This window comes from Dioscorea cayenensis, chromosome 11, assembly GCF_009730915.1.
Source record: "Dioscorea cayenensis subsp. rotundata cultivar TDr96_F1 chromosome 11, TDr96_F1_v2_PseudoChromosome.rev07_lg8_w22 25.fasta, whole genome shotgun sequence".
NCBI classification, from domain to species: Eukaryota; Viridiplantae; Streptophyta; class Magnoliopsida; order Dioscoreales; family Dioscoreaceae; genus Dioscorea; species Dioscorea cayenensis.
The window spans coordinates 646864-718302 of record NC_052481.1 but is presented as its reverse complement, the minus strand read 5'-3'; the positions used below and the strand labels follow the sequence as shown (position 1 = coordinate 718302).

At 34.1% G+C, this 71439-nt stretch overlaps 6 long non-coding RNA genes and 1 pseudogene across 18 annotated transcripts; 2 read left to right on the top strand and 5 right to left on the bottom strand.

Annotated features, from left to right (window-relative positions):
* The first annotated feature begins 11294 nt into the window (after positions 1-11294).
* LOC120272079 lies at positions 11295-19049 on the top strand. 12 transcript variants are annotated; one of them, XR_005540124.1, is made up of 7 exons: positions 11295-11727; positions 11811-11908; positions 12734-12880; positions 12991-13231; positions 13353-13429; positions 18733-18847; positions 18915-19046. It is a non-coding gene; the product is annotated as an uncharacterized LOC120272079 (long non-coding RNA). The 12 variants fall into 12 exon arrangements; XR_005540121.1 differs by having other exon boundaries at positions 12991-13429; positions 18915-19049; XR_005540123.1 differs by lacking the exons at positions 18733-18847; positions 18915-19046 and adding an exon at positions 15059-15234 and having other exon boundaries at positions 11297-11727.
* A 1926-nt stretch (positions 19050-20975) lies between these two features.
* Positions 20976-22649, top strand: LOC120272457. Its single transcript, XR_005540204.1, has 2 exons — positions 20976-21663; positions 22270-22649. It is a non-coding gene; the product is annotated as an uncharacterized LOC120272457 (long non-coding RNA).
* A 4708-nt stretch (positions 22650-27357) lies between these two features.
* On the bottom strand, positions 27358-28844 carry LOC120272031. Its single transcript, XR_005540108.1, has 7 exons — positions 28829-28844; positions 28566-28682; positions 28376-28483; positions 28218-28293; positions 28023-28136; positions 27566-27928; positions 27358-27473 (listed from the first exon to the last, which is right to left on the bottom strand). It is a non-coding gene; the product is annotated as an uncharacterized LOC120272031 (long non-coding RNA).
* A 10736-nt stretch (positions 28845-39580) lies between these two features.
* LOC120272027 lies at positions 39581-41236 on the bottom strand. Its single transcript, XR_005540105.1, has 7 exons — positions 41146-41236; positions 40942-41058; positions 40752-40859; positions 40598-40669; positions 40400-40513; positions 39943-40305; positions 39581-39851 (listed from the first exon to the last, which is right to left on the bottom strand). It is a non-coding gene; the product is annotated as an uncharacterized LOC120272027 (long non-coding RNA).
* Positions 41237-41307: 71 nt separating this feature from the next.
* LOC120272030 lies at positions 41308-43317 on the bottom strand. 2 transcript variants are annotated; one of them, XR_005540107.1, is made up of 7 exons: positions 43212-43317; positions 42463-42524; positions 42190-42371; positions 42030-42082; positions 41810-41907; positions 41632-41729; positions 41308-41327 (listed from the first exon to the last, which is right to left on the bottom strand). It is a non-coding gene; the product is annotated as an uncharacterized LOC120272030 (long non-coding RNA). The 2 variants fall into 2 exon arrangements; XR_005540106.1 differs by having other exon boundaries at positions 42030-42371.
* Positions 43318-44783: 1466 nt separating this feature from the next.
* Positions 44784-48849, bottom strand: LOC120272032. Its single transcript, XR_005540109.1, has 3 exons — positions 47421-48849; positions 45026-45352; positions 44784-44951 (listed from the first exon to the last, which is right to left on the bottom strand). It is a non-coding gene; the product is annotated as an uncharacterized LOC120272032 (long non-coding RNA).
* Positions 48850-54163: 5314 nt separating this feature from the next.
* On the bottom strand, positions 54164-59691 carry LOC120271855 (annotated as a pseudogene).
* Positions 59692-71439: the final 11748 nt, after the last annotated feature.

The following is a 71439-nucleotide window of genomic DNA, read 5'->3' as shown; positions in this document are numbered from 1 at the left end:
AATGTATGTGTTGTAATTTAGGATTGGCTTAATATGTTCTTAATGTTTTATTTCAGGACCAGTCCTAACAAAAGAGCTTTTTTACTTCTGAGGTTCGAACTAAGTGAGAATTGAATTATAGGAGCACTAAAAGTGTGATTAATGAGCAACCCTAGGTTCATCGCATTCAAAGTGAGATATATATATATATATATATATATATTTGGCTTCTTTGATATATATTTTGACATGTTTTGAGGAAATGCTAATATGGTTTTATTTTATTGTAATAAATCCAAACTCCAACTAACTAGCAATATGAATGTGAGATATTTATCAGGTCTACACAAACCTCAATTTCAAATAAATTATTTACTCACTAGTGAGGGTACTCAAGAAAATAAACTATATATAGTTATTACTTCTTCCATTTGGATCGAGAGAATTATAATTTATGAAACAAATTGAGAATGTGTTTGATTAAGATCAATTATCCAATAATTCTAATAGTTACGTGGTTTACTTTTACATAAAATTCAAACATGTAAAAGACAATATTATATGTATAACTTAGTTAAGAAATGATACACATTAAAAGAGCGAATAAAATACATTTTACTAAAATTTCTTTCACACATCATCTTAAAAAAAAAAAAGCATATAGATGTTTAGCAAATTCATTTAGATCATAATTTAGTTCATAGGTTCACTAAATCAATTCTTGCTTCTCTTTCACAGTGGGTGTTGCTTTGGCCCAAAAATGCATCTAGATGAAGAAGAGAAAGGTCATAACTTTGTGAAGCAGTTTTTTTATTTATTTATTTTTATTATTTTTTTAATTCTCTTCCCATTGGTAGATTAGTGAAAAGCAAAATCTTATGGTAGTTTTGAATAGAATCAAAATGCTAATAACTTTTGTTGCCAAATTAATTTAGCTGTTGTTTATCTTCTATTTCTCATAATAGAATTTTAGTTATAATTTGCCATAGTTAATGTTATTAATAATACTAATTTCTCTTTGAACTGTTTATCCATATATATATATATATATATATATGGTAGAGTAGAGTAGTTAGAGAACTAGGGATGTTAGGTGGAGAGAGGTTATGAAAAGTGTCACAGGTCAATCACTGCCATCAAGAACAGATCATGTGTGTCTGATGTCTGATAGGAGTTTGACTTTAGAGCTTGCATCTCTTAATTTGCTGCATCATGAAAAGTGTGGGCGTTAGTAGGAGAAACCACTAATGAATTAAGGTCATGCACCTTATTATTTACGATGAACGCATTAGATATATACTTCTAATCTAAGATAGCGTTTGGTTAAATGTAATTGAAAATACGATGAGATTTTTCAATCACGTTGTAGCTTATAAATTTTTGAGTCGAAAAATACAGGAGAGTCAAATTTGGTGTATTGGCTGATGCAATCGAAAATCTCTGGATTTCAAAAATTTTCAGTGTTTGTTTGGGAGAATTTGTAAATCTTGATTTTGAAAAACACGTGTTTTCAGTTTGGATGATTTTAGTAGGATATAAACACTTTCTGCTAAGGATACTCCACCTTGGTCATTATTAAATTTAATTAATTATAAATACACAATTAATTGATTTATTAATAGTAACCAAAAATAATTATGCATATAATTGCTTAATTTAATATAAATTTATGTTTTCATTACAAATTATTGTTATTTTTTATAATTATAAAAAATATATTACACTATTTATAATTTTTTTATATTTATAAAAAATATAATAGTAACCATTTATTATTAAGATAAAAATAATATCATGATTTTATTTTTTTATTTTTATTTATATATAAATTTATTAGAAAGTCTCAGTGACACCACGCTGCAGACTTTCTATGAAATCCCAAATCGCGGAGATCAAACTACGGCCGATTTGGACGTAGTTTGAAAACCAACCAAATCCATCTACACTGCATTTCTAACTACTTTCAAATTCTCAAATCCAACCAAACAAACACCAGATTTTGAAGTTTTTTGTAATTACAATTACATGTAGTTTTATATCCTGCCAAACAAACACACCCTAAATGTAATTCTGCTGTCAAATGGAGGCCTTGTTCCAGGTCATAATCCACTAATGTAATTGTTAGAAGAGATGGAGAAGAGTGGAACAAGTCTATTTTATGCCTTGAACAGCATACATGTGTGACCCTTTGGGTCTACATATAGAAATGGATAAGTATACATATATGTCTATACATACATATACAATCCAACAATACAACAATACATCTAACACCCCTCCTCAAACTCAAGGCGGATCGTGCATCTTGAGTTTAGATAACATGAATAAATGCTGATCACATGTCTACGCCTTGGTGAAGTAATCAGCCATCTTGATAACCGTAGGAAAACAGTAAAGTGACATAGTTTGTGTTGTAAGCCCTAACTCCAATATATTGTATGAACTTTTATTATTTGGATAATTATTATGAGGCATCGTTTTATCTATTATTATTTCTGTGCATAGTTAATAAGATAAAATATCCTTGAATATTGGTTCTGCTCAAGTTATCAAATGCGTGATTTGAATAGTAAAACCTTGAAGTATAAACTAGAACAATATTCTAAATGTCCCTAGTCGATTATTTTCATGGGAATGAAAATAAATTAAGACTAGTATGTCTTTCGTGGGATGGCCTTGTTTTACGGGTCATAGGATATGGGATATCAATCAAAGGACATAAATACATGTTAGAGAACAGTGTACCTGGATCGATCCGCTCTTGAGAACACTACATGGTTGTAAAGTCATAAGTGTTTTTCTCAAGCAATTCTTGTACTTGAATCCTTCGACCTGAAATCACTATGGATCTCGGATGAATCCTTACATGCTTTAACTTACGCCTAACGTCATTTGTAACTGAGTGGCAAGTACGTGTATGTTTGGGCATGTGAGAGACATAAGTGAAGTGAAGGGATTGTCCCTCTTTGTAGAGAGAGTGAATATCATCGGCCACTTGATTAGTGAGACTGAGTAGTGCGTGGCCACGCCCAAGGGAAATGATAAAAGTTATCATTTACTTGACCTAGTCAGTTCACTAAGAGATCAAGAAATTAATTAGCATTAAAATAAGGGTGACTCGCTCCATGCCTTATGCTAATTAAGATATTCAGTGGCAAAGGATTGTATGAGGTTGCGATAGGTTCCGTTAATTCAAAAATTGACCTTCAATTAATATTGGGTAATTATATTATCTTGCTAGAGAATAATTATGATTTATGAGCATTAAAATTGTTTAAGCTCATTGCCAATGTTAAATGGACCTACAGGATCATACACTAAGAATGTCGGGATCAAGATTTAGTATTTGTTACTTATTGGACCACCTATTTAGGGGTTTGGTGAAAAACCTAAATTAGGTGGAGCAAATAACTTATTCGTGTTGGGTCTTATTAAGTGTTGATCCAATCTAATCAATTTGTTTAATTAAAATGGTTTAATTAATCAAGTAAAGAAGAGATTCCTAATTTGATTAGGACTGAAGGGTTTTTTTCGTAAATTAGGGTTTTGGGTTTTCAATATAAATAGATGGTTTAACCCTAATATGAAAAGTGATAAGAAAAAGATAGAGTGATTGAGAGATTATTTCTTAAGAAAACCTAGCCGCACCCACTCTTCTCCCTTGGCCGCTGCCATCGAATCCCGCCACCGGAACCCGCCGCCACCGTGCCTACAACCCTTTTTCTCTTGAATCTAGGGTGCTTGCTATTCGAACAAAGAAACAAGTATTGTTTCTTGAGGTACTAGCATACCTGCTTTATTCCTAGAGGCGTTCGTGTGTATGTGATAGTAGAGGGGAGTCGCGATTCGCAATCCCTTTCAATTTCGGGGAAACAAGGGTGAGTTTAGAATCATCATCAAAAGAAAGGTATAACTTTTAATTATCTATTTATTTAGAATTTATTCCTAGTTCTGGCATGCGCTCGAGTTTTATCATGTTTACTTGCCGTTAAAAAAAATTTATTATCCGCTGCGTTTTGGCATGTATTTTTCGCATGATAATTATCATGTTAGAGTGATAAGATCCCAACAGTTTGGACACGTACATAGCATTAGTTGAAGTGTGCATTCACACCAATGTGTTTGGTCAGCTCATGCTTGACCGAATCTACACCAATTTGAAGGGCCCCAATACTGTTACAGTGAATATTAATAGAAGAGGTGATCGGTACACCAAAATCCTGTAGAATTGAATATAGTTAGAGCACCTCTTGGACGGTAGAAGCCAAAGCATGAACCTCAACCTCAGCACTAGACTTGGCAATGGTAGGTTATTTCTTTGTCTTCCAAACAACAAAAGAAGATCCAAGAAAGATACAGTAACGAGTGACAGGAACCCGATCATCAGGAGAACTGCCTCAGGTAGAATCAGAATAGGCTTGCAGTTAAAGAGTGGACTGGCATGGGTAGAACAAATCATAAGATACAGTAATAAAAAGATATCACAGTACCCGAATAAGATGAGCATAATGAACAAAAGTGGGTTCCGCAATGAACTAACCGAGAATGCGAACTGTATGGGATATGTCATGACGGGTGACAGCCAAGTAGATCAAATTGCCAACCAAATGTCTATAGCGAGAAAGATCAAATAAGGGAATCCCATTAGAAGCATGAAGCTATAAATGTAACTCCATCAGTGTAGCGGTAGTACGTGTATCAGTCAAACTAGAGTGAGCAAGTAGGTCATGAGTATAACACTACTAAGAGAGATGGTAATCATCAGGATGAGAAGTGATTTCGATATCCAGGAAGTAACAAAGTGGACCTAGATCAGCGACCCCGTTCTGAAGATGAGCCCCAGAATAGGATAACTGAGGCAAGGTGTCTTTAGAAGATAAAATGACATGAAAGACATGAGAGGTGTACTCACTAGCAAAGTCAGACCGAAAGGTCTTGATAGAGGTAGAGAACTGGGTGTGTATCATAGCAGAAAAAGGCCTATAGATAGACAATAAGTATAAGAAAACACTAGAGGAGAGATAACCAATACAGGAAACATGAAGAAGTGTGCCATCAGCAATGCGAACACGGGTGACATGAGATGGTGAATGGGAATGGTGAAGATAAGTGCTATCAGGGGTCATGTGGATAGAAACACCAGAGTCAAGAAGCTAGAGAGGATAGGAACTACCTGAAGCGGATAAAGCAACCTGAGTAGAACTCTCATATCCAGTGGAGGAGGTGGAGTTCGCCAGATAGGATTGCTGGAACTTCCAGAACATGCCCAAAAGTTGTGATCTGCAGGAAACAATGAAGGAAATAAGCCTGTACAGAGTGTGCCTAGGGAGAATAAGGTGTTGGAAGAAGAGATGGAGTCGGTGAAGAAGTACCAAGGGGAGCGACGCACTGAAGCACAGAGGAAAAACATGAGGTAGGGAGAGTACTGTCCTCCCATGTGGAGGAAGCTTGGAGGCGGGTTCCCTCAGTTTGAACAAAAGCGTGTCCATAAACAGCCATTTTTTAATATATATATATATATATATATTTTAGTCATTGTCAGCCACTATGCGCCAAAAGATAAATTTTGGACTTCAAGATGTTGGTAGGATTTTTTTTAAAATTAATAATAATTTATATTATTATGGGCCCCACCATGGATGTTGTCATGGCCTCCCGATCAACACCATGATCAGGGACTGAACCCTTACAGTTGTCCCCTTTTGAATTGCTGGATTCCAAAGAAGTGATGTAGAGAAAAAGTTTAAATTATTGCGGGCCTACCATAGTTGTCTCTTTGTGTTTGTAAAAGCAATTGAATGGCTAGATTCCAAAGAAGTGATTGATGCTTAGAAAGAGTCATGGCTAGTACAAGCTGGCTGTTAGGTTGTCGGGCTGGTGGTGCTCCTATGGGCGGCAAGAGTGGCGAGCATCTGCGCAGTAGGTGCCGGCAGGTGCGTTAGCTGCGGACGGGATCGTGATCAGGTACTCTGGCTATTTTTTTTAGTATATGATCAAAGAAGGAGAAAAGGGTGGTCGGAGGAAGAATATGTGACCGAAGAAGGTGGCTAGATTGGGATGGCCAGAGATGGATCAAGGGTGGTGGCTAACCGTTCTGGTGAAGTGAGTGGCCGGGTGGCACTGATATGAGAAAGAACCAGTGAGAGAGAGAGAGTCAGAAAGAGAGAGAAAGAGAGGAAGAGAGGGCCAGTGCGGGAGGCGCCGGCACAGGCGGAGTGAGGGCGCGGACACCGGCGCAGGCGTGGGGGTGGGGAGCAACGGGGTTGCTGGATTTTTTTTTTTTTTAATAAGGAGGAGCAAGAGAATAGAAAAAGGGTGGAGGAGGAGAGGAGGTGACCGAGAGAGGTAGGTGACTGGGAGAGGTAGTTAGCGGGTCGGAAGAAGTAGCAGGAGAGGTGGCCGGAGATGATTGCCGGCAGTGCCCGAGGAAAAAGAACACTAGTATGGTATGATGTTAGAAGAGATGGAGAAAAGTGGAACAAGTCTATTATGCCTTGAACAACATATATGTGTGACCCTTTGGGTCTACATATAGAAATGGACAAGTATACATATATGTCTATACATACATATACAATCTAACAATACAACAATACATCTAACAGTAATAACCATTCATTAATTGCATTTCAAAGTAATGCTGCCTTTTGAGTGATGGTTTTCTCTCAGCCAAATTCTGTCAGTCTAAATAATCACATTTGATGTGTGGGGGCATACGCACATCGTTTGGACTAGGGGAGGTAATACCCATGTATATTCAACTTGCATATATCATTTTCCACCATTTAACACTTTGAGGGAATTTGGTTGATAAAGAAGTTCAAATTGTCATTGATGATGATGAGTTTAATAAAGTAGAGTAGAGTGGAGTTACAGGCAGTAATTAATTTCTGACTAAGAATTGAATCAATAAGATCAATGTCTAATGTCTTTGGTTGAAAAAAAAAAGATTTCATTCATTTTGTTACTCGATGAGAGAACATATTTGCAAACAATTCTACAAGTTATAATTTTCCACTATATTTTATTCATTCACTTATTGTATGATGGTAGGTAATTATCTCTATATTAAACCATCATATTGTAAGTATTATCTTTCAAATGAGATCAAAAGACAAGTTAGTTTGCGCCAAAAAGAATTAATCAATTCTGTATCATTTCTATTACTGTTGAAATAATTAGTTCAAGGGAGGTTATAAGGTAGCCATTTGCTGACCATTTATGATCATTACCTCTTGAAAAAGAGAGATCATTTAAATTTTGAAATCATTTTCTTTTTATTGAAGGCATTGAATGATTGTTCAGGGACCATTAGAGGTGAAATGTTAATTTTTGTCACATGGATTTAGCTTTTTTTATTTTTTACCTGGCATGATGCTACGATAGACAATGAATGAAGCTTTACGTTAACATTTAGGTTATTATGGTTATTCCCTGAGGCTGATGGAAATTCTAGTACGACATTGGTTGGCAAAAGGAAGAATGACACACTTGGTTTTGGATAACTTTGGGCACATTATCATGGACATCAGATTCAGCTTCACAACTTCACCACATGCTTTGTACCTTTCATTTTAGTAGCTTTCAAAAAGTTTTAGTCAAATAGCTAGCGATGCACTCCTCATATATACCATCTTGATCATCTAAGGATTAATTTGTTTGTTTTTACTTTTGGGCTCTTATTTGCATACTTTTTATAGCCTTAGTTGGTACATCTTTTTAAGTTTGTTATAACTTTAATCCAAGTGATAAGGAAGTTGTTTTCCCCATACCCGACCATGAAAAGCCTACGGACAACAATCGAGAACTGCGTTTACGTCCGCTTGTCACGAGAAGGTAACTTGGGTGTCCTAAATGGAAGAGGATCGAGTCGCAAGTGTCCGAGGTCCGTGAGTTACGTTGTAGTCATTGCCACAAGTTTGGTCACAATCGTAGATCTTGCAATCAAACTATCGCCGACTAAGCATGGATGAGTAGTTATATTCGTTACATTTGTTCATTACAAACTATCATAGACTACTGTATGTTTTGCTCATTACTTATTAAATCTTTTTTATCAGGAAATATACTATAATCACATAAGCATTATCTTAAATGTAAACGTAATATATTAAGCGATAAGAATGATAGTTAAGTAAAGACAAATAAGAATAAACACAAACATAAGTTATTAAATAGAAACAACGATATTTAAGTGACAAGTTAAATAAGTTAGTGGAAACGATTTTAAGTTAGCATGATAATACGTTATAACTAGAAACAAGCTTAATATGTTTGCTCCCCAGTTGATTCGCCGACCTTACATGTATCCACTTTGTCACTAATACCGATTGTTCTCCCTTCCATGAGTATGCATGCAACATACTTTAGTCTTAAATAAGGGACGTTGGAATGCGGTAGCCGTAGCTTTTCACCATCGAGTATTTGATCATTAAAACGCATGACATACACAGAGTAGTTGAGGCTTCCTCGTTTTTATCTCGGAGTGTCCCTATCGTGAATTAGGGGGTATGCGGTTGTCACCATCTCGCCAAACTCCATCTCAACACAATTGTCAAATAGTTTCTGTCATACTGCACGCTCTCGCATAAAGAATAATGCATGTACTCTTGGTTTTCTATATCAAGAGCTACAACATGAACATGACGATTAAGAATGATTGGCAGAATGACGATATCAACATCATGCAAGTTAAGAGAGGCTTCTTCGATCATAATGAGAGTTGTTTCAGTTGTGTCCTACTGTTTGGACATGAATAGCGCCAGTGGACGCATGATAGAAGCGTGCTTCTTATATAGATATAGTACTCTCTTTAGTGACATCATAGAGGACCATTTCCTTTCCCTCCAACAACGTGAACAGATTGGCTCATGTTGTGTTAACCCATTCATTCTTCTAAAGGACAGTCCTGATGACGAAAGCATAGATGTGTAAGTAAAAACTAGCTATTATATGGCCAAAGTTCGAATATTTAAGCGATAACATAAACACTTAAGCGAAAACTACTTATGTTAAATGGTAATATGTATATTTATGTGATAACTTATATGGTTAAGTAGAGATTAGAAGAATCACATTGCAATATATATAAATAAGGGATAAAAAGAACTTTTAAGTGGATACTTTATACTTACTTGCCTATCCAGCAGTTCAGGTAGATCCTTATTATCTTCTACTCGAATTTGTCTAGGTGTGTGTATCAGGCATATAGTTTCTTCTTGGGAAGAAAATTCTTCTACACATGGTTTGCAAGGATTGTGTCTTCCTTCGATACGTTACAATCATCTGCTAGTTTTACCGAGACAGGGATTTCATTCACAAGAGATTCAATGATCCTGTCAACATCGGTTGTGACGACATCATCAACCGGAAAAACATCTGTTGGAGGTTGGTCTACTACAGGTGGAGCTACTGTTGGGGCAATTATCTTATACGCGGCCCTATTATCCAGCCGATCCACTACAGGTGGTGCTACTGTTATTTCAACGTCAAGCGTGGAGGCAGAGACATTTGTTATTTTCTTCTCGTGGCAAGCCTCTTTAAACGTGGGCCTTTTCGGATTGCCAACCCAATTAGGTCGTTGGTGAACATCAGGGCTATGTCGGTGCTGGTGAGCTCATAAAACCATATGTTCAGTACTACTGCACAACTTTTTAGGTACCCTGTGTTGGTTTTATTCCCAACGCATCTTGCTGGCACTTGAGCGGCCGTTTGTGGAACGTTCTCCATAAGCCAGTTGTGTGTCCCCTGCGCCCATGCGTATCGTGCTATTCTAGATAGGTCATCGGCATAATCAACGATCCAATTCGGCACCGAGCATGAGGTGTTTAGGAAGAAGATAGTACCCATGAGGTACACCTTAAGGAGTTTTACAAAATTATCTTCTTCTCCCTTCTTTCGAATAATTTGGTTAAGGGTTTTTTTGATGAAGTCTTTGTATCTTTTCTAGGTTTTTGATAAATACTTGTCTTCAAAAGATGTGTGTGTTTTCTTCTTCTGAAATACGACTACGTCTCCATCACATCGTAGACCAAGAATGAGAGCCACATTTTCAGGCTTGCCCTGATCTTGAATTTATTGGTGCAGTCATCATACCTTTGTAACAGAGAATCAATAAGGGCCCTCTCTTGCAATACAGTTCCATTTTAGTGAGTGTTGGAAATAGTATCCTTCGGATGATCTCCCATTGTCGTCCACTCATGTGAACTTTCAATTTAGCCATAGTCTCTACTATCGGTGTCAAGTAGCATCGTTCATTAACAAGGTTGACCGCTATAAGCACAAGCCTACGAGAAGAGAAATACATTAAGTAGTATGCAGTAATCTTAAACGGGAAACTATATTATTAAACGGAAAACTCATTTATTAAACTGATACTATTAAATACTACATAATGTAACAATATCAAATTAAAGGAGAAACATACATTATAAACATTAGACAACACCATGAAGAACACACACATGTGAGATTGCATAACAATAGAAAAATCTCTTTCAGCACAACATTATCGCTTTCGATCGTGTGTACAGAGGAAAATGAAAAACAAAATCTTAGCAAAAAAATCTCCCTACAAACTACAATATCATCCAATAATCACACCATAAAACCGAAAAATTTCTCTTTTTAACAGACTACTTTACAAATCAAACGGCCAAAAAACCCATAGAATGTAAAAGCAAAAGAAAACTGCAGAACTTCTTCAATCGCGTCCACCTCGCCTCAATATCTCAGAGCACAAACTAATGAATTACCAAAGAGTTGAGTAGGAGTTCTCATGTGATCGAGTGGTGGAACGAAATTCCGGTCTTACAGAAGATGTCCAGCAATGACAACCTTGGAAAGGGAAAAGATAAAGAGGCGAAGAGAGAAAAAAACCAGCGGCGATAATGGTGTTATCTCTGGATTACCCAAAAAAAAAAACCGCTTCCTCTCCAAGCGGAAAAATCATTACAAGCAAGGGTGTATGGTCACACCATATCGCACTTGTCACAACTTCCCAAGCAAGGAACAATTTTGTCTAAAAAAGTCAAAACTAACTCTGTCAACCACTGTTACATGCTTGGGGGGGTTTGAAAATCATTGTATTCGAAAAGAAGGGGTTTTTAGAGATACTAAAATTTAGAGGGACAATTTGTGCATATTGCAAACTTCCGGGGTGTTTTTGGTAATTACAAGTATGTTTTTTCATTGAATAATAAGTGATACATTTTTATTCTAATTATTATTAAATTATTTTCATTTCTAATTGTTCTTTTTAATTTAACTTAAAAAATGCTTAAAGTATTTTAATTCGTCCATAGTGCTTTCAAATGCTTTCACCCACTTTACAGCTTACAAGCATGCGACATCCAACCCTAGATTCCCTTTCACTCCACTCCACCCTCTTTATTCTTACCCTCCCATTGGCTTTGATCTACATCTCTAAGCTCCATCCATGGCGGGGCCTTCGACATCGAGTAGCTCGCCATTCGGATACTGAAAACCCTCACCAAGCTCCTTTTCGTCGACCTCATTCTCCTCATCTTCGTCTTCTTTCATGAATGGTAGGCTCATGCCCTGCTCTTCACCCTCCTCCATTTCCTCGTATTTTGGTGGTATGCCGCGATCTGCTACCCCGAGCCATAGGTGAAGCCGCACTCCTACTGGCTTTGCTTTTGCGGATGAGCTGGTTGAGGAGTTGAATGAGGCTGTGAGATCTGGGGAGGGGGATACTATCTCTGTTACTGTGAGGTTTCGGCCATTGAGGTAAGTAAATGTGGATCTGGTTTAGATGTCATAGATCTGTTGTTGGTATTCTTGGATTTAGAGGTGATTATTAATGGTTGTAGTGAAAGGGAGTTTGAGCGAGGGGATAAGATCACGTGCTATGCTGATGGTGATAAGGTGGTGTGCAACCAGTATAATCCTGCCACAGCTTATGCTTCTGGTAAGCTTATTCTCTTTTGATTTGATCACCGGAGCAGAAAGCCCTTAATTGAACTGCAAAATTTTAAATGAATTAATTTTCTAAAATTCTTTTTGCGTCCCTGATCTTCTTCCAAGAATCATAAAGAGTTCCTATTTCTTTGTCTTATTATTTATAAGTTTTTTTACAAGTGAGGAAATTGACTGCTGCATAATGTTTCACTGTTGTATTTATATATCAAATGTACCTTTTCCTTTGATTCTAATCATTGGTTATGAGCTACTGTTAGACTTGTCATTGGCAAGTTCAGTTTGTTGCCTGTCTTTGTAATTTATGCGGGCTAATTATGATATGATTCACTAGTCTGTGGAGCAGCCTTGATCATGGCATATTCAGACTGAAGAATGCTAGAATTTAGATGCATGACATTCATGTGAGAGTTGATTTGTATGATCGTTTGCACAACCAAGGACATTTTATAATAAGCTCTTCATCATTTGCATGCCAAAGCGACCAACAAAAAGTTCACCTTCATGTTTATCAATTTGTTCCCTACAACCACTACAAGGAAATATGCACTTTGCGTCGATCATTTTGCGGCAGTTTACCATAAACCGCCGCGAATAGTCATATTCCCGGCCTTCGACGTGGCGGTTGTAATTTGGTCATGAATTAATAAAAACCGCTACGAAATCCAATGAATTCACGGCAGTTTCCATGTAACCCGCCGTGAGTAGCTACTTTCCACGGCGGGTTACATTCAAACTGCTGGGTGGTGTACCAATATTGTTTCTATGTTTTGATCTTTTACTCTGTTGCTTAATTTTGCTTGGTTGGGAGCATTAGCTGCCTTTGCCGGAGCTTCATCTGATCTTCAGGTCAAATCAGCCAGAGTGAACCTCGTCATCATCCTCAACCTCCATTGGATCTTCAGATCAGCCGTCGGATTTGGAGCATCGGTGAAATGGGGGATCGATGCAGATTCGATCGGTGGTGAGCTTTTTTGGGTTTCTTTTTCTCTAAAGATCTAGGGAGGATTCAGAAGAGGTGTTCGTTCTAGGGTTTGAATATGTTTTTCTTATATCTCTCTGCTGCCATTGAAGAAGCTGGAAGGAAGAGGAGCATCGATGACGATCGGTAGTGAAATCAATCGTCATTCTGGTTGAAAGAGCTCGTCGGAGGAGGAAAAGAATCGAAAACTGGGACACCATCGAAGGTGAACTCTTTAGCTTGTTCTTCTTAGGGTTTGAATATGTTTTCCCTCTCTCTGTGGCCATTGCAGGAGGTTGGAGGAGGAAGGAAAGCATCAGCATGAATTGGCGGATCGGGGTGGTACAATTGGAGGTGAACTCATTGGCCTCTTTTTTTTTTTGTTTTTTTCTTAAGAGAAGAGAATTCAAAGTAGTTTGTTCGTTTTAGAGTTTGAATATGTTTTTTTCTTGTGTATTTCTGATGGGAATGGAAGAGCCCTCATTCTCTTCTGATTTAGAGGATATATCAACTTCAACGAGGCTTGTGGATTGGGAGTTTTAAGAAGCAGAGGTGAATTCTTTGTTTCTCTTTTACGAGATCTCGATGGTGAATTGAGTGAGTTTTGCCTATTTGCATTTATGGTCTCTTTGATTCTTGGAAATAAATCCTTTGAGTGGTTTGCATTGATATTTTTTTCTTATTCTTTATCGATGTGGTTGATCATCTAAATACTTCAATTGGTTTACCTTCAATTAATAACATTTTGAAGTGTTTGACTTTAAGCTACAAGTTAGTTATTTACATTTTTAACTCTCTGTAAAAGAAACAGATAGTTTAAGTGATTTACATTTTAATTCTCAACAATTGTATTTGGTTGTGATGATGGTTTTGTTCTTGCTTTGATTAAGTTTTTTTCTGATCGTCTATGAAGTAAAATATATAATTAAAGATTTGGTTTTACTTTGTGTATGTTTATATATATGTATTATATGGCTGAGGTAGTGGTCTAGTGTTTTTTTAAGGGTAGAAGAGTTTTTTTTGGCGTTTTTATGGTGTGTTGAAATTATTGATTGGATTGATACTTGGTGTATATTTAGGAATGAAATCTTGATTATAGGAATCTTATTGCATGTAATATATGGGATTCACTTTTGGCTAATTTTAGTATGTGGGGAAATTTCTTGATTTTCCTTTTGATTCAGCAAATCTTCTGTTTCATGAATAAAAATTGTGTTGTTTGCTAAAAAAGGAAAATATCTCTCACTAATGTTATCCAAATTAACTTAATTTTATTGCTTAATATAGCCTACTTGATTCAATGAAATCATATATATAATAGAAACATTATTATATAAGTAGCACAAAAACCCAATTCATTTCCAAGATTTTGATGCATTTATGGTTTCCAATTGGTATCATATGATATTACTGAAATTTCTTGTGTTGTTCTAATTAAATCATGTAATTAAAAGCAAGTGCTATCTCTTCTTTTTAAGATCACATATTATATAAAAAAATGCTTGATTAGGGAAACATGAAAGCCAATATTAGAGAATATTATGCTAAAATTGTATTTTATTGAATCTGGGTTAGAATTGGGTCAGTCGTCAGCATATTTGTATTTTTATAAAATCTGGGTTAGAATTGTATTATGAATGAGCAATCCAAAAGTGAAAACTATGTAAAATGAGTGTTATCTTTTGTTAACATCCAAAAAAATAGGAAAGAGAAGAAAAAGGAAGATGGATATTATCTTCATAAGAAGAGTAATTAATTGAGATGGAGGTGAAGAAAAACTTAAATTCTCTTTTATTATGTTTTAGAGCAGTTAAGTGTTATGTGTTGGTTGCTTGTCCTTAATCCTAGATGAACAGGCGCTCGAGCCACACTATTTCTGTTTTTATCATCAGGCAAATCAGCATAAAATCTAAAATCCTTCATACAGTAGAGACTGTTTCAGTGGCAACATTCTAGTTATTTAGAAGTTAGGATAAAGATACTAATGCTCTCATCTACAACGTGAAAATTCAGGACAGTGCCTTGTTAACTACCACAAGTTCTCTACCTTATGCAAATATGAGTAATAATTCTGTAATATGCTGAATGTAATATACTTTTATATGTAAATTATTCTTGAAATTCTTTAAAAGATATTTTTAATTAAATCATGCCAGCATACTGATGTTATTACAGACACAGAATTATGTTGTTGCGCACTTCCCACAATCTTCTTATGGCGAATGATTTTGTCTGATACTTGGCTTTAAAGGTAAGATTAGGTAGTTGGAAAAGCTTTGGTGCCACATAGTTTGATGGTCTTTGTATTTTACAAGTTGAACCTTGATCTATAACAATCCTCTCTTTGTTGTTATCCTGGATATAAGTGGCACTGCTATATCCAGATTTTCGGAAAGTAGGATAGTTATCCTGACTAACCATTAATGGTTTTAAATAAGCTAATTTTTTGATCATGCTGAGCTTTCTTAGCTAGATGTTTATTTTGTATTCAAACTGTATAAACCATTTGTTGTATTGTTTGGAAATTATACTGACGTAGCCAAAAGATTCATGTTAAATGCATTAATAATAAATTTTGCAAATAGATGTATCTCCAACTAGCAGCCAACTTGATTGCCTTACGTTGATATCAACTGAAAATATCGAACTATATCATGCTCGAATATCTTTGTTTGGGTCGAAGTTCATATGGAGAGCTTCCTGATTCATGCTAAATGCATTAATAATAAATTTTGCAAATAGGTGCATCTCCAGCTGCAGCCAACTTGATTGCATTACGGTGATTTCAGTTAAAAATATTGAACCATATCATGCTCGAATATCTTTGTATTCAGTAAGATACAAATGGTTTTTAAAATTGTTTGAGGCGTACGCCTTGAGGAGCGCCTCAAGGCGAGGCCCAACGCTTCAAGGCACATGTCTTGTTTATATGTATATACTTTTATTAATAAAAACTTATACATGTAAAATTCAAATTAAAAAAAAACTCATCCGCAATATATTTTCCAGTTTTTTTATTGCCGAAAATCAAAAATATTTATTTTATTAATGATAAATATTTTTTAATAGAGAAAAATTAAGGGAAATAAGAGTGAATATATATATATATATATATATATATATATATATATATTTAAATTGATGAAAAAAACATGATATTTTTTTCAAGATAAATTTTTATCTTACAACTAAGATGGGTTACAAATAAGATAAATTATCATTTTACTAATTTTCTGAAAAACAAAAAAACTATTTATTTTATAAATAAAAGATAATATATTTTAATAAGATATGTGACCTCTTGTTTAAGATAAGTTTTCAATTTTATTAATTGTTGATAACAAAACAAAAAAAGTATTTATTTTTTTATAAATAAAAAAATAATATATTTTAATAGGATAAGGCCTCTCGTTTCCAATTAATAATCTACCAAATAAAAATAATATATTTGTTAATTTTTTTCTATTTTTTTGTGATTTTGACTATGAAACCATAGAAATTAAGCGCCTCGAACCCGTCTTTGGGTTTTTTAAAACCTTGGATACAATCACCTACATCCTTCACATGCTGAGCAAAGTTTGCTGTAGAAGTTTTATTTTTGGATCGAAGTTCATATGGAGAGCTTCCTGATATAATAAAAGGCGTATGTGTTTGCCATCTGCTTGTATAACTTGCTTTACCATCATTATGTAATATCAAGTTATGTGGATGAAAAATCATGATTATCTTATTCATCATGATTATCAATGTTCCACTGCATTTAACATCTATTTTGGTTTCTTTTTACGGGTTTTACAGGGCAAGTTGTGTTAGTTTGATTACATACAGGAAGACAAACATCAGTAATATTTTTTGTCACGTTGTTGTTTTAAGGAGAAGATATTACACACTTTGCTTGGATGATAGTTTTTTTTTTTTTTGAAAAAGGTGGATAAACCACATTAATTAAATAAACAGAAAGTACAGCAAGCCATAATCCCCAACAGGAAGTAGCAAAAAGCAGCATAACACTAGCTGTGGTACGACTGCTCAAAACAAAGATACATGGGGAACAGGCCTCCCCAAGCCCTCAACAAAAACTACTCAGAAGACATGAGCTGCGCCTCCTCGGCAAGAGTAACATCTGGCCTGACCTCAGAACTGACACCCACAGATTGGGATCAGATGAACTCCAAACTGTTATTGATACTCTTCATGGGCTCCTCAAGCTTCCCTATGAAGTTTATCCGACTGATTTGAGAACCAAGACAAAAGCATGCGATCAACCTTAAGAATAATAGCAGTGAGCAGTACTGACATTGGCATTAAATATAATATCATTTCTAATGTCCCAAACATTCGCTCAAGAGCTTTTGACAAAGTAAATCGAAGAAGTCTCTACAGGATAGCGCATGACCAACTCACCAAGGACCCCAAAGAGCGCACATCAGCCCCGGAGGTTCCGAAGCGGAAACAGGATGAATAAAAGTAATCCCGGATCCGCCTAGTGAAAGAACGAGTTAAGGGAAAGATGGTCGACCGTTTCAATGCTTGGATGATAGTCATCTTCATATCATGACCCTACTCTTTTGCTTGGATGCTCAATCCAAGTACTATCATTAAATAAGCTTTTCACAACTACATCCAATTATCAATAAGCTACATTTTTAAAAATAAAAATGTTTTGTTCCTGTGAAGCAACTAAGCTACAATTCTCTTGGAGTTCAGTTTAATTTTTGTTTTCAGTTTAGTAATTATATGGTTTCTGTGTCTTGACTGTATTAATTAACAGTTGAGCTATAGTTATCATTTGAGTCTTGTGTCTTTGGAATGTGTCTTGTTTTGCATTGATGGAAAGTGGTAAACCGTAAACTCTATATTAAATATGGAAGGATGCAATAAATAAATAACAACCACTACTTGTTTTCAGGTTTCTGCAATTGGAGTAATTAATCAATTTCTCCAGCCTACATGTTGTCTATTATTAACTGATTTAAGTGGACTCCACACATATTAGAATTTTTTGTCCTACAGGATAGGGGCTTCTTCTGGTTCGTCAGTTATCAAAACTCTTTTTTGTTATTCTACTTTGATTAGAAGATGTTATTATTGTTAGGCAATGAAGCTGTGCATCCTGTTTTTCAAGGTGAAACTGATGGATTGAATTTATTATGTATCAACTTTGACTTATATATATATCTCGATGTCCAATTAGGTGAAATATTAAGAATTCTTCTCCTTTTTGCTTCCTAGAACTTCATTTTCTGATCATTAAATTGTTTTTGAAGTTTTCTAGTCAGTGCATCAACAGGTCTGTCTGTTTTTATAAGGTTTATGAAGCAGTTTTCATTCAACTTCTTAGAATCAAGTGAAACAACCATTTCTTTTAAATATTTATATAAATTTCCTGTTTTGCAAAACTAATTTAATAAATGAATGGGACCACTGTTAATCCTTATAATAAATAAGCAAGTAATATTTAATTTAGTTTTAAAAGTATAGAATACTCCTTTCTATTTATGTGACAAGATTGTTTATATCGTTCAACCACATGCCTATGCTTTGTGAATACTGCCCGTGGTAATAAACATGTTGTGTATAATTTATTTATTGATTTTATTATTATTTATATTACTATTTTGTTCAATGCAGCTTGAACTTGGATTTTTTTTTTTAAAATAAAAGAACTTAAGAACTTGACATATAGTTGAAGATAACAGATACTCTATGAAGATCTTCTTTGAGATAATTAAGTAGAAATATCTTGAAGCTCTTGATGAGTGAGCTTCAAAGCTTTTTTTGAAATTTTTTTCTCATAATTTCCAGGAACTAGTTGTGGTTAATTTATTCACTTGGCGTTCAAATATAATTTTCAGACATGACTGAGCAAACGCAGTTGAAGTACTCATCAAGGATCTCAAAGTCTTTGCTACCCTTTAATGAAGAACTTCTCAAGGAGATTACTCAATTGCTTACTCTTGAGAACTTCAGGTACTCATCATCATTCAATGTCTCATGTTTGCATTCTCTCATAATGCTAACTGATGCTTTTCTTTAGACTTAAGCAGACATAATGAGCAACTTTCTTTCCAAGTATGGGGATACATAGCCTGCCAAAAATATAATGCTTCTTGAGCTTAAAAAGCTTATTGAAGCTAATCCACTGTTTTGTGACAAGCTTGCATTTCCAGCATTCAAAGCTTCTAGGCTGAGGACAATGATCAATCAAAGGTAAAGTACTTCTCTGCCTGCATCTCTTTATGGTCCCTCCCAACTATAAATTAATTTATGTTGTTGCCCGGAAGTTAAGTTAGATATGTATGCAAAGTGCGGGTGGATCGAATTGTCCCTTGAGGTGACATGACATTTAAGTGATGGATCAGCAGTAGACCCAGCAGGCAGTAGGCTCAGCAGTAGGCCCAGCATGTAGCAGCAGTACAACTCTCACACTCTCTCTCTCTCTCTCTCTCTCTCTCTCATACAACCCAGGTTTGAGTGTTTGAATCTTATATATCATCTCTTGTTTTCTCAGATAAATCACCCTCAGTTGCGGACTGCCTTGCGGCTCAAGAACGTCTTAAACCCGAGCAATGGTTTGCATTTCCACTGAAGTATTGATCCAAAGGGCTGATTTTATGTTTTTTCTGGCCTCGCTAAAAAAAGGCTTTCACCATTCCAAAATAATATGTATGGAGCAACATTCTTTCCTGGGTGCTTTACAGTAGCTTTATTACTCATGGACAGTAGGATCACTTGAGGCATTGCTATTATTTCCGGTAGGACATGTTGATTTTCGGTTACTAGGAACAACAGCTCTCCGGGTGCCGTTTATACTCTATTTTAGTAATTCTACATTACTCCTGCTCTCTCTCTCTCTCAACTTATCCCTTTCGTTTGTTTGTTTATTTATTTATTTATTTTAAGTATACTTCTTCATTTAATTTTTCATAAATAACTAGGTTCTTTGTTTTCTTGCATTATTTTAAAGATATTTTATAGGTAATTTTCATACTAATTGTCTTAGAGGGTTTCTAAAGTAAATTATATCTTGTTATGCACCGAGTTTTCATGAGATGACAATAATATGTTTTTTTTTAACTTCAAAATGTTCCAATAATCATCATGTACCAATTGAAACTGAGATCTCTGTATCCCACAAGGCTGTCGTGGAGGGTTACATTTCAGTGATGTTCTAACCCTCAGTTTAGATACTATGGCATGGGGTTCACTTCCTACGACCAGTCAGCAGCCTGATGCTCGGGATAGCCACACTGCAGCTCTTGTTGGCCATAGAATGGTAGTATTTGTGGGCACAAACGGCTGGAAAAAAAAACAAAAAACAAAAAACTGTATGATGTTCACATACTAGCCTTAAAACTAAAAATTGGTTATGTAGTCTAATTGAGCGTCGACGCTGTACCATTTAAGGTCAAATTCTAGTACAAATATCACTACCTTATCTTCACCAACTACAGTTGCAGTATGACTTTCGCGTGGAGAGGGTGGCATGCCCTTGCAATTGAGTTTCATCCAAGTTTTAGTTTTTAGATCAAGTATGTGTCCATCATTCAATTGTTAAAACAACTTATTTTTTAATTTTTTTAATCGAATTGTTTTAACAAACTTACAATTGCTCTTTAAAATTTACTATTCTTGAAAAACCAAATTTTTTTTTTTTTAAATAGCATTCATGCTATGGCAGCGGATCGAATCACCTCCAAGACACTTCAGAAGATCTCCTTTATGAACAATGCAAGCGTTACTTATATTCAACTGCTGACATTGGAAACCATGAAAACAGTAACGCCGCTAATCTTGTAAGGCTTCTTGCACATCAGGCACAATTACAATTGTTATTGCTAACTCCCTGTCTTTATATTTTTATTGAACTTATGATGCCAGGATGTCTTAGACGAACCAACAGAAGAGGAAAAGAATTGAGACAACTGGCACACCACTAAAAATTCACCACTCTTGAAAAATGTGTCTGTAGCATGTACGTGGGATACTATGATTGAGATAAAAACATATCGCGATATATTTTTTTCTTTATCTTAGTTTAATATTTTTGATAATTTGTAGGTAAACTGGAGCATATATATCTGCTGAGTTAGTTGTTGAAAGTGAGAATGGAAGGAAAGAGGTTGCACTCCCTTCTCCAAATCCACCCAGTTACTTGAACAATGAGATGGAATCAATTATGAGAAATGAGCTTCCCACGCCAGTTGGATAAATCATTGGTAAGTATGTCTTCCTCTATGTTAAACCTTGTATCATTTTAAGCATCTCAAATCATCTGACTGGCCTTTGATAAGGAGATCCATCAGAAACTTAATTAGCCTGAACGGATCAATCGGAGACTGAAAATATTGGATACTTGGACACTACCAAAGAAGGATTATCATGCAGCACCTTGTTTGAACCATTCTACCAGATCCAAACCAAGAGAATCAACGGGAAATTCCTCTCAGTGTGATTTCAATGAGGCTGTAATTGAAGTTCCTTTGGATGAAGACAGCTCTACTATTCATCAAGAGCCTATGACTAACTGGTTAGCTTTGAAGCAAACCTCTGTTGACAAAAATGGGCTTCATGGAAGTTCTTGGCCAATAATTCAGCTGGCAAGGGGCATACGCTGCCATTTGAGAAGAACGCAGCCATGTGGAACCCATTTGAATCTCTGGAAATCTTCCATATGATGCCCCAAGAGCCACATTTCCGGGCTTTAGAGCAGTACTGTGAGGAGTTCCGCGAAGGAATGGCAATTGGTTTTATGGTGACTTTTGCCAACTTGATCAATGACCTTGGTAAGTTACGCTTCACTGATTCTACTGAAGTTTTTCTGGCTAAGTTAAAGGCTCTTCCGCGGTTAGAAGCAAATGGTTTTGATGTCCAATGCCTCCGTTCTCACGTAGAAAAACTGCTAAAAATAAAGTTAAAGGCTCTGCCACTGATTCCTTCTTATAACCCTTTTTAATTTCTTTCTCCATCTTATGCTTGTTGTGGTAGGCATCTAAATCATAATATCTGCATGCACAGCAAGCAGATATTGTCATAGAAGATATGCTTACACAACTTTTTAAAAAAAACAGCATAGAATTCATCACATTGTATATCCTGTAGTTTGCAGGAAAAACAGCAAAAGGTATTAGAATCACATTCAAGGCTTATGTTTTTTTGTGTTTTTTTGTTTATAGATGCTGTAGTTGCTCTCCATACATCAAATCAAATTATATAAAGTTAAGTTCGGTCAATTTTGGTTGTTGAAGTATTTAATTGCTGAAGCGCATGACTGAGATTTCCTTTCTTGATAATGCACTCTTTAAAACTTGAAATTTTCATTGTTGCTTTGTCCTTATTTTTGGTTTTAGAGGCCGTTTAATAGGGTTCATGACTTAAGTTCATTTTTGTAGGCTATAAAATGTCTGGATGCCCGTCTTGAAACCAGACAGAAATACTGTTACACTCACCTTATCTCCACAGAAGCCAGGTTCTTATGTATTGGGAGTTCTTACAGGACAGATTGGACACTTGACTTTCTGATCTCATGGATTTTGAAAAGGTGACCCCCCCTGATAGCGATTTCACGAGTTTTGAAAAACCAAAAAAACCTGTTCTAATTAAAGGTAAGTTTCTCCACTGCATTACATAGTATTAGTTTTTTCAGTCTTCCAGGTTCTTATGTATTGGGAGTTCTTATGTATTCTCAAGCACTTGTAAGCCAGGTACTAAGCCAATTGTCTCACCTTCTGTAATGTTCTGTTTTTTAAACTTCACCAGCTAATTTTCTCCATTGGCAGAAGAGCTCAAATTCTGTAATTTTTGTAATGCTAGTCGATATTATATTGGATTTTTTTTAAAGCTTGTGTATTGTTCTTATTCAAGTGTGTACATCCTTCCTTTCTGAAATACTTGTAGTAGTTCATGAGGAGCTGCTCGCTCTTTAGTTTGTGCATGGAATCCAGTGTTTATAAGAATACTTAATCTTTCTTTTACTAGCATAATATATATACTTCAAACATTGGATCCCTATGAATTTGTTTAAAAAAAATTCAATTAAAAATAAATAAAATAATTCTGTTCTCCACCAAATTAAATTATTTAATCCCAGTGCCAATTACCAACGTCTTTTTCCACCAAATCCATATGATTCACAAAACTTAATTAAAAAAAAAGTAAAAAAATATATAAAAAATATATATAAATAGACCTCCTCCTTCAATTTTCAATTTTTTTTTAAATTCCCATTAATTAATTTATTATCAAAAATGAGAATACAAAGGGAGAGAGAGATAAACAGGATTATATGAGCATTAAACTCAACTTAATTACTCTCAATCCCAACTCGTTATTATTCCATATTTCAATTTTTGCTTTGAACATCCTATCTAGTTAGGCCACCATCATATTCTCTCTTCTTCTTCTTCTTCTTCTCCATCAGTCTCTCCTACCTTTCTCCTTCTCCTCCTTCTTCCAACCTTCACCACCCTCTTCTTCTTCTTCTTCTTCTTCTTCTTCTTCGTCTTCTTCTTCTCTTGTGGTTTTCATGGGGCCAATAAGTTACCAAACCCTCCAACAGTGCCTTTATGGTGATTCACGAACTGCTCTTCCTGCCATACTTTTGAGGTTCTTCTCTGTGAGCATATAGAGGGTCTAAAAACAACTGGGTTATGACACATTTAAAGGCTGGAAGTTAAATAATACAAAACCCATACAAAAACCTCGACATTCAGACAATTGAAACAATAACGACGATTTAATGCTACCTTAACATTAAAGCAAATCAGATGAGCATACAAGCTCTCTGTCCAGTGTGTGGGGTTCTAATTAATGACAGATGCCATTTATCCCACCAAACTAGCCATGCTGCATGTGTCCATGCAAAAGCAATTTAAGTTACATAAATAAAAGGACAAAAGACAGAAAACACGATATGATGATGATGGTGGCTTCTCAGGACTGAGAAGTCGTTGGTGGTGGCGGTGGGGGCCTTTTCAGGGTTAAGAAGTCGTTTGCAGTGGCGGTGGCGGTGGCGGATCTGTCTCCTCAGCTTCATTTTCTTTGAACAGAAAAAAAAATAATAAATATGTATCTCAAACGGAAAAATTAAAAACAAACAAACCTTCAACATCAAAAAAGAATTTCTTCAAATATTCAACTACACATAAAAACATGTAAATAGCAAAGCTAAAAAACCCTGAGAGTGCAGCACTAGAAAGAGAGTCTTTCACCAGGTTTCCCGTGATTTTACTAGTTACTAAGTAGTACATTACGAGACAGCAGCCACCAAAAATAAAAACAAAGTACCATGGAGGAGGTGGCGCTGGTCATCGCACTGCTGCCCTCTCTCTCTCTCTCTCTCTCTCTCTCTCTCTCTCTCTCTCTCTCTCTCTCTCTCTCAACTTACTGATTTTAGGAAACCATACTAATTGATTTCTGGGACATTGGCCGAAAAATTGCAGAAGAAGAAAAAAAAACAAAAGGTTCTATCTGCTCACAGAGAAGAACCTCAAAAGTATGGCAGGAAGAGCAGATAGTGAATCACCAATAAAGGCACTGTTGGAGGGTTTGGTAACCGCCTGAGGCCATTGACAGTGTCCCAAAGCAGCTTGTTGATTTTGCAAACAAGCCCATGATCCTGCATGAGGTACCCACTCCCTAAACTAGAGTTGGATGGAGCTAATGCTATTTTTAACTTTTTGAGTATCTTATCACTTTGTGATCAGATTGAAGCTTTGAGAGATGTGGGAGTGACTGAAGTTGTTTTGGCTATTAACTATCAACCAGAGGTTAAAACACACTGAACTATCGTACCACGCATATATATAACCAGAGTATATCTATACGGCTACACCTCTCCATCAATTTGGATGATTAGTTTGCTAGGAAATAAAATTTAATGGATGTTAATCAAGTCCTTTGATTTTGGTGTTTCGAACGGCTCATATTTTATGGTATATTTATGATTTTATTAAATAAATATGTTTTAATGAAATATAAAATGTAAATAATTAAAAAGATAAATGAAATGATTGTGATCATATTTTATAGTATAATTATTATAGAATATAGTTTAATATCTTCATAAAAAAATGTATTATTTTTTTTATTGATTATGATGTAATAATTCATTATTATTCACATATTTTTATTATTTTAAATATTTATTTTGAAATATTAATTTTAAATATTGTTAGTTAATTATTTTATTAATTATATTTAAGATTTCAATAAATACATATGTTTTAATAAAATATATAATGTAAATAATTAAAAAGATGAAAGAAATGATTGTGGATCATATTTTATTATATAATTATTATCGAAGATATTTTAGTAAATATTTCTTCTTCGCTTTGTGCTAATTACCAAATTCCCATGATAATTACTACTAATTATTTAATACTTTATTTAGAAATTAAATTGCAAATCATCATAATTAAGATAATTCTATTTTGGGATGAGAATATAATCATCACATTGAATGAAAAAACACATAAAAATTTTCAAAATAAGAAAAAAATCTAAAGGGAGATTAATTTTCGCGATGCTGAGGTTAAAATAATATTTAAAAAATTAAAAAATCTTGCAAAAGGGTTTGTAACCACTGGGGTTACTAACCACAATCTCGATGTTAGTATCTTCATAAAAAAAAAATGAATTATTTAATTACTTATTAATTATGATATAATAATTCATTACTATTCACATATTTTATTATTTTAAATATTTATTTGAAATATTAATTTTGAATATTGTTAGTTAATTATTTTATTAATTATATTTAAGATTTAATTAAATACTTATGTTTTAATTAAATATATAACGTAAATAATTAAAAAGATGAAAGAAATGATTGTGGGTCATATCTTATTATATAATTATTATCTAATATAGTTTAGTAAATATTTTTCTTCGCTTTGTGCTAATTACCAAACTCCCATGATTATTACTACTAATTAATTAATACTCTATTTAAAAATTAAATTGTAAATCATCATAATGAAGATACTTCAATTTTGGGATGAGAATTATAATCATCACATTGTATGAAAAAAACACACTAAAATATGTGAATTTACATATTTATTTAATACTTTATTTAAAAATTAAATTGCCAACCATCATAATTAAGATAATTTTATTTTGGGATAAACATTATAATCATCAAATTGTATGAAAAAACACATAAAAATTTAAAATAAAAAAAAAATCTAAAGGGAGTTTAATTTACCCAATGCTGGGTTAATTTACTCAATGCTCATAAGAATTATATCATTAAATATTGAAAACATTTTTTAAAAAAATTAAAAAAAAACTAACGTACTATCACTAAAAAAAATTAGATTTAAAAATAAAAAAATACAAAATACAAAATTTATATATTATTGGATGGAATTCTTGGTTTGTCATAATTACAAAAGGCTATCATCCATCGGGCAACATCTCACTTCTCATTGTCCGCATTCAATTGATTCTTTTCTTTTCTTGTTTTTTATCTCTCAAGAGTGGTGCTGTTCGGTGTTTATATATATATATATATATATATGCATTTAATGAGGCGTGATCTTTGGCCTAGAAACTATGGAGCTTTGTGCCCATACCGGTGGCCATGGCATGTTCATATTAAATTTTTAATATAGTAATATTTTAAGGTATAAATATAGATGATTTATTGATTCTTAGTATCCGTATGGCAGGAAGAGCAGTTGAATCACCAATAAAGGCACTGTTGGAGGGTTTGGTATCCGTCTGAGGCCATTGACAGTGTCCCAAATCCGCTTGTTGATTTTGCAAACAAGCCCATGATCCTGCATCAGGTACCCACTCCCTGAACTAGAATTGGATGGAGCTAATGCTATTTTTAACTCTTTGAGTATCTTATCACTTTGTGATCAGATTGAAGCTTTGAGAGATGTGAGAGTGACTGGAGTTGTTTTGGCTACTGAATGGATGTTAATCAAGTCCTTTAATTTTGGTGTTTTGAATGGCTCATATTTTATGGTATATTTATGATTTTATTAAATAAACATATTTTAATGAAATATAAAATATAAATAATTAAAAAGATAAATGAAATGTTTGTGATCATATTTTATAGTATACTTATTATAGAATATAGTTTAATATCTTCATAAAAAAAATGTATTATTTATTTTTTTATTGATTATGATGTAATAATTCATTATTATTCACATATTTTTATTACTTTAAATATTTATCTTGAAATATAAATTTCAAATATTGTTAGTTAATTATTTTATTAATTATATTTAAGATTTCATTAAATATTTATCTTGAACTGACGCCCTGTACCTAGAAAGGCCATGCCCGGGAACTCACAACCTAAAGAACAAGAATAAAACACCAAGTGGGAAAAATCACAGACAAGACTTCAGAAGAAATCCACATCCATACAGTAAAATATCTAGGAATTGAGCTTCCAGAGACGTAAAATATATAACCATTTATAAAAATACCGCAGCAATTGATGGAGCATCTGATTGCCATGAGAGCCATGAGATACATCCATCCCCAGTATAATCATTGGACTCTTGGAAATCAGAGCCATCGAAGGTGACTGTTCAACTTGCAGAATTGAATTCATGCCACCAAGCTGCAGACCAAATAAAGGGGAAAAAAAAGAAAAGGCATTAAAACACACGAGTGTCAAGCAAAAATTTATTGAATAATTTTAGGCATGCACACCTCGGCATTGATTTTCAAAAGCACATTTGTTATGTATTGGTCATCGACTCTTGTTGGGGCCATGCACTGAGTAACAATGCCAAAGTCAGCAAGACATTTTCGCTTCCAAGGTCCAGGAAAGGGGTTGTGAAGATGATAATACCGGGCTTCCAACATTATATGTAGAGTGTAGCAGAAGAGTGGTAGAAGGAAATCAAACCGTAAATGTCAGAACTCTCTCTCTGCAAGGAGAGAAAGGAGAAATCTGGGAGCACCTGGAAGCTTGGACTTAACCTGCTCAAACATATCTTCTACTCTAGCAATGGGTGTACCACACCTCATAGAAGGGTTCTCATCAAATACATCAAATGGCTGCTCTATAGTCTGAAACCATGAGTAACAAACCTCCATATGGACATCTCAAGTACATAGAAAATTCTTGAATAGTTCAGATTATGCAATCATAACATCAACTTACAATTCCCTTCATATTCCCACACTCGATCAGATCTCTTATCAGCCCTCGTACATCACAACGAGCAGAAAAGTTTACAACTGCCCAGCGATCGACAGTCCATGGCTCAATTAGTTTCTGCCATCATACAAAAAGCAAAAACTCGTTGGCACTGGCATGCTGAGAAAATAATCAACCCAGAGCTTGATAGAAACTAACATATCAAATACATCGTCCGTATCTTGGGAAAAAATCTTCGCCATTACCAACCTTCAACTGCCCAAAATAATTCTTTCTGCATTTAAAGGGAAAACACCCACAGTCATAAAAGACAACAATGCAGCAGCAAAGAGTGCAAAATGAGAAGACGAACAAACCCTAGGAGCTGATAAGACACGTCCATCAATTTGCGTAAATTGTGTGGCTATTGAAACTCCACAAGCACACAACATGGGATCAGCATCATAGTTATTGTATTTCAAGGCCTGAAATAGAGATGGCATGTAAAAAGATGCACTCAATCAAAATATAACAGGTCAGCTAAAACAAGAACAAATACAAACTGACCTCACTGAGAACACTCATTCTTTCTTGAGGTTTCTGTCAATATTTTTCCACAAGTGAAGATCTCTGAAGTGTAGACAATGCCTTGGTGTACCTTCGCAATGACACCAAACCGCAGAGCTGAAAGGAAGCGGCAAAATCACGACTCCAGAAATTATGGAAAACATAACTAGCACAGGAAGGATACTAATAAACAAACCAACCTACCTCTATGGGAAACATAACTAGCACAGGAAGGATACTAATAAACAAACAAACCAACCTACCTCTATGGGAATAAAGTAAAAAATATATAAAAATAGACCTCCTCCTTCAATTTTCAATTTTTTTTAAAATTCCCATTAATTAATTTATGATCAAAAATGAGAATACAAAGGGAGAGAGAGATAAACAGCATTATATGAGCATTAAACTCAACTTAATTACTCTCTTAATCCCAACCCATTATTATTCCATATTTCAATTTTTGCTTTTGAACATCCTGCCTAGTTAAGCCACCATCATATTCTCTCTTCTTCTTCTTCTTCTCCATCACTGTCTCTCCTACCTTTCTCCTTCTCCTCCATCACTGTCTCTCCTACCTTTCTCCTTCTCCTCCTTCTTCCAACCTTCACCACCCTCTTCTTCTTCTTCTTCTTCGTCTTCTTCTTCTCTTGTGGTTTTCATGGGGCCAATAAGTTTTCTTGTCGTTCCAATATTTTTTTAAAAGATTTAAAATAATAAAAATGTGTGAGTAATAATGAATTATTACATCATAATTAATAAAAGAAATTAAATATAATTATACTATAAAATATGACCCTTAATCATTTCATTCATTTTAATTATTTACATTATATATTTCATTAAAATATATTTATTTAATAAAATCATAAATATACCATAAAATATGAGCCATTCAAAACACCAAAATCAAAGGACTTGATTAACATCCATTAAATTTGATTTCCTTGCAAACTAATCATCCAAATTGATGAAGAGGTATGGCCGTATAGATATACTCTGGCAGCAGAACATCACATGCTTGCTACTATATATGCCTGGTACGATAGTTCAGTGTGTTTTAACCTCTGGTTGATAGTCATTAGCCAAAACAACTTCAGCCACTCCCACATCTCTCAAAGCTTCAATCTGATCACAAAGTGATAAGATACTCAAAGAGTTAAAAATAGCATTAGCTCCATCCAACTCTAGTTCGGGGGAGTGGGTACACGATGCATGATCATGGGCTTGTTTGCAAAAATCAACAAAGACTGCTTTGGGACATCATCAATGGCCTCGAGTGGATACCAAACCCTCCAACAGTGCCTTTATTGGTGATTCACTAACTGCTCCTCCTGCCATACTTTTGAGGTTCTTCTCTGTGAGCAGATAGAACCTTTTGTTTTTTTTCTTCTTCTGCAATGATGGGTCTAAAAACAACTGGGTTATGACACATTTAAAGGCTGGAAGTTAAATAATACAAAACCCATACAAAAACCTCGACATTCGGGACAATTGAAACAATAACGACAATTTAATGCTACCTTGACATTAAAGCAATTCGAGATGAGCATACAAGCTCTCGTCCGATGTAGGGGTTCTAATTAATGACGGATGCCATTTATCCCACCAAACTAGCCATCTTTGTATGTGTCCATGCAAAAAGCAATTTAAGTTACATAAATAAAAGGACAAAAAGGCAGAAAAACACGATATGATGATGATGTCGGCTTCTCGGGGATCGAGAAGTCGTTGGTGGTGGCGGTGGGGGCCTTTTCAGGGTTAAGAAGTCGTTTGCAGTGGCGGTGGCGGTGGCTGATCCGTCTCCTCAGCTTCATTTTCTTTGAACAGAAAAAAAAATAATAAATATGTATCTCAAACGGAAAAAAATAAAAATTAAAAAAACAAACAAACCTTCGACATCAAAAAAGAATTTCTTCAAATATTCAACTATATATAAAAACATGTAAATAGCAAAGCTAAAAAACCTTGAGAGTGCAGCACTAGAAAGAGAGTCTTTCACCGAGCTTCCCGTGATTTTTACTAGTTACTAAGTAGTACATTACGAGGCAATGACCACCAAAAAAATAAAAAAAGTACTCCAGCAAATTAATAACAAGCATGCTGTCTACTTCGGCGATGCATGGTCTTTGTCTCTGTCCCTGTATATGCATATAAGTAAGCGATTAACTTTAATAAAAAATTGTTTAAAAAAAAAATCACACCTGTTTCAAACCCAAACCAATGTCCGATCCAATATTTGATCGAGAAAAAACAAGCACCAATATAGAGCAAACCAGATATACCAATAATAACAACTGAAAACCACAAGATGACTTGCTTCGTCTCCTCATATTTTTTTGGATCCTTTAAAAAGAGATAATCGAAAATGTAAAAACCTAAACATGCCACACTACCAAACCAAATTTTTTTAAAAGCAAGCGCTTGACTAAATTTCATCTTGATAGTTGAAGTTTGGAGGCGAGAGGGAGCGAACACGGATAGAGTCCTTCCCAACCCGCATTTATAGAAAAAAATAAAAAAATAAAAAAACAAAGTACCATGGAGGAGGTGGCGTGGGTCATGCTGCTTTGCCGCTGCCTTCTCCCTCTACCTCTCTCTCTCTCTCTCTCTCAACTTACTGATTTTAGGAAACCATACTAATTGATTTCTGGGACATTGACCAAAAAATTGCATAAGAAGAAAAAAAACAAAAGGTTCTATCTGCTCACAGAGAAGAACCTCAAAAGTGAAAGAATTCAATCAGAGAAGAAAGATTGTTGCAATCCTGCACAGAAAATATGGTGCTGGTTGTGTTGTTTATATTGCTGAACCATGAACTATTCAGATCCTAAAAATGTGGCTGTAATCAAGGAGTACATAGGGAATGTGAGCTACAAGATAGCTTAGAGATTAGGACTAATAGAAGGCTAAGTACAGTATTATTCCCCTTTTTTTTACATTCCCCCTCAGTCTCATCTCATCAGATTGAGATTGCCCTGAGCTATTCTTAGTTGTCTTGCTATTACTGGTTTTGTAAACACATCAGCTACTTGGACTTGACTTGGAATGAACCTGATCTCCAATGCTTTGAGCGCAACTCTTTCACGAACAAAGTGGAAATCTACCTCAATATGTTTGGACCTTGCATGAAAAACAGGATTCGCAGACAAGTAAATAGCGCCTAGGTTGTCACACCACAAGCACGGCGCTCTGGATTGGAACACTCCAAGTTCACCAAGTAAGGACTGAACTCAAATGACTTCAGCTGTGGCATTGGCCAGCGCTTTGTATTCGGCCTCAGTGCTTGACCTTGAGACCGTAGCCTGTTTTCTGGAGCTCCATGATATGAGATTTGTCCCAAAGAATACTGCAAACCCACTTGTTGATTTTCTGTCATCTGGGCAACTAGCCCAATCAGCATCGAAGAAGACACTCACTAATTCAGAGTCAGACTTGTTCATTGATAGACCATACTCAGCTGTGTATTTGAGATATCTCAGAATCCTTTTTACTGCTGTTAGGTGTTGAGTTGTGGGTGAATGCAGAAATTGACACACTCTATTTACAGAGAAGGAGATGTCAGGCCTATTCAGGGTAAGGTATTGCAAGGCTCCTACTATACTTCGGTACTTGGTTGCATCTTCAGAAGATAGAGGTTCTCCTTCTGTTCGAGATAGCTTCTCTGTAGTAGTCATTGGTGTAGTAACAGGTTTGCATTTATCCATATTCATCTTCTTCAATAAATCAGAAGTGTACTTGGATTGAGTAAGAACAATACCTGTAGATGTTTTCTTCACCTCAATGCCCAAGAAGTAATGAAGCTCACCCAAATCCTTCATAGTGAATTCAGCATGTAGCTTCTGAAGTAGTTGGTTCATTGCTTGATTAGAGGATCCTGTGACAATTATGTCATCTACATAAACAAGCATGTATACTGTCACATCTTCATGGTTGTAAATGAATAGAGAGGTGTCAGCTCGAGAAGGAGTGAATCCCAACTCACAGAGTTTGGAGCTGAGGCGAGAGTACCAGGCTCTAGGGGCCTGTTTTAACCCATACAGAGCCTTGTCGAGCTTACATACTAGTTGCGGTTGTTGAGGATCCTCAAACCCGGGTGGTTGCTTCATAAAGACTTCCTCTTCAAGAATGCCGTGAAGGAACGCATTCTGCACGTCCAATTGCCGCAAGTTCCACCCCTTTGAGACTGCTAGAGACAGAATAAGCCTAATGGTTGTTGATTTGACCACCGGGCTGAACGTATCTTCATAATCAATGTCGTATCGTTGCTTGAATCCCTTTGCCACCAAACGGGCTTTGTACCGATCAATAGACCCGTCAACTCTTCTTTTAAGGTTGAATACCCACTTGCAATCGATCAAGTTCATTCCCTTCTGTGGTTGAACAAAATGCCAGGTTTTGTTTCTCATAAGAGCTGCATACTCGGTTTCCATAGCTTGTCTCCAATTTACATCTTCTAAAGCATCAATATGATTGATTGGTTCAACAATTGTTGCACCTGCATACCTCACAGTACCATCTTTATACTCATTGATTTGTCGTATGCCATCCCGGAGTCGAGTCCTCATTGGATGTCGCGATACACTTTGATCTGAAGTAGACACATTACCATTAGTGTTTATGGCGATAGCATCAGGACCTGCCATTGCAGGAGCAGTAGCTATAGTGTTAGTGTCAGCAACAACATGATGAGATACAACGTCTCCAAACTCTGTTGCCTGCAAAACAGATTCAGCTTGCTGCTGTAAGGTAGTGTCAGATGAAGCACAAGTATGCACATTAGCCAATTGATCATTCATGGGCATAGAATCATTAGAAATTATTGAGCTGGTTGAAAGCAGGTTGGGTAGAAGAATTTGATCGGATGTATAGTATATGCTAGAGGAAGAAGGATTTTCAGAGAAAGGGAAAACTTGTTCACAAAGATAACATCCCTAGACACATAAACTCTGCCATTGGAAGGGTCTAGGCATTTGTATCCCTTATGCATGTTGCTATAACCTAAAAACACACAGCACTTTGATCGAAATTGAAGCTTATGTGAATTGTATGGCCTGAGGTTGGGCCAGCATGCACAACCAAAAGTTTTCAGCAGAGTGTAATTGGGTTTAGCACCTAGGAGACGTTCTAGAGGAGTGCTAGAGTTTATCACTTTGCTAGGAAGTCTGTTTATGAGATAGGCTGCTGTTTGAAATGCTTCGTCCCAAAACTTCAAGGGCATAAAAGCTGCAGCAAGAAGAGATAAACCTACCTCGACTACATGTCGGTGCTTCCTCTCAGCAGAACCGTTTTGTTGATGAGTGTAAGGACAAGAGATACGATGTGCAATTCCGGTTTGAGTAAGAAAAGAGTGTAGTTTTTTATACTCTCCTCCCCAATCAGATTGAATGCAAAGGATCTTTTTGTCAAGCAACCTCTCAATATGTTTTTGGTACTGAATAAACACACTAGTAACATCAGACTTTTGTTTCAGAGGATAGAGCCAAACAAATTTACTAAAGTTATCAATGAAGCTCACATAATACTTATGTCCCCCAACAGAAGTGAGGGCTGATGGCTCAAGAGGTGAAGAAGATATATTAGTTGATAGAGGAAAAGGTAACTGATGGCTCTTTGCACATTGACAGGCATCACAAATCAAAGTATCTCTATTATTACTAGGACAAGGAAGATTATTGTGATGGACTACTTGTTGGACAACTGCAAAGGAGGGGTGGCCCAGCCGGCAATGACACTGCTTGTGAGAGGTTCTTATGCTTGAGAAGGCACTCTTGGTTGTGGTAGCGACATTGGACGGCAAAGGATACAAGCCACTTTTACTGTGACCTTGAAGAAGTACCTTCCTCGTGGCCAGATCCTTAACAACAAAGTGATTGGGGTAAAACTCAAACATAACATCATTATCGACAGCAAATTGATGTACTGACAAAAGATTCTTAGAAGCTTTTGGAACATGAAGAACATTTTTCAAGTGATGAGTTTGGCAAGGAGTATGAATCTGTGAATGACCAATATGAAAAATGCGCATACCTGAACCATTTGCATCTTGCACCTGATCCTTGTCCCCATACTTCTCTCGGACAGTAAGGCGCTCGATCTCACCAGTGATATGGTCGGTCACGCCTGTGTCTATGTACCAATTTGTGTCCACCATATACCCCGGCGAGGTATGAGCAGCAGCCACAACCTTGGTTTCCTCTGCCTGGTAGGAATGATCAAATCGGTGGTAACATTTTAGAGCAACATGCCCCACCTTGCCACACACTTGGCACTTTGGCTTGTTTGTAGTGTAGTTGTTCGATCCTTGTCCTTGACGCTCGTGATTATTGCGGTTCTGGCCATGGAAGCCGCGTCCGCGATAGCTGCGACCACGACCTCCGCCACGGTAGCTCCGGGTAGTGGAGTTCACTTGCATCACAGCTTGATTCTGTTCCTGGCGCATCTCAAAGGAGAGGAGGTGAGCATATACATCATTAAGGCTTCTTGGTTCGATTTGGTGGTGAGCGATGTCACAATTGGGTCGTGATCGCATCCAAGCCGGTGAGCATATATGCGACAATCTCTTCCTCGAGATAGGGGCAACACCGCGGTGCTCGGTGAATCGACCCAAGGCCTTGACCTTTCCAAAGTAGTGCGCCATTGGCATGCCCTTTTTCTGGATCGTGACGAGTTGGCGACGAACATTCATGATCCGCGCTTTTTGGCTGTGATGCAAATCTACATTCCAAAGGCGATCCACACCTCATGAGATGTGTTTAAGAGTAGCACTTGAGAGACACTTCGGAGTCGGGGATGAGAGAATGGCGGCGAGGATGGCTTGATCTTCTTTGCGACCATATACGTCTGTCTGGGTTGGGAACTGAGTCGTGCCACTCTCGTGGACATGGTGATGATTTTTCGAGGGCTGATGGAGCCATCAACAAAACCCAGAAGCTGTTGGCTCCGGAGGTAAGGCATCATCTGTGCCTTCCAGAGAAGATAATTCTCATGGCCAAGCTTGATATTTATTAAGTGGCCGAAGGGGTTGCGTTTGGGAGTAAACCGGTTATGGTTGAAATCATGGTGCTTGATGGTTTTAGATGAGGGTAGAACTAGTGGTGAGACATTTTGGAAGAAGAAAAGGCTCTGATACCATGAAAGAATTCAATCAGAGAAGAAAGATTGTTGCAATCCTGCACAGAAAATATGGTGCTGGTTGTGTTGTTTATATTGCTGAACCATGAACTATTCAGATCCTAAAAAAATGTGGGCGGTAATCAAGGGAGTACATAGGGAATGTGAGCTACAAGATAGCTTAGAGATTAGGACTAATAGAAGGCTAAGTACAGTATTATTCCTTTTTTTTTTACATGGCAGGAAGAGTAGTTAGTGAATCACCAATAAAAGAGCCTTTGTTGGAGGGTTTTGGTATCACTTTGAGGCCATTGGCGAGTGTCCCAAAAGCGACTTGTTGATTTTTGCAAACAAGCCCATGATCCTGCATCAGGTACCCACTCCCTGAACTAGAGTTGGATGGAGCTAATGCTATTTTTAACTCTTTGAGTATCTTATCACTTTGTGATCGAGTTGAAGCTTTGAGAGATGTGGGGAGTGGTGAAGTTGTTTTGGCTATTGACTATCAACCGGAGGGTTAAAACACACTTTGAACTATCGTACCAGACATATATAGTAGCAAGCATGTGATGTTTCTTTGCCGGAGTATATCTATCTGACCATACCTCTTCATCAATTTGGATGATTAGTTTGCAAGGAAATCAAATTTAATGGATGTTAATCAATTCCTTTTGATTTTTGGTGTTGTGAATAGCTCATATTTTTATGGTATATTTATGATTTTATTAAATAAATATGTTTTAATGAAATATAAAATTTAAATAATTAAAAAGATAAATGAAATGATTGTGATCATATTTTTATAGTATAATTATTATAGAATATAGTTTAATATCTTCATAAAAAATGTATTATTTTTATTGATTATGATGTAATAATTCATTATTATTCACATATTTTTTTATTATTTTTAAATATTTATTTTTGAAATATTAATTTTTAAATATTGTTAGTTAATTATTTTTATTAATTATATTTAAGATTTCATTAAATACATATTTTTTTAATGAAATATACAAAGGTAAATAATTAAAAAGATGAAAAGAAATGATTGTGGGTCATATTTTTATTATATAATTATTATCGAAGATATTTTAGTAAATATTTCTTCTTCGCTTTGTGCTAATTACCAAATCCCCATAATAATTACTACTAATTATTTAATACTCTATTTAGAAATTAAATTGCAAATAATCATAATTAAGATAATTCTATTTTGGGATAAAAATTATAATAATCACATTGTATGAAAAACACACTAAAATATGTGAATTTACATATTTATTCAATACTTTATTTAAAAATTAAATTCCAAATCATCATAATAAAGATAATTTTATTTTGAGATAAAAATTATAATCATCACATTGTATGAAAAAAACACATAAAAATTTTCAAAATAAGAATAAAATCTAAAGGGAGATTAATTACCGCGATGCTGGGATTAAAAAAATATTTAAAAAATTAAAAAAATCTTGGAAGAGGGGTTTGTAACCATGGGATCGGGGTTACTAACCACAATCTCGGTGTTAGTATCTTCATAAAAAAAATGAATTATTTAATTATTTTTATTAATTATGATATAATAATTCATTATTATTCACATATTTTATTATTTTAAATTTTTATTTTGAAATATTAATTTTGAATATTGTTAGTTAATTATTTTATTAATTATATTTAAGGTTTGATTAAATACTTTTGTTTTAATGAAATATATAATGTAAATAATTAAAAAGATGAAAGAAATGATTGTGGGTCATAGGGCCCGTTTGGTTAGAGGGAATGAGAATATGGGGATGGGGAAGAGGAAGGGGATGGGGATGGGGATAGGAATAGGGAAAGGGGATTGGAGATGGGGATAAAAGTAATGTTTGGTTGAAGGGAATGGGGATAGGAATATGAGAGGGGATAGGGGAAAATTTTAGTAAATTTACTTTTGTACCCTTGAGTATTTTAATTAAATAATGTATCTTAATTGTAAAAGAAACAATTATTAAATGCCTCCAATTTTTATAAATAATATTTAAATGAGTTATTGATGTATTTATTTTTTAAATAAAATTTTAAATTAATAATTGACAAATACAATTTAATTATTATTAATTAAAATAAATAAATAAATGTCCAAATTTAGTTATTTTTAAATCACCAAAATTTTAATAAATCTAATATTTTTTTTAAAAAAAATACACACCATAACAACATTTTTAATTTCCACCCAAAAACATTATTCAATCATTAACATATAGCATGTCGTTTTCTAATTTGTAGATGGTAAAAAAAATGGCGTTAACATCTCAGGGCGTCTTTCGATCCCTCCAAAATGAGGGGGATGAGTATGAAGGGGTTGAGGGGTATACAACCCCCCTCAATCCCTTCCCATGTCCCTAGGTGCATGCCCAAACATGGGTATGCACATGCCACAAGGATTGATCCCCAATCCTTGGGGATCAATCCTTGTAACCAAACGGGCCCATAGTTTATTATATAATTATTATCGAATATAGTTTAGTAAATATTTCTTCTTCGCTTTGTGCTAATTACCAAACCCCCATGATTATTACTGTTAATTAATTAATGTTTTATTTAAAAATTAAATTGTAAATCATCATAATGAAGATACTTCTATTTGGGATGAGAATTATAATCATCACATTGTATGAAAAAACACATAAAAAATTTAAATAAAAAAAAATCTAAAGGGAGTTTAATTACCCAATGCTGGGTTAATTTACTCAATGCTCATAAGAATTTTATCTTTAAATATTAAAAACATTTTTAAAAAAATTAAAAAAAACTAACCTATTATCACTAAAAAAAAATTAGATTTATAAATAAAAAATACAAAATACAAAATTTATATATTGGATGGAATTCTTGGTTTGTCATAATTACAAAAGGCTATCATCCATCGGGCAGCATCTCACTTCTCATTGTCCGCATTCAATTGATTCTTTCCTTTTCTTTTTTTTTATCTCTCAAGAGTGGTGTTGTTCGGTGTTTATATATATATATATATATCTATGTTTTTAATGAGGCGTGATCTTTGGCCTAGAAACTATGGAGCTTTGTGCCCATACTGGTGGCCATGGCATGTTCATATTAAATTTTTAATATAGTAATATTTTAAGGTATAAATATAGATGATTTATTGATTCTTAGTATCCGTATGGCAGGAAGAGCAGTTAGTGAATCACCAATAAAAAGCCTTTGTTGGAGGGTTTTGGTATCACTCTGAGGCCATTGTGATGTCCCAAAAGCGACTTGTTGATTTTGCAAACAAGCCCATGATCCTGCATCAGATACCCACTCCCTGAACTAGAATTGGATGGAACTAATGCTAAGCTTTGAGAGATGTGAGAGTGACTGAAGTTGTTTTGGCTATCGTACCAGACATATATAGTAGCAAGCATGTATTGTTCTGCTGCCACCAGAGTACATCTATACGGCCATACCTCTTCATCAATTTGGCTAATTAGTTTGCAAGGAAATCAAATTTAATGGATATTAATCAAGTCCATTAATTTTGGTGTTTTGAATGGCTCATATTTTATGGTATATTTATGATTTTATTAAATAAATATATTTTAATGAAATATAAAATATAAATAATTAAAAAGATAAATGAAATGTTTGTGATTATATTTTATAATATACTTATTATAGAATATAGTTTAATATCTTCATTAAAAAAAATGTATTATTTATTTTTTATTGATTACGATGTAATAATTCATTATTATTCACATATTTTTATTATTTTAAATATTTATCTTGAAAGATAAATTTCAAATATTGGTAGTTAATTATTTTATTAATTATATTTAAGATTTCATTAAATATTTATCTTCAACTGATGCCCTGTACTTTTTAAGGGCCATGCCCGGGAACTCACAACCTAAAGAACAAGAATAAAACACCAAGTGGAAAAAATCACAAACAAGACTTCAGAAGAAATCCACATCCATACAGTAAAATATCTAGGAATTGAGCTTCCAAAGACGTAAAATATATAACCATTTATAAAAATACCGCAGCAATTGATGGAGCATCTGATTGCCCAGGAGAGCCATGAGATACATCCATCCCCAGTATAATCATTGGACTATTGGAAATCAAAGGCATCGAAGGTGACTGTTCAACTTGCAGAAATGAATTCATGCCACCAAGCTGCAGACCAAATAAAGGGGAAAAAAAGAAACGGCATTAAAACACACGAGTGTCAAGCAAAAATTTATTGAATAATTTTAGGCATGCACACCTCGGCATTGATTTTCAAAAGCACATTTGTTATGTATTGGTCATCGACTCTTGTTGGGGCCATGCACTGAGTAACAATGCCAAAGTCAGCAAGACATTTTCGCTTCCAAGGTCCAGGAAAGGGGTTGTGAAGATGATAATACCGTACTTCCAACATTATATGTAGAGTGTAGCAGAAGAGTGGTAGAAGGAAATCAAACCGTAAATGTCAGAATTCTCTCTCTGCAAGGAGAGAGAGGAGAAATCTGGGAGCACCTGGAAGCTTGGACTTAACCTGCTCAAACATATCTTCTACTCTAGCAATGGGTGTACCACACCTCATAGAAGGGTTCTCATCAAATACATCAAATGGCTGCTCTATAGTCTGAAACCATGAGTAACAAACCTCCATATGGACATCTCAAGTACATAGAAAATTCTTGAATAGTTCAGATTATGCAATCATAACATCAACTTACAATTCCCTTCATATTCCCACACTCGATCAGATCTCTTATCAGCCCTCGTACATCACAACGAGCAGAAAAGTTTACAACTGCCCAGCGATCGACAGTCCATGGCTCAATTAGTTTCTGCCATCATACAAAAGCAAAAACTCGTTGGCACTGGCATGCTGAGAAAATAATCAACCCAGAGCTTGATAGAAACTAACATACCAAATACATCGTCCGTATCTTGGGAAAAAATCTTCACCATTACCAACCTTCAACTGCCCAAAATAATTCTTTCTGCATTTAAAGGGAAAACACTCAGAGTCATAAAAGACAACAATGCAGCAGCAAAGAGTGCAAAATGAGCAGACGAACAAACCCTAGGAGCTGATAAGACACGTCCATCAATTTGCGTAAATTGTGTGGCTATTGAAACTCCACAAGCACACAACATGGGATCAGCATCATAGTTATTGTATTTCAAGGCCTGAAATAGAGATGGCATGTAAAAAGATGCACTCAGTCAAAATATAACAGGTCAGCTAAAACAAGAACAAATACAAACTGACCTCACTGAGAACACTCATTCTTTCTTGAGGTTTCTGTCAAGATTTTTCCACAAGTGAAGATCTCTGAAGTGAAGACAATGCCTTGGTGTACCTTCGCAATGACACCAAACCGCGGAGCTGAAAGGAAGCGGCAAAATCACGACTCCAGAAATTATGGAAAACATAACTAGCACAGGAAGGATACTAATAAACAAACCAACCTACCTCTATGGGAATAAAGGTAGGCCGCTTTGGTTTCCCAACATTGATGCATGGCAAATCAGCAGAATATCTCAGCTCTACACCACGAATCTTCACAAAAATAATCAAAAAAACTGTAATTTCAGTAGACTGGACACCACAGTCACTGTTCCCATTCCTCCCACTTCTCTGCTTAGGGGGTGAGCCTGCAAAAATTGAGTCAGTTCCCATGAGACTACTAACAAGCCTTAGACACTTGAATAAAAGTACTAGGAAACTCAGACAACATATCAAGCAATTGAGGACATTGTACATAGACAAGCTAAACCAATTTAATGACTGGAGGAGTCACTACAAAGATCAACTCTACATTTCTAAGACAAGGAAATTAGATTTAGGCAAGGAAGATTGACCAAAATAATTGGTCAGCAGGAAGACTCTGTAATAGCCTGACAAAAAATAATTATACCACCCATCACATAAAAATAAAGCCAACCACAAACGACTCACAATTGCTGATTGCAGGGCAGTTCGCTCAAACCAACAATCTTGTATTCTGTGTTTGAAGGAGCAGCTTTTATCCTTCAATTCTATAGCATACGTTTTGCCTGTCAATGCATGAAAATAACCATTAGGTAAAATGCTGAGACCAGAACAGATAGCAGCTTTTAACTCAATTTCAACTTACTTTTGACCAACCGATTTGATAAGGATCTCTAACATTCTGATTAGCTATGAGAAAGTCTATAACGGGGCCAGGTCTAACTATCATGGTGGTTGAGACATCTGCAAACAAAAGTTAAGGCAATTATTGCTATATGAAAAACAAAGTTAACACACACACACACCCCAATGTACACAGACACCTGCCAAAATGGCCAACTACAATTTTTGTAAGCACTGCATACCAATATTCAATGAGAGACCTCCTTGTGTGGTTCGAAAGCTGGAATGGAAGCCTCTGCGCATCCCAACACTCCCAAATCAGTAAAATTTGACGGATCATTTTGAAAATAGGACTGCCGCACAAGAAGGCAACCCCGGGAACAAAGAGTCAATCATCTCAACCTTTGGAGATTGGGTTCGAACTGATGCCCTGTACCTAGAAATTAAGGGACATGCCCGGGAACTCACAACCTAAAGAACAAGAATAAAACACCAATCATCTCTTATCAGCCCTCGTACATCACAACGAGCAGAAAAGTTTACAACTGCCCCCAGCGATCGACAGTCGATGGCTCAATTAGTTTCTGCCATCATACAACAGCAAAAACTGGTTGGCACTGGCATGCTGAGAAAATAATCAACCCAGAGCTTGATATGAACTAATATATCAAATACCTTGCTATTGAAGTTCCATCGTCCGTATCTTGGGAAAAATCTTCACCATTACCAACCTTCAACTGCCACAAATAAAAATCAAGAAACAGCAAGTCATCCCAAAATAATTCTTTCTGCATTTAAAGGGAAAACACCCAGAATCATAAAAGACAACAATGCAGCAGCAAACATACCCTCAAAGAAAATGTTCAGAAAAATGAAAATTAAAACGATCCTGCGTTCACAGTTCACAGAAGGGTCTTACGATAATCGAGTAAAAATCAACCGAAACCCTCAAATGAAACGGCAAAAGCGTGATATCAGACTCTAAAACGCAAATCCATCGAAAGCATCACTAAAACACCAAAAATACCAAACAAATCTCACTCCAAAGAGACCAAACCATCGAAAAATCTCAACCAAAACCCAAAAACAAGAAAACACTACACTAATTGAAACAAACCCCCCAAAATCAAAACAACTTCATCAAAGATAAAACCCATTCAACCATAAACCATCATCGGAAACCCGAAACCCGAAACCCTCCAAACCCCACAAACTCCAAACAACGCACTCATCTCACAACACCATCAAACCCAAAAATCCACACACAAAGAGCACCATCAACAACATAAATACCCAAAAAAAAAAACTCAGAAAAACACAAAAATCCACAGATCTTTGAGAGAACCTCAGAAACGAACACAGATCATGCCAAAATAAAACGCAGAGAAAGCACCACCGAAACCATAGAAACCCTAACCACATACCTCAGAGAGGATTCCGAGAACCAGAGAACCAATCTTCACTGCAGAGCTCTCTCTCTCTCTCTCTCTCTCGCTCTCTATGGAAACCCACCCTTTAACACTCGCTCTCAACTAGAGCCGCACGATAAAACCCTCGCCATTTGGCACGCGCACGTGCGGCACCCGCTCCCATCCTGTAAATTTTATATTTACCACCCTTTGACTTGCACATTCTTTTTTACCTTCGGTTCTCTGTGTGGCTGTTTATAGTTTTATTTATTTCATGATATTTATAATTTCTTTAAATATTTTTTTTTACTAAAATTGTTGGTGATTATATTATAGGATACTTCCAAATAATTATAACGTACTAAATATAAAATCAGATATCTGTACTATTAATATTACGGTTTCTATAAGAACAGAAAGTATGGGATGCCGGGGGTTCGATGTACTTTGCAAAATCTCTCACCCCAATTGAGCTGTCGAGACTCGAAACCGCGACATCCAACGCTTTGAGATTTGTGCCTAGCTTGTCACCCAGTTTCTTGTTCGACGGTTAGGATTCAGGACAAGTCGCTGTCAGGGGTAATTTCGTCTTTTCGTTCACATGTCACAAATATAGAAGGGTATTTTGAATCGCTTTCATTTGTTAGCATTGTTACGCCGTTAGATCACCTGTCGACGAAATTATCTGAGTGTTTAATGAGCAGCTATAAAACGATTACATGCATGTTACATTATCTAACGACATGTATTTAGGAGATAATGACCATGAGGTGTCATAGATCAGATAATTTCTCATCTGAGGGAAAGTTGCCATCAACGACATGTATTTAGGAGATAATGACCATGAGGTGTCATAGATATCAAATTTTAAGATAATCTAACAATTACAAATGTCGTTAATGGCAACTTTCCCTCAGCTCATTGAGTGTTTAATGAGCAGCTAGTTTTCAAAAATCTAAAAAAAATATAATAATAAATTGATTATAATCCTCTTAAAATAACTAAAATCATTTTTAAAACTTGTCAACATATTTAAAAAAATTTAAAGATAAAATTTACATAGTGTAATAAGTATGATTTCTTAATAAATAGTAAAAGAATGAAGTATATATATTATGCTTAAAAAAAAAGATTAAGGCCCTGTTTGGTTGCATAGTAAATTTTTCTGTAGGAATTTTATTCCATAGGATTCAGTAATGATTCCTACGTAATTTACTACAGGAAAAATTCCTACAGAATTAGTGTTTGGATGTGCGCAGGAATTTTTCTATAGGAATTTTTAAATTTGAAAATGAAACTAGCCGTTAGAGTTTAAAAAAAAACTAGCTGCTTTGAGTTTTTTTAAAAACCAGCTAGCTACCAATCTCTCTATTTAAAAGTCAACACTCTTACGTCATTTGTAAAACTTATCTCTCTTCATCTTAAATCAGTACGTCTCAAACTCTTTTGTTTCAATATGGATCCGGATCAATGGAGAAAGCTTTAATGAAGATGATGACCAATTCATGATCACCATTTTACCAAGTTTTATTTCCTCGTAAGTTCGTAAACTAGGCCTTGTCATACATCAATATTAATGCAGCGATGCATATGTTCAAGAAATCCTTCAAGGTCATAACGCACATTGTAAGCGTGAATTTCGTATGGAGCCTCGTATATTTCAAGCACTTGCTAATTGTTTAAGAGAAAGATTTCTTCTTCGAAGCTCGAATATGGAAAGGATTTTTGATGCCATCTTCTAGCTTCTTTATTTCTCTGCATATTTTGGTGAAAATGATTAACATAAATTGTTGCATAAAGTTTGTAAATTATGTGATAAAAATATATACCTCGAGTAGTGGTGCCCAAACTTCTTCAGTGGCTTCGACCATATTTTTTTCATAATCCCATCCAAAACCACTCAATTCGGTAAACCCCTTCAGAAGCTTGTAAATTTATTTCATCTCTTGCTCTAACGCTTTAACTTGTACAACGGTGCATTTTAAATTCGGGAATTTCGTTACCATGTCATGCAATATTCTATTCCATGCCTCTTTAGTCCATCCATTTTGTGAACGGTACGCTGGAACATTATAGTCGCCTAACAATTTCACTATATGAGCTTTATGACTTTCATTCCATTTAGCCATTGTGTCAGTCTTCTCTTGAGTTGCCATCTATAGTACAAAGCCAAAATGGATGCCATTATTTATAAAATTTCACTATTCACTATATGCAATCAAGCATGACTTTTCATATTAATGTATGTCAAGGCGAGTCTTGTCTCAATTGTGAAGTCAATGAAACAAATAGTGAATGCAGAGAGCAATGCTCCTAAGAAATATACAACTGCAAGCAAGAATGTCTCTTTTGATGCTTGATATGAAAAGACAATTTATTTATTTATTTATTTTGGTTTTGATGTAAAACTAATGTGCCAGGATTATAGATAGATTCAATTTTCAGTATGCGTAATCTTCGTTAAAAACTGATTGTTTCCTCTAAGAACAATGTTAAACCAAGTTCTCTTTGATATTTCCATTTTCAGATTCATCTGATGCTTAATATCATACGTTGTTGAGGTTACTTGAGAGCACTAATTTAGAGGGCTGTCATTTCTACTGAACTGAGTGAATGTGAAATACATGTTCATCTACTTTGATTGTAAAGGCTAATCAAATTCAGATGTGTTGGAATTCAGAAAAAAATTTCAATGATGAATAGAATATGTATATTTCACCACTGCATTATATCACTTAAGGTTTCAGATATTTGATTGAGTTTAGATGTGCCAGACTTTTGCACATTATACTTTATTCACTGCAAGTTGAAATTGTTTTCCATTATCAAAAGAGAAGCCCGGGTTCTATTCTTTCATACTTTAGAATTGTAAGTTTAGATTCTATATCTATTCAGTTTCAAGTGTTTGGTTTTAGCATTTCGTTTCGTCTGAGAGTTGTTTCACAAGTTACAAACTTATAATGAGATGCTGTATCTTGACTTACACTTCAAATCAAGATACAACAACTGGAGCTATTATCAAAGCTCTGCTTATTAACAAGTGAACACTCTGTAAACTGTCTTGAGTATGCTTGCCTTAATATCTTAATGCATTCTAACTCTTGTGGCGTACCATTTTATTTCGCAGCACACACACATGCACTCTCCTATCAAATGGCTTGTTTATTTCCGTATACTTCAGAGCTGTGTAACATCATGGGTATCTTGTTTCAGTGCAAGTAATCCTCAAGTAAAACCAATTGTTTCCTCTAGGACCAATGTTAGACCAATTTCTATTCGCTATTTGCTTTCTCAAGTTCAATTTATGTTTAACATCATACCTAGGTGAAATTCTTTGAGAGCACTAATTTAGAGGGATGCCATTTCTACTGAACTGAGTGAATGTGAAACGCAAATCATCTACCTTTATTGTAAAGGCTAATCAAATTCAATGTGTTAGAATTCAGAAAAATATTTAATAATGACTAGAATGTATATTTCACCACTATATTATACCATTTCATTCCAGGTTTGCCAAGCAGATAGATGGAGCTTTCATTTTGGCATTTGTTTATAAATGGTTGGCTCTTTAGCATTATGTCAGGAACCATAATATGTGAGCAGTGTTTGTTACTATTTGGTTTGCAGGGAATCATCAGGGCTAGGAATTGTTTTCATTTTGAGTATCAGTGACAAGCAGTCATTCATTCAGGGAAAACAAGATTGAGTTTTCAAAGCAATTTTCATTAACAAGGTCTTGGAACCCGGTTTTGGATTATACTCCATGCTGTGTGTTCTTTGTCCACTTAAGTGTTCTTTAATAATGCAAGAAAATAATAAAAAACCTAAGAACCATCAAAATAAACAAACTGATTCATAAATAAAAAAAAACCATGATCACCATCAACACACGGCTTCTAATATAATATCAAGAAAAGGATGGTTTGTTCAACGTCAATGAGATCATAATCGAAAAATTACAAAATAATTAGAATCTCAAAAAACCAGTGCCTTATCCAATGTCAAGGAAATCTTGGTACCATAAACTAGAAACAAAACATCATTAATTCAACCTAAAAAAAAACAAATGAGAACCATCTAAACACTTTGAAAATAATCTCAAGAAATAATAGACTTCATAAACTCAAGCTCAAACCCAAACTAAATCACCAACAATTTCATCACTGTCTTCAAAAACCAATTAATTCATAAAAAAAGAAGAAGAAAGATAAATAATCCATGTACCTCGCAAACCCTCGTTGGAAATTCGCAATGGTGGCACCACGCGTGTTACGGGAACCAAAGCCCTGAAAAACAACACCAACTCAATGATCCTTCCATCCAACAATCAACACAAAAAATATAAAAGTAACAAAAACCCTAGCCAATCTCAGAAGCATCAACACCAAAAGAATTCCCGAGAACCAAGAAAGAGATCAGAGAGCAGAGATCAAGAGAAGTGAAGGACATGGACCGAGATCGCTGGAGAGGATGAGGATGCTCGGGCCGGAAATGAAGAAGCGGCGGCGAGATCGCTTTGCTTTTCTTTAAATATCTTCACACACCTCCGGAGAAGCCACCAGTGACGAGATCCCGATGAGAGGCAAACCGCAGGAACTTCGTTGGCAGTTCCGGGGCCGGAGCGGGTGATGGGAAGAATGTGCCGGAGTCGGCGATGGGAAGAAGGTGTTCGAGCGGCCGATGGGGGAAGAAGGCGTTGGAGCGGGCGATGGGAAAGAAAGGCGTGAGGGACGAGTTCTTTAACCCGAAAAACAAAGGGAGAAAATATTTTGATGACACCTTCTTTTTAAAAATTCTATGGAATCCTATGATTTCACAGTATTTTTACACTATGAAAATAGTAGCCAAACACCTATTATTGTGATTTCCTACATATCACTAAATTCCATAGGAACCACTACCATTCCTATGGAATTTAGTGGTATCCAAACAGGGCTTAAGTATTCTTATAAACACTGGATTCCATGCACAAACTAAAGAGGAAGCAGCTCCTCATGATCTACTCTACAAGTATTTTAGAAAGGATGGATGTAAAGTATGATTTCTTAATAAATAGTAAAAGAATGAAGTATATATATTATGCTTAAAAAAAAAGATTAAGTATTCTTATAAACACTGGATTCCATGCACAAACTAAAGAGGAAGCAGCTCCTCATGATCTACTCTACAAGTATTTTAGAAAGGATGGATGTAAAGTATGATTTCTTAATAAATAGTAAAAGAATGAAGTATATATATTATGCTTAAAAAAAAAAGATTAAGTATTCTTATAAACACTGGATTCCATGCACAAACTAAAGAGGAAGCAGCTCCTCATGATCTACTCTACAAGTATTTCAGAAAGGATGGATGTACACACTTGAATAAGAACCATACTATATTGCACAAGTTTTAAAAAAAAAAAATCCAATATAATATCGACTAGCATTACAAAAATTACAGAATTTGAGCTCTTCTGCCAATGGAGAGAATTAGCTGGTGAAGTTAAAAAAACAGAACATTACAGAAGGTGAGACAATTGGCTTAGTACCTGGCTTACAAGTGCTTGAGAATACATAAGAACTCCCAATACATAAGAACCTGGAAGACTGAAAAAACTAATACTATGTAATGCAGTGGAGAAACTTACCTTTAATTAGAACAGGTTTTTTTGGTTTTTTTCAAAACTCGTGAAATCGCTATCAGGGGGTCACCTTTTTCAAAAATCCATGAGATCAGAAAGTCAAGTGTCCAATCTGTCCTATAAGAACTCCCAATACATAAGAACCTGGCTTCTGTGGAGATAAGGTGAGTGTAACAGTATTTCTGCCTGGTTTCAAGACGGGCATCCAGACATTTTATAGCCTACAAAAATGAACTTAAGTCATGAACCTATAAATTTAGCTCTCATTTTGTGAACACAACCATAAATAAAATATGAGCAAAACCAAATTAGTATCACTTGTTTCTAAAAATGCCACCTTTGGACAGGGGCAAACTTTCTCATTGTGTGAATGACCACCATCTATGAAAATAGTTCATAGATCCAATTAAAATAGAAATTACAACAACAAAAATCGACATTTTCACACCTTACATATCATAAAAAACCTATTCAATTCTCAATCATGTTAAAAAAAAAAAAACACAACTCCATATATTTCCAACAAATCAAACAACCGATTTTCCCACAGTCAATCTGCTCATTGAAAAGGCATAAAAAAACAAAAACAAACAATCAACCTCACTGATGAAATCTCTCGGAGCAAAAGAAACGACAGAAGGATGAACACTTAAAACTGAACGAAATGCTTCAATAACAACCAACCTCACTAGAGAAAGTGAAATCCAATCACAACGCTATCACAGATGCCTTAAGAACACTTACTAGGGTTTCGACCAGGTATCGACCAGGTACGAACTCCATTTCTCCGATCAAACAGAGACAGAGAGAACAATTATTATGGTTTCGAGCATAAGCGAAGAGCTTTGTGGGGGCAGGAATGGAAGGGATAGTATGGTTGCGTCTAGCCGAAGATTCTAAAAATTTGCAAGGCAGAGAGTTTATCGGGATTATGGAAAAATGGTGATCGAATTTCAACCGTTGGTTCATCATGATTTATATATAACATACACAGATATTTATCAACATGGTTCATCATGTCATGGATGTGGCTTCTACCATTCCATAATTTCCATTTGAAGGTTAGGGTTATCTATTAACTGGTGGAGTTAAATCAGGCCTTTCTTATAGTCTTCTTGGCATGCTTAGACTTCAGGCAATGAATTGTAAAAGCCGATGACCTTCACAATGTCACCCAGGTATAGCCCTCTGCAAGTAACCCTCGGGGTTAGACATAGCCTACGATTCAGTAGATTCACGGTTTCGAATCATGCTGTTTTCGGTTCAAAAATTTTTAAAAGGCAAGATTCTTGAGTGGGGTCGGTTTTAGTTCGAGCACTGCTCGATCTTTGGCGATTCGATTCAGCGATTCTAGTTTGACGATTCAAATTGTTCAGGTTTTTTTCGTTAAACTAAATAATTCAATATTTTAAATTAAATGAACACAAAAATAGAAGAATTACTTTAATACAATATTTTATTAAAAAATAAAAGTATTAATAATTCAAAACAATATTTTGCAATAAAAGTACGAAAAAATAAAAAAAATGAGATTAATCTCTATTAAAGGCTCTTTTTAACTTTTTAAGTATTCCTCATTAATTAAATTGTTTTAATAAATTCATATTTAATTTATTACTAATAATTTGTAGTATAATTAATTAATTATAAACTTATCTTCTTGCATGAGTGATGAAAGTTTGGTATAGATGCAGATACGATATAAAAGTCGAGATATAGATGAATCAAACCTAGTCAATAATCAATTTAGTTAATATCTTTAATTATTTATTTAAAAATATCTTTTAAACATGTAATTACTTAATTAATTAATAATTAATGATATTAACAAAATAAAAAAACCTAATCATTCATGACATTATTTATGTTATATATATTATATATATATATATATATATATATATATATATATATATATATATATATATATATGATATTTTGATTTAACTTGAATCGGAGGTTGAGCCGGCGGTTCAACCCAAGCAAAGCTGGAGGTTAAACCACGGGTTCAACACTGGGTTGAATCGCAGTTGGAGCTACGGGTTCCACGATTTTTCAAATTTTTGAAAGCCGGAATCAACCCTTAAGGTTGCGATTAGGTTTTTGACTGCTCGATTGCACGTTTTTGGTTAGAAATGCACACCTACTGGGGGTGACAACCATAAATCCGAGTTAGTAACTCAAAATCGGAGTTACAACAAAGAAAGTTGGTACTAGCAACCCCGATGCCGCAGTGACAACCATATAATGGTATGGATTTCTGAAGGTTCTTTTTTATTATTCATATTTTTTTGGCAGCTATTATTTCTATGGAAAGCCAATGTTTTGAGAATGATGTTGATTTTGATCAGTTTTGGTATTTGATGTCTTCATTTCTTAGACTTGCAAATGCTAACATAATTAAGATAATTTATTTTCGAGATTAAATTTTTTAACACATTAATTTTTTTTTAAAAAAAAATCTAAGGTTAATTACCGCGATGCTCGGGTTAAAAAAAATATTAAAAAATTAAAAAAATAAAAAATCTTGGAAGTGGGATTTATAACCCCGAGATCAAGGTTATTAACCACGGGGTTAGTAACTTCATAATTTAATATTATTCACATAATTTTATTATTTTAAATATTTATTTTGAAATATAAATTTAGAATATATTAGTTAATTATTTTATTAATTATTTTTAAGATTTAATTAAATACATATGTTCTAATAAAATATATAATGTAAATAATTAAAAAGATAAATAGAATGATGATGGGTCATATTTTATTATATAATTATTATTGAAGATTGTTTAGTAAATATTACTTCTTCGCTTTATGCTAATTAACAAATGACCATCATAATTATTACTAATTATTTAATACTCTATTTAAAAATTAAATTGTAAATCACCATAATTAAGATAATTCTATTTTGGGATAAAGTTATAATCATCACATTATATGAAAAAACATATAGAAAATTTAAATTTTTTTTAAAAAAAAATCTAAAGGGAGGTTAATAACCCAATGCTGGGGTTAATTACTCAATGCTCATAAGAATTTTATCTTTAAATATATAAAACATATTTTAAAAAAATAAAAAATAACTAACTCATTATCACTAAAAGAAATTTATATATATATATATATATATATATATATATATATATATATAACCATAACTCCGTGCCCAGGGTTACAAGTTAGAAGGTAACCCTAACCCCGGATTTGAGGTTACATGCTGGGCATCTAAGCCATGCAACCCCGATGCCGGATTTACAACCCATTCTAACATAATTAATTTATTTAAATATTTATCTAGTGAGATTCTATTTTTAAATATCTATTAAAAAATCATATTTATCACACTATGCAAATTTTATCTTTAAATTTTTTAAAATATATTGATAATTTTTAAAAATAATTTTAATTATTTTAAGAGGATTATAATCACTTGGTCATTATATTTTTTAGATTTTTGAAAACTAGCCACTCATTAACACTCAATGAGATGAGGGAAAGTTGCTCAACAATGAGCATCTGTAATCCTTAGACTGATTCTAAAAATTTGATATCCAGCTGACATCTTATCAACTCATTAAACTCTTTACATGCGTATTACATTATCTCATTCTCACTAGTTATACTCACTTATACTCAGTAAAATGGGAACCACGATCAGTCCCATCATCCCTAAAACTATCTCTCATAATAGATATATTATAAAAACAAGACCCACAATTATTTCATTAAATTTTTTTAATTATTAACATTATATATTTTATATTTTTATTAAAGCATTATTTATTTAATAAAATCATAAATATAATTAATAAAAATAATTAAATAATCTATTTTAAAAAGTAAAAGATAAATTACAGCGAAGCTATGATGTGAATTAAAAATTTAAAATAATTTAAATATTTTACACTGTAAAATTGAAGTGAATATTTAAAGATGTTGGTTGTATTTGGTTGATTCTAGTGTATGGTTTTATTTATTTTAATAAAAGTGGTTTATCCACTTAAAAAAAATTTAAAGTTGCTGTCACACAAATGAAATTTGTCCTCGTCGCTCTGTCCTTCAATCATGTGTCATGGAATCAATTGTTGAACAAGCGGATAAAAGGAACTAAGTGAAACGCGACAAAAGTCCAAGTTTAATAATGCATTATGTCAATCTACAGTCTGGTCGTAATGACAAAACCTCTCATCCTAGTATGGGAATAATACCAAAACTAAAGATTGTGCGTCCACTGCAGTCTTGTCACAAGATGTCGGTGTCATTCGCTTGGGCGGAAGAGCAATGACTGCAAATATACAAAACGATTGTGCATCATTCGACTGCGAGATAAGTCTTTCTAACATAATTATTTATTTAAATATTTATTATGTGAGGTTTTATTTTTTAATTTTTTTATCTTTAAATATTTAAACATATTTAAAAATAAAAAAAAACCTATTATCACTAAAAAAATATTTTTTTTATAGTTATATCCCTAACCCCGGGCGACAGGGTTACAACAAAGGATGTAACCCTACCTCTAACAGGGGTTTTTTTTAAAAAAAAAAATTCGTAAAAAATAAAAGAATAATAGAATTTTTTTGGTACAAAATTCAGTGTTATGTATAAAATCTGAAATAAAGAATCTTGATGATATTTTTCTAGTGAGATTTTATCTTTTAAAACTTTAAAACATATTTATCTAGACTTGAAGCAGGAAGTTGACGGCTATAGTTTCTCTCAAGGTTATTAAGAGCAGGGAGACAAGGTTGCCAATTATCTTGGGTTTCTGGAATTTACGTTTTTTAGTATTTTTTGCATTCAATTACTTGTTGTTTCTGTGAGATTGTTCTCATCTGTCAAACTTGTTAAATTCTGCATTTCTTTTCCTAAATGTCATGGATTTCGATCATTGTGGTTTATGAATGATGATAGGTAATACTTGTACTGATTGTTAATGTTTCCATAGAGGAAGATCTCGGAATTTTACTGAATATCATATCTAATTTGATAACTGCTTTTGGTGATTTTCCAAAGTATTTCAGTGAGCTGAATTATTAAGTGATTACTTGATGAGTATTGATTGAGTACGTTTGAATGAAGTATTTCTTAAGTATAACAAATTGAATTCAGTAAATCTTTCCCTAGCTTGCACATAACATATTGAGTCCAACCTTTGCTGATGGATCATACATGAGATTGCAGATTCCACCTAAGGGAAGCATATCATGTTGGAAATAATTAGTTAGTGAATTCATCTTAAGTTCTAAACTTAGCACAAAATAAATAAGGACATACTTAAATTTTTTTATCAAAGAGGATAAAAATTTAGTCTCAAAATAAAAAAATACCGAACATAAAAAGTAAAACTACAACACAGGTTGTGCTTGGGATCATCCTTCTATCCTTCTAGACCTATTTCTCAAAATACAAACCTTATAGACTAATAATGTCAAAACCACCACAGATTTTCCAAGTATTCCACGTGTTATCACTTTACACCAACCGCAAGTTCTAAATATTCCACGCATTCTCCAACAAAGGGCCTTGTCTCCAACATCCTTATTAAGTGTTGTCCATCAGCATTTGCCAAGATCTTGATGCCATTTTCATTTGTGGTGACCGCAAGCAATGAACCCTCTTTATTGAATCTTAGTCGAGGGCTTGCCTACAAATCAAAAGACAAGGAGATTTCATTGTTTAAGGACTTTGAATAACATGAAGAAAGACAAGCTCAAACGGCATGACTTTACTAACAGTCAAACCAGCATCTGCATCTATAGTCAACAATATATTGGTATTGTCCATATCCCAAAACTTGATCATGAATTCATCTCCAGCAGCTAAGAAGCGATTCCTCGTTGTATCAAATTGTACGAAACCGAAAGAATGTTTCTTTAAGCCATAATAAGTCCTTTTAATGGATCCTTCAGTCTCATTCCACTCAACCAAATGCGACTCACCATCCTTACTAGTTCCACAAGAAAAAAGCCTGCATGATGGTATACAAAATGAAAAACAAACATGTGAACAAATAGTCAACTCTTGCAAATTTGTAATTCAAAGATCAACAAAAACAATTGCATTACTAAGAACTGGGTTCCAAGTTTATAAACAATTGTTATCAAAATTCACACAGAACCTCACCTTGATCCATCTGCACTATATGCCATGGTAGTACACCAGTGCCCAGGAGCATCGTAGTCAACTCTAGACCCCATACAATCATAGAGCCATGCTTTGATTCTTCCATCGATGGCTGTGGAGAAAATGAACTGCGTACAAAACCAAAGTGAGTGACATCAAGAAAAGATTGCAATCGTTTGAACTCAACAGGCCTCCTTAATCTAACGTTAAACAACTGCCTACAACCAACGGAGAAGTGTTCAAAACAAATTAACAAATTAGACTAACATGCACTAATATAAAAAAACAGTTAAAATTCAAGCTAATGAAAACATCTTCAGAGTCTAAAGACAACCTGAATATTCTCCTTGTAGTGAGGGCATACAAAATATACAGGAGCTTCATGACCTTCAAATATACACAGCTGTTGTCTTATTGTGGCATCCCCCACCTATATATCACATGCAATTGGTATCAAAGATAACAAACGTACCCATTCAATAAAATCCTTCACATAAAGATGAGTATCAACAAAACTAACCTTAATAGTTTTATCATCACCACAGGTGATTATACATAAAACCTTGTTGGGATGTGAAAAGGCAATGTCATTAATGTTGTGTATGGCAGAATGAACTCGCTCTGATAGCCCACAAGTGGTATTAGAGCGAGTTTTTTTGTTGGCAGGATGAACTCTGTTACAAAATTCGATGTGGAAAGGTTCAATGGAACTGGGAATTTTGGATTGTGGCAGCAGAGGGTAAAGGATTTGCTAGTACAGCAAGGGATGTTGAAAGCATTGGAAGAGACAAAGCCTCAAGATTTGGAAGACCAAGTTTGGTTGGATTTACAAACAAAAGCGGCGGCACTTATTCGGTTGTGTTTGGCGGATGATGTTATGTATCACGTCATGGATCTCTCGTCTTCGGTGGAGGTCTGAAGGAAATTGGAGGGTCGATATATGTCGAAATCTCTGACAAATAAGTTGTATCTGAAGTAGAAACTGTATGGCCTGAAGATGCAGGAAGGTGCAGATCTGGTACAACATATCAATTTCTTCAATCACACCGTCAGTGATTTGCAGAGAATTGAGGTCGTAATTGAAGATGAAGACAAAGCTATGATTTTGCTGTGTTCTTTACCGCCTTCATATGAGCATCTAGTGACTACACTCACATGGGGGAAAGATACGCTCAAAGTAGATGAGATCACTCACGCGTTGTTAGCCCACAATCAGTGGAAGCAAAAATAATGCTCGAAGGTTCTCAAAGCGGAAGTGTTGTATGTGAAAGGCAACCGGGAAAGCGGGAGAAGGCGGGGGAAAGATGGTTTCAGCAAAAGGAATCCCAGAGTTAGAAGATCTATTCAATGTTATAAGAGCCAATAGATGGGACATATTAGGAAAGACTGTCCAAACAGGAAGCAACAGATTGATGAAAGGAACAATAATTCATCACAGTTTGCTAATGTGATCCAACGCGGTGATTCAGATTGTAGTTATGGGGATCTGCTTTCAGTTTCATCATGTAAACCTCAGATTCATGGATTTTGGATACGGGATGCTCGTTTCACATGACATGGAACAAGGACTGGTTTGATTCATACAAATCGAGGGATTTTTGGTTTTTGTCTACATGGGCAATGATAAAAGCTTGTAGCTATTCTTTCGAAAAAGGGCAGATCAAGATTCGGATGCATAATGGTGTTGTTCGGACTTTGTGTGATGTTCGACATGTTCCGAATTAAAGAAGAATCGATTTCTTTGGGTACTTTTGCATGGAAAGCGGTTTTGGCTATAAAACCGAAAAAGGATTGCATTGCGGTGAGTAAGGATGGTTTGATAGTGATGAAAGGAGAAAGGAGTGCTAGGAATATCTACACAGCGATGGGAAATACGGGTTGTAGGTGGAGTTGTTGTTGCGATTACAAAAATCGGATCAAAGGCAATCACTACAGGGAAGTTCAAGCATTGCTTGGACTTGATCAATGTCTCTAATGCTAAAGAGACATGGCACTCAACCTATTTGGAAGATAAGAAGCTCCCTGGTTTATATCTTCATGGGTATATTCGCCAAGGTGGAGATTGTTGTGTATGACTCATATACACAAGTAAACTAGCAGATGTGGGAACGGGTGGAGTGGGCGTGATAACATCCGTCATATTGTGGGAGCATCGGTTTGATAGGTTGAGTCGGGGAAACGCCCTGATAGAATACTAAGGGTAATTTGTATCTTGTTAGGGATTATGATTTGATAATCTTGTAATTTGTATCCGGATAGGTTTAGAATCTGGATATGTTTAGGATCCGAGATAGGGTTAGGATCCAAATAGGTTTGTATTTGGATAAATTTAGGTTTTTACTTATAAATATTTGTAACCCTAGTCTTTTGACTCAACCGTGAGGAGAGACAAGTGAATAAGAGGATTACGGCTGCTCCACCCCCGAGGACGTAGACACATTGCCGAACCTCGTAAATCTTGTGTGCTTTTATTGTCTCATTGCTCTCTTGATTTATGATTTCAAAAATTAATATGCATCAGACCTCCATTTGCTGCCTTAATTCTCCATTAGATAGAAAAGCATATATATGGACAATATGTTGTGAAAATGCAACACCTAGCAAAAAAAAACAAATAGTAGATCTTAGCATAGGCAAAAGAAATCACAGTACCATAAACAAAAATCAATTGCGATGACGAGAAGCCTGCAAAGGATAACTACATCAAATAAATATGTTGTGCTATTAGCTTTACCAAGGATAGATCCATCAGGACTCCATATACATCGATTGACATATACTGTGGCATCATTCACTAGCGTTGCCTGGAAATTTATCAAACCAGCCAATTAGAGGGGAATTAAGAATTATTAGAAATACAGGACATGATCATGAACATGGTATTCCATTATAGAAATAATCGAGTTCAGTTTGGTAAACACGCCTGTAAGGTCCTTGAACAAGCCGTTATGTCCCAAACCTTGAATGTCCTGTTTGTTATCTTCTTACGAGATCCAACTTCCCATATTCCGATGTCACCAACAATTGTTCCAACTAGATGTTATCAAAATACAAAATGCCAATAGAAGAAGAAAATCAGTAACCATATAGCACATTAGAGCATGGTTAACTCAAAATTGAAACAACAATATTTTCATGAGACCCAGTGCCAAACAGCTACCTAGAAGTATTGTCTGTTGAATGGGATGAGAGTCCAAGCTTGTAACACTAGAGCCCTGGTAAAGTGTCCGTACAACAATTCTAGGAAGATCATCTTGTGAATAAATATTAGTTGGGTGAGACGGACCAGAGAGAATAACCTAGAAAATCAACCCAATTACTTAGTCTTCTAGGGAAAGTTTGTATGGAAATTCAACATAAAAACCAGTGCATGAAAAGAAGAAGTCACTGCATATTCTGGAAGATGTCTTTTGTACTCCAATACCACATCAGAAAATCCAGTGCGCGTTTTCTTCATTAAGCAAAGACTTTGAGATCCTTGACAAGTATCTCAACAGCCTTAGCTCGATCATGCCTGCAAGGTAACATGATCTATTAATCATACACCTTAAACAACCTACAAGTCAATCATTAAGTAGTCCACCACAAGCATAACAACTCACCTATCCAATGCTTATAGATATTTCTGCTTCCTTATCTCAAAGAATATCTTCATAGAGTATCGATTGTCTTCAACCTCTGTGAACCCACAGAGACACTTTTCAACCTCCTCCCACTCCCCCGCAAAACCTGATCCTCAAAATGCTTCATATTAAAGTAGAAGCCTGACTCTTGTTCCAACCTAAAATTCATTCATTTGGACACCAACATAATTGGAAAAAAAAAACAGACCAATGAACACATACCAGTAAAGTGTTCAGTCTGATTGAAGCAATGCAATATATGAGATTTTAGAGGATGTTTTTAATAAAACAGTTGTTTGTATATGAATCAGGTTTCCAACATAAAGCCCCCATTTTTTTAGGCATTGCAAAAAAATTCACTCACTTGTGAACAGTATTTTTGAACTTCTCTTCATCCAAGAATTGCAGAATTAGGAAAACAAGCTCCCTGCTCAAGGAAGACATGGTACCGGGATTCCCTAAACACTCCCGTTCAAATGTTGGTTGTAGCTTGAAGTGCGCAATGAAACAAATGGAACAAGTTAGCCCACCAATTCATGCCAAAAAACAGATTTTTGGTGATTGGGCCAGAGAAATGAACCGACCTTCCTTTATACCTAAAAAAACAGATCTTCAGCATCTCAAGGCAATGAAATCACTAAATTCGACAAATAAGCTCCAAGATCTGAACTCATTAAAAATGAAACTTTACCCTAAATATAAAAACCAGCTTTAAAATTCTCAAGTTTCCCGAAGAAGTTTGCAAGCGGGTTCTAAGAACCTGGATTTGCTGAGAACAGCGGCGAAGCCGGTGAAAAGGACGAGAAGGGCCATGGTCGAGTACAGGGCACGGGAAAAGGATGTGAAGGGCCATGATCCGCTGAGAACCTGGATCCACTGCTGTTAGTCTTTATTCTGCCTTCTCTCTTTGTCTTTCTCTCTCACTTCTATGTCAGCCATACTAGTATCAGCTGGTAAGGGAAGGGAAGGAAGCAGGATCACAAAACCAGAAAAAGGTAAAATAAATAAAGGTAGAAACATTACTGTGCAGATGAGCAGAGGGGAGATGATCGTGGAGCAACGTACACATGTGAAACATGCCAAAAGATCTACACTTCGGAGGTTTGCATTATCACTTTAGTAAAATAGAAATCTTTCATGAGGTTTGTTTGTGGAAGCTACTTACTAGGTCTGTTTTTGTTTGTAATGTGAATAATCATATCAATTAATGCATAAGCAAGCTTGTTTCATTGTGTTCATTGCATGACTTTAGTCTGATGTGTTGCCTTCGTTCTTTGCAGTTGCCCCTGTTTACTATGCCCATCTCGCAGCAACGCAGATGGGTCAGTTTATGGAGTTCGATGAAATGTCAGACGTCTTCAAGCCATGGTGGTGCCTCAGCTGCAGGTGATGTCGTGGTACCGGAACTGCCCCGGCTGCATGAAAAACTCAGCAGTTCCCTGTTTTTCTGCTGAATCCTGGTTAATATTTATAAATAAAAAAAACCTATTTTATTTGTTGAATTTTTTTATTGTTGTTGTTTTTTTTTTAAATTTTTAGTAATTTATAATGTATTATTTTTTTATATTTATATATAATTAAAATTACAAAAATATATATTATATTTATGACCAAGACAACCCGGTTCGAACCTGGTTTGACCATTGACCCATAACCTGGTTTAAGGCAGTGAACCGTTTGAAGAGGAAAAGAGTAGCGTAGGTATGATGCCTGAAAAAAAAATACATGCTGGTAAAATTATTTAACTTGTTCTTACAGAGAAAAACTAATATCTTGGTAAGAAGAGAAAAGCTAAAATCTTGTAACATGAGTTTATGACACTAGAGGTATGGTATGAATCTAAGGAAAGGAAAGAAGGACAGTGGCAAGAAAGTTGTTCTCTTAAGACTCTCTTGAGTACTAAGTACGGATTTTTAAAATATGAATTCTTAATCTAATTTAGTTTTTACTAGTTTAATCTCTGCAGTAGCTTTAATGGTAAAGTAGTCTTTCTAATTCCACTTTACTTCAGTAAAAATAGCTCTTTTAAATTTAGATTTAAATTCAGTCTTCATTTTAGTTGTTGTTTCAGTTTCTACTATAAATAATTTAGTATGAAAATTAGCTATCATTATAAGTTTTCTTGGGTTTCGCTACGGCAATAATCCATGGAACTAGTAAGGTTATCCTTAGTTTTTATTCCTGTCTTTATTTCAGTTTCTACTATAAATAATTTAGTAAGAAAATTAGATATTATTATAAGTTCCTTTGGGTTTCGCTATGGCAATAATCCATGGAACTAGTATGGTTATCTTTAGATCCAAATTCATTCATTTTAATTTCTGTATTTATAATTTTATAATTATGTCTTTAGTCGAGCTATATAATTATATTAGAAATATTTATCTTTATAAATATGCCAGTATATGTTAGAAGTAGATTTACAAAACTGAATAAATTTATGTTGTCAATTAGATTTATTGTATCAAATCTTAAGAGAAATTAGGGATAGATATGAAGAATATGGCCCCTACACCACGGAACCATTAAATTATAGTTTAGAATGATCTTAGGCTCCCCTCCTATAATATTTCATTGACTTAGGTCGGTAGATTAAGACTAGTAAGTCATTTAGTCTTAAAATTGGTATCAGAGCCTGTAGTTATGTTATTTCCCTTAGATATAATTAATAGTAATCCTCCTTGATTTGTAGAGCCTTATTTAAAATTAGTTATAAAATATTTAACTAGAATAAATGTTAAAATAGAAGATCAAATTAGATACAGGTTTGCACTTTGGTTATTAACTGTAGAAGATTATTTAGAATTAAAATTTAGATATTTAAATGAATCTGAAGAATCTATTCTAGTAATTAAATATACAACAGATAGAAGAGGTTATATTAGTAGGCATATTATGTGGATTAAAAGAAAATTTTATTTTCTTGAAGAACATAGCACTAGGATGGAAACATTAGATATGATGAAAAATAATTTAATTTCTGAATACAGTAGTATCAGTAGTAGCTTTTGTTGAAAATGTAGTTTCTTCTAAATAGTCCAATAGAAATGGTAGACTTATTTTTGGAACCTCTTAGGAAATTTATTGGTGGAATTGTAAAATTGGAAGATCAAATCAAAGGTAGGAAAGCAATATAGTTAATAGAAATTAAAGGATATCTAAGGGCTAAAGCAGAATTAGAATTAAGATCAGAAAGCTTTGTAGAACAAAGAAAAGTAAAAATAGTAAATAATGATATTAAAATACATATAATTTATGTTAAGTGGAAGGAAGATAATCCGGAAACATATTAGAGTAATCTTAGAACTCTATTTTTATGGAAAGAGAGATTAATTCGCAAATATGAGAGCATTGAAGTTTGTTATGCTTGATGGAAGTTGACATAGAATACCTAGATTTATCTTTACCTAAGGATTAGAAGAAGAAAGTTAGTATAATTAAAGAATTTAGTTTAAGTTGTTATTTTGACAGGAAATTTAACCATGTAGTCCATAGTGAGAACTCTCAGTTAAATAGCATCGTAGACATGTTAATATCTTTAGGGATTGGTTTAGAAAAATTCGATGGACAAATGCATAGGATAGATACCCATATTCATAGTAGTATAATTTCTAGAAACAAAATATTCGGAGACTTAGTAAATAATATAGATTATATTAGGCAACAAAATAATGAATTAATAGGAAAACTAGGACAAAATAATTCCCAAAGCATTTCAATTTTATCAGATGATGTTAGAAAATTACATAGCAAATATAATAAAATTAGGAAGACGTTGGAAGAGCTTAAACACTTAATCTTTACATAATGAGTAGTGGAATAAATTATTATTATAAAGTATTAGAAGAAACAAAAAAGTACCAGGTGACAGGTTGTAAAGGATATAGTGATTATTCAGCGTCGAGAATAGTAGACCAAGAGTTAATTAAGCAGAACAATACCATGATAAATTTATTAGTACAAATCATTGATAAAATAGAGCAATTAGAACATAGGCTTAAGTTAATAGAAGAAGAACAAGAAAATAGTGCAAATATAGACTCTTTAATTACTCAGATTAATAATTTAAAATTAGGAGATAGCCATAGTAACAATATTAGGAAAAAAGAAAATGGTAGCATCTTATTTGGAAGGAAATGAATATTACACCTTTTTAGTGGAAGTAGTGTAACTTTAGGAAGCACATCTAGAAATATAACTAGGGAAGATAGTCATGTAAGTAGGCCTTCATTCTTAAGTAAGATTTTAAAAAATAAAAATAGGTTAAATGTAACTCTAGAAGAAGTAGTTGATGTAGAAAGAGATTTAGAAATTTGCCATAATCATCAAATAGAACTTTTAAATCCTAAAATATTGTATCGAACATGTAATCTTAGTTTTAATTCTCAATTGATTAGGATAAATAGAGAAGAAGAGATTTTGGAAACTACTGAAGAAGTAAGAATTCCTTGGGTAAGTTTAGAAAGTATAAGAAAAATTAAAGAGTCAGGTAAAAAATTAGTTCATTTAGGTTTGATAGTTGTAGGAATTAGAGGGTTTATTAGGAAAGAAATACAAGGTAAGGTTTTGATAACATTAATGGATAAAGGATGGCAGTTTGATGCTAAAAAAGCATTAATAGCAGTAATAGAAGTAGATATGAGTTGTAATTCAGGTTTATTTTATTGTAGTCCAGATTTCTCAATTAGTGTAAGAGATTTAGATTTTATAGAAATAGGAATCCAAGCTAGAGGATATGAAAATTTGGTTAAACATAGCAATTTTCTCATAAATATAGGATTTATGGGGAAATTAACTGATACAATTACCACTATATCTAAGTTAGATGTTAATGGCATAGTTACTGCAATCAGTAGTAGAGGTGTTAAGATGATAAAACCAATGATAATTGATTCTTTTGAGTTTAATGGGTTAGAATGGAATCTTAGTCGAGGATTAGAGAAAAAAAGTGGTAGTTCCAGAAACTTCATTAGTTTATAAGGATAGGAATAATAATTATAGCATTAGATTTGGTAATTATAGAGAAGCTTTAGTAGATAATAAAAACTCCAACTTGGAAACAGAATTCAAAAACATAGATGACTAGACTTCCAGAAAAAACAGTAATTGTAGGTAGTGGCATAGAATTATTAGAAGAAGAAGTTTTAAGGTTATAAATAGAATTGATAGAAAAAGGACATATTTTAGAAACAGGTAGCTTAGAGTTTAATGATAGTAAAGAATTAGTTATAGTTTATGGCTCTCCAAAAATCTCAAAATTAGACGTAGCTTATGATCCTCCAGAAATCTTAGAAAATACAGTTACAATCACACCATTTGAATTTATGGAATCCGGAGTAGGAAGTAATAATAATCCAACAGTAGCACAACCCATAGGCAGTAGTAGCAGTACGCTTTTATATGGAACTTCAGTTTCAGCAACTAGTGGACAGCCTAGTAGAATTCCTTACATTAGTTATAACACATAAAATGATGTTAATGATAGGAATAGACCTAGAGGTAAAAGATTAGAGTTAGAAACAATAGATAAAAAGTTATTAATTGATGATGGTAGATTACTTAATTTAACAGCACATGACCCTCAAAATGGGGCAACAATTATAGAGATATGGAGTCAAATGGTTTGTAGGAAATATGATGAGTTAGATTACACTAAAACACAGGTAGAGATGTATAGTTATTTAGAAAAATTCTTAGGAGAAACAACTAGAGCAGTATGGGAATCATATAAAGTAAATTATCCTCAAGATTTTACTAGAGATTTAGAATTAGGAGATAATCCTTATAATTTTGTTAATAAGATTAGGTTATTACTTTTAGGAGATTCACCCAATGCAAATTACGGTAAACAACAGGTAGAAACCATTAGAAAAGTAGAACAGATATAGATTAAAAACTGGTCTTATATTAAACCTTTTTTATTAGATTTCATGTATTATAGCTGTATTGCAAGATGTTTTTATGACAAGACAATAGGAGATAAGTTATTCATGAAATTACCAAATCCCTTAGGAACTTTAATTCATAAGAAATATAAATAGTTGCAAATTTCGCTACAATTAGATAATGTTTCAACTAGGATTAAATTTGTTGTAGAACAATTTGTTGAAAAATGCACAGAGATCTAGATAGCTAAACAATTTGAAGGTAAAGGGGAATATAGTTTTTGTAGAAATATTTATACACCCCAACAATATGATAAAGAATTTAGAAACACCAGTACCTTTAGTCTTAGAAACACCAGCACCTTTCGAACAGGGGGAAACATCATCTTTAGATCAATTAGAATTTTTTATTACTAAAGCAGAATTAGATAACTTAGAATTTGGTAACTTAGCGGACTTTATTCTTTTAGATGAATAGGGATTGCAAGCACGATTGGATTAAGAATAGTGGTAGTAGTGATAAACCTTGTAGTTTTTGTAATTTATACCCTTCCTTGAAATTAAGATATAGATGTAGCCTTTGTCTTAAGGAAAGTTGTAAGTTGTGTTTAGTTGATAAAAATCAATTACCACCTGAATCATCTTTTGTAGAATTTAATAGGATAAATAGATATGAAACTTTAGAATTATGAATTTTATACCTAGAAAATGTTATTAAAAATTTTAATGAAAGATTAGAAAAATTAGAACATGGAGTTAGATAGATCAATTCTTTTAAATCATCTAAGAATTAGTGAAGAAGTAAAAGATACTTATAGGGCTATTTGGTAGATCACGAGAAAGAGAAGCACTTAGGAATAATAATAAACTAGTTGAAGTAGCAGAAATAATAACTGAGGAAATTAATGAAGTTGAGAAAGTAGTCATTGAAGAAGTAGGAGAAAAAAAAATTAGTAGAAGAAGTAATTGAAGAAGTAGTGGATGATAATAATAAGTTGCTAAAAAATATTTTAAGTAGTGAAGTACCTCATCAAGTAATCTCTCTTGTTTATAGTATAGAATTCCTTGTAGAATATAAATAGATGATTGGAAATTAGATGTTATAGGTTTAATTGATACAGGATATTCAAACACAATTTTAGATGAGAAGCTAGTACCTCCAGCCTATATTAAACAATTACCACTTTCACACCAATATAAAGCTGAACAGATGGATGGAAAACTTTTTACTAATACTCAACAATTAGCACCTTGTAAAAATTAATTTCTTTAAAAATGAAAACACCCTTACTAATTATTTTCATTTTAGAAGTAACATTAGCTTAAGAGATTTTCAATTAAGAAAAACAAAATTTATCATAGGATTAAACATTTTAGTTAATTTCTTTCATGGTTGTACAATTACTTCTTTAGGAATTAGTTTCCTAGGAGTTCCTTTCCTGCCCTTTATTTCTGAATTCTTAGAAGAACGTGAGAGAACTTTATGGTAAGTTTTCTTTCCATTCTGAAAGATTAATTGTAGCTTGAATAATAGAGAATCCTTCAATGCAAATACAGGCTTGAACATCATAATGAGTTGGACCTTTATACTTGGTTAAACAAAAGCTGAGTCCATTCTGTAAAGGAAGTGTGGATGAAGCCATATCCTGGAGTGCTTCTACCATTGTGATGCACATGGCATGTTTTTCAGAGAAAACCATCTTCATGATTATAGATTTTATTGGACTTAATACTTATGGAAATTTTTCATATTTTCCTCTTTCATTTTTACTTCTCTTTCCCATTCTTTTTTCAAAATTTCTTTTTCAATTTTTTCTTTTTCCCAATTCTTTTTAAGAGTGTCCAATTGTTGTTGAAGATCACTTACCTCACTAGCAAGAATATGGTATATCTGCTGTAAATCAAGGAATGCATTGAAAGATTTTGGCCTTAAGTTGGGGTCACTCATTTGGGATTTAAGGTTTTTTGAGTGGAGGTAGTCACAGAATTGGGTAAGGATTTTTGGGAAGGACGGATGACGATTATTTGCCCAAAGATTATCAATATAATTTCGTTCCTGTTGATCCAACATAAGATTCAAGGGCAAGTTGAATGACATGGGGGAACCTAATGGATAGACATTTAAGCTAGTATGTGGATTTTTTAGGATCTAAGTTTTAGCTCCTGGAAAGGTTGAACTCTTAGCCAAAGTTTGCTCAATCTTGTACAAATACAAACCAGATAAGTATTATAACTTAAATTATTTATTCTTAAAGGTAAGGTTGCTTAGTTGTCACATTAGCTCATAACTCAAAGGAACTTACTGGTATTTGCAATCCCTGTTATGGCTAATATGAACCAACTAAGGGTTGGTAAAAGGAAACTTCGCTTCCATATTAGTGAAGATACAGAGGAGCTTACGGGTCTGGTAATCCCCATCTATCACTAAGCGTATAGACAAGTAAAGGGCTATACTTACAGTGCTTTATTTAAAAAAGTACATCTAGGCTACATTATCTACAAAAGATAAGATTTTAGAGAAATTAAGGAAGTTTTTCAAGTAGTTGTTTTAAAAATATACATCTCGATAACTTATCTGAGAGACTATTATCTTTACCTTTGATGTGTTCAAAACTTACTTAATTTGTAATTACCATTTAAAATCCTATTTTTAAAAGCTAACCATTGTCGTTGGCTAATTCTTTTACTATTTTTATTCTCAAAAAACTTGACTATCGCTTCACAATCTGTTCTAACTAAGATTTCTTTTTTATTTATTAAAAATAACCTAAAACTATCTAAACCATATCCTACTACTAAAACTTCTTGATCTATGCTATGAGTTGGTCATGTTTCTCTATATTTACCCCTGTTGTACCTACATATTACTTCCTCTAATTTAGATGCATATTTATTGGGTTTAGCCGTAAGAACTGCGCCCCATCCTAATTCACATCCATCTATTTCAATAATTAAATAATCACTATCTAAAGGTAATTTTAAATCTGGTAAATGTCTAACTATTTCTTTGATTTATCTATTTGCCTATCATCTTCAATATTAAATTTCTTTACTCCTGTTAATGAACTTTTACTATAAAGAGGTCCTACCAACTTACCAAGTTTTTAATGAAAGGTCTAGCATAATTGACTAATCCTAAAAATTGCTGTAAAGCTTTAACATCTCTAATTCGCGGAGTTTCTAAAATCTTTTTAGCTATGTGAGGCTGTAATTTAATCTTCCCGTTACCTATTTCTACTCCTAAAAATTTTATGTTACTTCTAAAAAACTGTGCCTTTCGTAGGCTAACTACTATTCCATTTTTTAAAAACTCACTAAGAACAAGCTTTAAATGTCCTACATGTTCTACTCTACTTTTGCTATGAACTAAGATATCATCTATGTAAACATAAACAAATTCTTGATATTTCCCAAAGACTTGGTCATTTTTCGCTGAAAAATACTAGGTGCATTCTTTAAACCAAAATGCATAACTAACCATTCAAAATGTCCTAGGAGACAGGTAAATGTTGTCCATTCTATACTACTAGGATCCATTCGTAATTGCCAAAATCCTGACTTACAATCAAATTTGCTAAATACTTTACTATTTTGAATTCCATTAATTAAATCAGATTTATCTGGAATGTCATAAGAATCATCTACTGCATTATCATTTAACCTACGATAATCTATTACCATCCTACTTTTTCCTTGTACTTGTTCACTATGCTTATTTACTATGAAAGCCGGACTTCTATGTCTACTTGTACTCCACCTAATTACTCCTAATTTCAGCAATTCATCTATATGCATTTTATAATCCTTGATATTTTCATTAGTAGATTCTATCTTTTTATTTTGTATTCTAAATTCTGGATCTTTTAATTCTAACTTACATGTGATTTTATTTCTATCCCAATATTTCCCTGGATTTTCTCCTATGATTTCCTCTTTTTCTAATCTACTCAATATGTCATCTATTTCTAAATTTCCTGATGAGATTAAATTATAAAGAAAACCTAGATCTACCATTTGTCCTACTGGGGGTTCTAGTGTTAATTCATCAAACAAACTACACTTACTAAACTCCTCTAATGTTTCACTAATCTTTTCACTATGATTTTTGCATTCACTACAACAACTAACAGTGGAAGTTTTCTCACGTTCTTCTAAGAATTCAGAAATAAAGGGCAAGAAAGGAACTCCTAGGAAACTAATTCCTAAAGAAGTAATTGTACAACCATGAAAGAAATTAACTAAAATGTTTAATCCTATGATAAATTTTGTTTTTCTTAATTGAAAATCTCTTAAGCTAATGTTACCTCTAAAATGCAAATGATTAGTAAGGGTGTTTTAATTTTTAAAGAAACTAATCTTACAAGGTGCTAATTGTTGAGTATAAGGAAAAAGTTTTCCATCCATCTGTTATGCCTTATATTGGTGTGAAAGTGGTAATTGTTTAATATAGGCTGGAGGTACTAGCTTCTCATCTAAAATTGTATTTGAACATCCTGTATCAATTAAACCTATAACATCTAATTTCCAATCATCTATTTGTATTCTACAAGGAATTCTTATACTATAAACATGAGAGATTACTTAACGAGGTACTTCACTGCTTAAAATATTTTTTAGCAACTTATTATTATTATCCACTACTTCTTCTATTACTTCTTCTACTAATTTGTTTTCACCTACTTCTTCAATGACAACTTTCTCAACTTCATGAATTTCCTCAGTTATTGTTTCTGCTACTTCAACTACTTTATTATTATTCCTAAGTGCTTCTCTTTCTTGAGATCTATCAATACTTGCCCAAATAGCCCTATAAGTATCTTTTACTTCTTCACTAATTCCTGGATGATTTAAAAGAATTGATCTATCTAACTCCATGTTCTAATTTTTTTAATCTTTCATCCAAATTTTTAATAACATTTTCTAGGTATAAAATTCGTAATTCTAAAGTCTCATATCTATTTATCCTATTAAATTCTACATAAGATGATTCAGGTGGTAATTGATTTTTATCAACTAAACAGAAGTTACAACTTTCCTTAAGACAAAGGCTACATCTATATCTTAATTTCAAGGAAGGGTATAAATTACAAAAACTGCAAGGTTTATCACTACTACCACTATTCTTAATCCAATCGTGATTGCAATTCCTATTCATCTAGAAGAATAAAATCCTCTAAGTTACCAAATTCTAAGTTATCTAATTCTGCTTCAGTAATAAAAAATTCTAATGGATCTAAAGATGATGTTTCCCCCTTCGAAAGGTGTTGATGTTTCTAAGACTAAAGGTACTGGTGTTTCTAAATTCTTTTTATATTTCCTTATGCATGTCATATCATCATTTAATTTTTCTAAAACTAATCTTTGAAAAATCTTAATCCTATCATGACCTTTAATAATGTTCCGTAATTTTGAAAATATATATTCTAAAATGTTAACTTCTTCTATAATTTTATGCGGATTATATTTATCTATTTTATGATATTTACCTCTATGATAAGCTGGAGCTTTCCTTTTCATTCTAAATATGCTAACATGGATTCTATTTGGTCTAATCGATCTAAGTCACTATTCTGCCAATCTTTATATTTCCTATTTGATTCTATAATTTCTCCTACAAATTCACTATCTTCTAAGTCACTATCTACTTATTCTATTTTGTCAGGGTCTACATAACTAATTATACTATAAATACTTTGTGTCGCTAACATATTCATCTACATGTAACAAATCTTCATTTACACACTCTATCTAAATTGATTTCTTATTATGATAATTTTTCCTTTTAGTACAATCCCTAACTAAATGATTAGTGCTACAAAAACAACTAAGTTTATTCTTATATTCTCTACTTTTATCGATCTTTCTAACATGTTTATCTTTATTTAAATAATGCTTCCTGGAACTATTTCTCCTAAGATGATATTTCTTTTTAGGTCTAAAAATTATTCCTACTAAATCTCCTTTTTAGTTTATCTACCTTATCTCATATCGTTGGGGTGTGTAAATATTTCTACAAAAACTATATTCCCCTTTACCTTTAAACTATTTAGCTATCTGGATCTCTGCATTTTTTTCAACTAATTGTTCTACAACAAATTTAATTCTAGTTGAAACATTATCTAATTGTGGCAAAATTTGTAACTATTTCGTGATAGTGTTGCATTTTGGGTTGCTACACCCAAAAGAATTGAGAAGTTTGAAGAAATTGTGCGCCAATTGAAAAATGAATTTTCACTAAAAAAATTGGTCTTAGATTGTAAGACAAGGTGGAATTCAACTTTTTGATGCTTAATGTTGCCATTGGCAATAAGGATGCTTTCAAACGCTTGAAACAACGAGAATCTCTTTATACATGTTGTCCATCAGATGAAGAATGGGAAAAGGCTAAGGAGATTTGTGAAAGATTGAAGATGTTTCACAGTGTGACCAAGTTGTTTTCAGGGACCAAGTATCCTACAACAAATCTATATTTTCCTAAGATTTGTCAGATTAGCATTGCTTTGGCAAAATGGGTTAGTTGTGGGATTGACTATATTGAATTAATGGCATTGAGAATGAAGTCAAAATTTGAAAAGTATTGGAACATAATTCATGGTATTATGGGTGTGGCAATTGTTTTGGACCCAAGATTCAAGTTAATGTTGTTGGAAATGTATTTTCCCATTATATATGGTGAGAATAAAGCAAAAGATGAAATTCAAAAAATTCGAACTCTTTGTTATGATTTGGTAGGAGAATATTCTTCTAAAGCAAATTTGAATGAATCAAGTGGGTTTGTGGATAATTCTTCACAACTATTGGCCAATGATAATGATGATGCGGAATTTATCAATAATTATCAATTGCTTGTTGCTTCTCGTGGGTGTCAAATGGAGAATGTGAAGTCAGAGTTGGACAATTATTTGGAAGAGTCTATATTGCCAATGAAAGCCGATTTTGATATTTTGAGTTGGTGGAAAAATGCATTGAAGTATCCT